We start from the raw sequence: 72,089 nt of genomic DNA on the forward strand, positions 1-72,089 counted from the left end.
AATACATAAGTGAAAATATTTTCATGTGGAATCTTCCTCCATTCAACTCCACTCTACCTATTTCCATTTTCGACACTATTCATAAGTACACATTCAATTTCGATTTTCTCTTAATACATAAGTGAAAATATTTTCATGTGGAATCTTGTTTGATTCGTCTTTACGAGTACATTAAAAATATCTAACTCTTATAATTTTTCAAATATATAGCCAACGATATTTACCGCGTAAAATCCGCGTTGGCGAATGTGAAAAAGCAAAGTGATAGGGTGAAGTTGAATGGAGAAAGTACCATTGTTATGATATTACCCGGGCTTGAAATCTAGTACCAAACCAAAACTGAAACCGAAATCAAGGGCACCTACAAAAAGTCAAGCCCACACAAGGTCTCATTATCTCCATTCGCACGCCTGACGCCACTATCACTTCCTAGGGTTTTACCTTCTCTCTCCTCTCTGCAATCTCCCATGGCGGACGAAGCTCAATATGATACACACAAGCGCAAGTACGACGCCGACGCTTCTCCACCATTGCGCCGCCGTACCACCGGTTTCTCTGACGGACCTCCTCCGTCTCAACCGCCGCCTCAATACGGCAGCGTTCCACCTCCGGCGCCGGCGTTGGATGAATTTGCGGCGATTAAGCAGAACATTCAACAACTCGCTTCTCGCGCTCTTAATAACAGTAACATCATCCCTAACAGTAACAACAATGGCGATGCTAAGCGTTCCAAGTTCGACGATAATCCTCCTGCTTATACCTCTAATTACGACTCTTATTCAGGTTATTTCATTTTGATGCATTCCGTATTATTTTGTTTTGTACTTTGATGTTCGTGATTTATTGTTGTTCTTGATTATTGATTTAATTTTAGCGACTCGATTTGTGCCGTGTTTTTTTAGTAGAAGTAATTATGTTAGCGTTTTGTTTTGCAATATGATGTTCAACAAGTATAGGCTGGTTGATTGTAGTTTGAAACGAATTTATGCTGGATTTATACCTTTTATTCCTGGAGTTCCTGTCTTTTTTAATAGAAATAATTATGTTAGCCTTGTTTTTTAGAGGTGATTTTCGATAAGTTCATGCTGGTCGATTGTAGTTTGATACGGATTTATGCTGGATTTATACCTTTTCTCATTGTGTTTATGTCATTGTCTTTGTTTTTTATATGGCGTATAGTTTTGCCTAAAATATAGGTAGGTTATGCTGCTTGGTGTAAGCTCAGTCCAGGTTTAAGTGTTGTTCATGTTGAGTGATAAGAACTGCAAATCAAGCAAAATGTGTCAGGAAATAGTTCCATGGATTTATACCTATGCCTTACGAAGAAAATTTTGAAATCCTACATTTAATAAACTTTCCAAGGAGTGCCAAATTATAAGTGTAAATTTAGTCTGATTCTGTAAGTGATGAAGTTGAAATGAAGGATCTTAAACCCCTTTGTAGTTTTGATGCGAGGAGAAACTTTACTTCTCTAAGTAGATGTTGAGAGGATGTCTTGAAATTTTGAAACTATGATTCCGCATCAAAATAAGCTGAGTCAGCCACTCTCTGTGTTTGTTTGGATAGCAAATTAGGAAGGAAAGGAGGGGAGGGGGATAGGAGGAAAGGAAAGGGATGGGAGAGAAGGGGAGGGGGAATGGGATGTGGGTGTTTGGATACTATTTCTCTTCAAATCCTTCCTAATGATGGAGGGATTTTGGTTTGCCTTGGTGGAGTGAAAATATATCCCTCCAAATCACTCCCCCTTCATTTCCCTCCTACCCTAAATGTTACCCGAAGGGTGCTACATCTTGTATAATGATTTAGACATTTCAAGGTACTGATCTTCTTGTATATGGATGATTGTCATGTCCACTGCAGATCAGAAGCCTCTACCCTCAGGCAATCAGTTTGGAAGCACTCCATCTGTTCCAGCTTCACATGGGTACTCTGGTTCTGGTAGCAAGAGAATTGAAATACCTAATGGCAGGGTTGGTGTGATAATTGGGAAAGGCGGGGAAACCATCAAATACCTTCAAAATCAGTCTGGAGCAAAAATTCAGATCACGAGAGATTCAGAGCATGACCCATATTCGCTTAATAGGGCAGTTGATTTAATGGGTTCTGAAGATCAGATTGCCAAGGCTGAGCAACTTATCCATGAAGTTATTGCTGAGGTATTTGCGTATGTTTCATAGATGCCTTTGAGGTTTTACATTGTTGGCCAAGAACTCTTCAATTTAGTTGTGTTTCTCACGACGGGGGTATATTTTAGGCTGAAGCTGGAGGCCCAGGTTCTGTTTCAAGGAAGATGCCTCCGGCACCAGGGTCTGAACAGTTTGTTATGAAGGTGGCTAGCAACAAGGTAATACAGTGCTATTGTAGTAATGATGCCGAAGATAGATTGATTTCTGTGTTTGAATGTTACATGATATATAAATCTTTTCAGGTTGGTTTGGTGATTGGGAAAGGAGGCGAGACCATAAAAAACATACAGTCTCGGTCGGGAGCAAAAGTTCAGGTTGGCTTTCTATCTGGTTTGATTAATACTTTTAGCCTCAGAATTCAACTTGATTGTACAATGAACTATTTGACTTTTTGGCTGTTGCTTTATTAACAAATTATGTTCTGAAACATGATTGTGGTGCTGGTCATTATGCAGTGTTCTTGTTCGTAGTGTAAATTTGTTTCCTCTATTTCTTTTTACAAAATACCAAGTCCTACCAACCACCATACTTAATTAGTGCATACTATTATGCAGGTGATACCTTTGCATCCTCCTCCTGGTGATATGTCCATGGAAAGGACAGTGCAGATTGATGGTACAAGTGAGCAAATTGAGGCTGCTAAACAAATGGTCTATGAAGTGACCGAGGTATGCGCTTATGTTTTGCTATGCTAGGGAGTTCAGTAAATTACTTTTGTGGAAGTTTCAATTATCTTATATTCAACCATGTCCTTGTTTATATTCACTCACATTAGTTGTTTGATATGTGTTTGTCTTGCCTTTTGTAAATACGCTGTGAGATCTTCTTTTCTACATTTATTTATCCATGATTTGGGTTCTAAAATACTGGAGCTCTATGTGCTCTGACTGGAGCTATACTATCTCAGGGTGATGTTCTAGGAAAAAAATTTGAATTTTTGATGCCATGTTTAGAATAGGCTGTAAAATGATTTACTTGGCTATGTTGTAGTCTTTGTGTATTTAAACATCTGGAGAGGTTCTTGAAAGATGTCAAGAGTAATACTCCCTGTATCCCAATAGGTTGTTTAAACATCCCAAAATACATGAGCAGACTCTGAGAGAAGTGTAAACAACAATGGAATGAAGAGGGTGATGCTTACGCTACAGTGTGGTGTTTTATTTTTCACATCTGAATATCTCTAAAATTTGTCAATTGCGTCTTTATGCTCATCCCTGATAAAAGAACAAGTGCATATGTTTGTTTGCGCAATCTACTCTTTGTTGTGTTTGTTGTCCTGATGCATTGGTTTTGCCTTACATATTGCACAGCAAAAATGTCAAAAAGCAGTGTATTAACAATCACTTGCTCCTTTTCCTGTAAATTACTTCGTAATTGAACTGTCTTTTATATCTTCCAATCTTATTCATGTTCTCTTTGCCATTCCAGCTTCTGTAAGCAATAGTTCGTCTTAATTAGATTATCCTATGCTACGAGGGAGAACTATCTTTGGTGGCAATTCTACAATATGTTTGCTGGCGGTTTACTTATAAATAAACTTGATTAGTGAATACTTTGACCTTTCTAGATTGTATTCACCTTAACATCCTGGATTGTTGTCTGGTTGGTAATGGCTGTGTTATTGGGCTCTACTTTGAATATGGGCTTCGTCTTTTATCCCTCCTTTTCAGCCAATGGATTGTCCTTTTCTTTTCCCATTCTTATGTTAGGCCGCGTTGCTTATCACCCACTATTGTGGATGTCTCAATTTCTGTTTCTATTTACCAGAAGTGTGTGTGCAATTGTGTATATATTTCATTGTTACTCATCATATTCTTCACCTTGATCGTAAGTGGATATTTTTAGAGATGAATTATGTTAATATCTGTTAAGAGCATTTGATAGCCTTAGCATGATATTTTTTGGATTAATCTTTGGTCAATTATCTATGAAACTTGCAGTACAGATATTTATTGGGCTATAATGTCAAGTAATCGAAGTACATGTTAACGACCTCGTAAATGATTGGTTTGGTAGAAGACTTTTAAGTTATAAGAGTGAAAGAAGTATAGTAAGTCTTTCTGAGCAGACATTATTTGTCATTGTTTAGCTATGCCCCCAAGCACTTGTATTTGGTGTATATATAATGTTGAGACAGATTGCCGCAAATTCATTTTGGCATTTTGTTTCGATGATATCTTGGAGAGGTGCGTGAGAAACATGGTTGTCAGGGAAGCCATTTCAATTCTGTAAGTAGCATTTTTAGCATTGTGTTGATTTATTTGTAATACTCCAGACAATTTATGGATACTCTTTTTTACCCTTATTTCTGCCAGCAACACCTGCAAGTTCGTTCTATATATACTCCGCAATATATATCTTCCTCTATTAGTTCCTTTGCTAGTATTCTGTAGCTTGTTTGTATTGCTTTGTACCCTTTCACTTTTAATAGGAAGAGGTTGGGCAACTGCTGGAGTAATTCAATACCTCAAACAAACCAGTACGGTATGTAGGCGTCTGAATCTCTCTCAGTATGCATTATGAATCCCTGTGTAGGTAACTAAGTATATATATATATATAGCATAGTGTTTGCTCTATCTTGCCTTGTGTCATCTGTCTTTTTTTTGGGGTTATATAATGCTATATGTTGGCATTTGGCCTTACCAACTGTGTTCCTCTATATATATATTGCTTTTATCTATACTGTGTTATTTCTCCTGGGGGTCAATCTCGATGCATCCTTGTCTTGCCATTCCCTTCACATGATGGCACCAAATGTTAGATGCGACTTAGGTTCATGTTATTAGAGTATATATATTTTCTGCAGAATCGCAATAGAAATTCAGGAATGGGTGGAGGATATTCTCAGCAAGGTTACCAAGCCCAACCACAAACAAATTGGGCTCCTCAACCTCCCCAAGCCCAACAACCTGGTGGGTATGGATACACGCAGCAACCTGTAGCTGCATCTCAGTATGGTCAACAGCCGTACTCGGGTTATCCTCCTCAAACGACTTCTGGTGGATATCCCCAAAATTGGGATCCGTCAGGTGCTCCTCACACTCAGCAGGCTCCACAAAGTGGTGGGTATGACTATTATGGGCAGCAGCAGCAGCCACCTAGTGGCCTCCCAGCTGACAATTCTGGTTACAGCTACAATCAACCGCCGACATCTGGAGCTTATAATCAACAAGGATACTCCCATGAGTACAGTTATGTGTCTAATCCTGGGTACGGCAATCCCACAAATGCCCCATCCCAAGGTGAGACGGCTCAAGTTCCTCCTTCCTATAGTACTCAAGGTGAGACGGGTCAAGTTCCTCCTGTATCTCAGACTAGTCAGCAAGGGTACACGGGTCAGCCGGGTCCAAGCCCTGCTTACCCGACATATGGTACTAATCAGCCCGGCTATGGAATACCTCCGGCATCTCAACCTGGGTATGCGGCTCCATCTTTTGGGCCGGGAGGGTACGGGTCTGGTTATGGACCGCCCCAGGGTCAGAGTACTCAACCAGCCAATCCCCCACCGTATGGTCAGCAGCCTCAACAATCCCCTTCTCAAACAGGATATCCTCAGCTTGGGGCCGGGCAGCCTGGGTACCCACCTGCACAAGCACCTGCCCAACCAGTGTACAGTCAGCCTGATGCTGGAGCCCCTCGGCCAACAACTCTGCCGGGTTCTTATCCACCACCTCATGGGGCTCCGCCTGTGACCCCACCAAGTTATGCCCAGCAGCAAACTGGATACTATGGAAGTGGTTATTACCAACCGCCTTCATATCCAGCTGAAGGTAACGGGTCTGCTGCCACTGCTGCAGCCACCCCTTCGCCTGCTTCTCAGCCAGCCGGAGCACCTAAAACGTCGCCATAGAATCTGTTTTTTTTTTTGTCAAGTTGATTCTTGTTCCTGTTTTCAAGGCGTTATGTTAGAATTTGTAATTTTGTATACGTTTTCTATACCCTTGGGTTATTTGAGTTTATTGTTAGAATGGTTTAATATTTTTCGTACCATGACTATGGACTCTCTTATAGCCATTTTCTCCAATTGAGCCTTTACTACACCTTGAGAAGGTTTCATGCCTAAAATGTTAGAGCAGTTTTCATGTTTGGCTGATGGGTCTCGTCTACTGGCAGACTCTTCATCTGAAAGCCAGTAACTTGTTTCATCCCATCTCTCTTGATATATAAGTGAGCTCTTTATATACCGGAGTATATGAGCCAAGGGTAGAGTTATAAACAGGTATGTTGTGATGGAGCAACAAAAGACGTTCCTCAATTTGTAAGATTGGACCGTTTTTTCTACAAGTATTTCCTTGCTATGTACTCCATCTGCGTTGGAGCATTCTTATGCGTTTTGATCATTCATAAATACGGTGCAAAAGGTTCATTGCGACGTGCAATAATTTTATATGGTCAGGTCTTCGCATAGTGGTTTTTGACTTTTCAGTGATCGAGCGTACCAATACTTGTCGCAAATTCTTTTTTTTTTTTGAGGAAAAGATGCCTGAAGGCATTACTTTATTAACGATTGATCAAACAAAACAGCAGCGTTAGCCGTTGAAGGCAAAACAGAGGACCAAACAAACCTACCAACTACTCTAGGAACTAAATGTGCTAAAGCGTGAGTAACACAATTGTTAAGACGATTCGTATGCGACCATCTAACTGACTGAAAATGAGAAACTAAAACAAAAATATCATCAACAATATTAAAAAAAGACACTCCGGCCTTGCTTTCGCGAACGCAGAGCCTCGATCACGATTAGGCTATCACTTTCCACTTCCACCTTTGTCATTCCTCTCCGAGCAGCTTCCTCCAAACCATCGAGAACGGCCATAACTTCTGCTTCATACACCTTCCAATTCTCTTCTCGTATGACGGACAGTCCCCAAAGCACCTCCCCTCGCCCATCTCGACACACAACCCCCGTTCCAACACCCTCCCCCTCCTTTACTCCCGCATCCACGTTAATCTTCGCATAACCATCTCCCGCCACCGTCCATCCCTCCACATTGTCCGAATCCCCTCCCTCACCCCTTCCCCGTCTCCTTCTTCCCACTGGTGTATGCACTTCATGGCCACCTCCTTCATGTACCACATCCCGCACCCTCCGTACAACTCCTTCTGGATCGACCCTAGCTTCGTCAAAAATCACCTTATTACGATGCTCCCAAATAGCCCAGCATCCAACCATAAAAGTGCTGCACTCCATAGGACTCAACTCCGTCCACACCTGCTCCACCCATGCCCGAATATCCCCTCCATCATTACCCGTACCATCCGTTAAATTGACTCTTCCCATACCCATTTTGCCACCCCACACCCCCGAAATAAGTGAAGACTCGACTCGTCTGGGATGAACAAAAAGGACAAAAAGAATACTCACCTCCTATCCGGGCTGCAATGTTTGCTCTCGTTGCCAGTGCTTCACTACACATTTGCCAAAAGAAGAGTTTTACGCGGGGCCAGACCGAAACTTTCCACATCCGATTCCAAAGCCATTTTCCTCGTTCCCAGTCAGACGAACTCGCCATATCACCCACATCCCTAGCCAGCATTTTATAAGCACTCCGGACAGTATATAATCCATCCCGTTCCCTTCCCCAATACCAAATATCTCTCTGCCTATTCGGGCTCACCCGTAAATTCATGACACGGTCACATTCAAATGGTAAGAGCAGCTGAGCGATCCTCTCCGCATCCAAGCCCCTCCCATCCTCGCGCATAAGCTCACTAACACGCATCTCCTCATTCCCCGGCAAGCATGGTGAGATAACTCGGCCCGTCTGTGTATTCGGTAGCCAGGCATGTCCCCAGATCAACATTTCCTGCCCATCTCCAATCCTCCTTCGAAGTCCCTGCTCCATCACCGACCTTGCCTCAAGAATACTTCGCCAAGTATAGCTGGGATTGTGTCCCATCGTAGCCATCATAAAATCGCCCTCGGGGTAGTATCGAGCCTTCATCAACCGTGACCATAAACTGCCCGAATTCGTAATTAAGCGCCATGCCTGCTTACCCAATAATGCGAGATTGAATAGCCTGAAGTCCCTAAAACCGATACCTCCATCAACCTTGGGTTTTACCATTTTATTCCAAGCTACCCAGAAAATTCCCTTCTTGTTTTCATCGTGCCCCCACCAAAATCGTGACACAATCGATCGTAACTCTTCGCAAAAATTAGCGGGAATCTTAAAAACACTCATCACATAGGTAGGGAGTGAATTGGCCACAACCTTTATGAGGACCTCCTTACCAGCCCTAGACAAAATTTTCCCGCGCCATCCTTGAAGTCTTTTGCAAAGTTTATCTCGAATGATGTCAGTGATTACTTTCTTCGACCGCCCTATCACAGTGGGTAACCCAAGATATCTCGCCTGCTCCTCAATCACACTAACCCCAAGTCTCTCCGCAACACTATCCCTTCGGCCATCAGAGACACCCTTACTAAAAGAAACAGTCGTCTTGTCTAAGCTCACCAATTGACCAGACGCCGTTTCATATCTCCGCAAAATACCGTTCACTGCCTCCGCTTCCTCAACCGTTGCTCGAACAAAAAAGATGCTATCATCCGCAAAAAGAAGGTGTGAGATGGCCGGTGCTGTGGGTGAAACACGTATCCCATGTATGGTATTATTCTCAACAGCCCGTCGCATCATGTTAGACAAAGCTTCAGCACAAAGGAGGAATAAGTATGGTGAAAGCGGGTCACCCTGTCGCAAGCCTCTACTTGGCCGAAAATCCCGAGATGGTCCACCATTAATGAGGACCGAAAACGTGACAGATGACACACAATCCATAACCCGATTCACCCATGTCCCATCGAACCCCATAGTCATCAGTACACCGTGTAAGAAGCACCACTCGACCCCATCATACGCTTTAGCTATATCAAGTTTGATCGCCATGTACCCTTCCGAGTTTCTATTATTCTTCATATGATGAAAAACTTCAAACGCAATCAAGATATTATCAGATATAAGACGGCCCGGCGTAAACGCACTTTGATTTTCCGAAATAATATCTCCGAAGAATAATTTCAATCGGTTGGCTAAAACCTTTGACACAAGCTTGTATACAACATTACACAAGCTAATCGGTCTAAAATCTCGTATTTTGTCCGACGCTTTCTTCTTCGGAATTAACACGATGTATGTCTTATTTATCTGCTCTGGGGACACCTCACCTCGCAAAATGCCGAGTACAGTAGCCACCACACGCTGTCCAACCACATGCCAGTAAGTTTGGTAAAAAAAGACCATTCATCCCATCTGGTCCCGGAGCCTTCAATGGGACTTGTCGCAAATTCTTGTATGCCCGTTAGTTGTTAAACATAACAAGAAAAGAGGAGGGGACACTTGTGATTATTGTTATTCATTGACAATCCTCTGATGCTTATGAAAGATCAAAGTAACCATAGAAAATACTCACAATGGAAAGATAAACAAGTGAATGAGAAACCCAAAGTAGAATAGGTAAATAAATGACCGGAATTAAGAGACTGTTATGTTGTGGAATCATTAATTCTTAATTTCTTATATACTAGAGATTATTGTTTACTTTGATTTTTCAGTAAAATACACGGAGTACTTTGGTTTGTTGCGTAGGAGTAATAAAATGGTTTCATATACGATTAGCAAAATTTTACTCTAAAAACATAATTGTGAATGTGAAATCGGTATTGTTAAGGGACGTAAGATATGTTTGGCCATGTAAACTGATTAGTCAAAACTAAATGATTTCATTAAAATAAGGTCATAACTTGAAGCCAAAAGGTTCTTTACTTTAGCTCAAAATATAAACAAAGGGTTATTTGACATGAATAATTCAAATTATTGGTTATCTTCTCGTAATAGTCCGAACTTCAATTTAACTCAAAATAAACCACACTAATGCACTTCTCTTCTCAAACTGCACCCACTAACCGACTATCTGTTAGTCGGGTCACACCTTCAAAAAAAAAAAAGAACAAAATCATTAAAACAATAAAAATACTAAGAGCACCTCCAACCATGAGGAAAGCTCTACACGGAAAACCGAGGAAGAGAAATTGAGGAATAAAAGTAACTTTCAATCATGAGGATTATGGAGTGTGAAAAAGCGGATGAAAACACTCAGCGAGAAAGGAAGGAGTGTGATTGTTTGCAATTGTCAGAGACCCCACTAAAAATATGTCCATTTAATTTGTTTGCTGCACCAAAACGACATAGTTTCATTGCTAAGTATGTACCATTGATTTAATTGCCAATCAAATTTTATTTTTGCCTAAAGTCAATTTGTAATTAATTTTTTTTTTAAAAAATAATTACATCATAATTCCTATTTTTTTCCCTCTACAAATAGGTAGTAGTATTGACTTATATCCGCTCACTTTTCCTTCTCTTCTTTCTTTGATTTTTTTACTCTCTTAAATATCGTTTTTTAATAGACGTTTAAGAATTCGTAATTGTGGGGTAAATTAATCTCATTCTTATCTTTACCAAACACGGATATTCTCTTAATTTAAATAAAGATGGACATAGTACAATACAATAACTAAAATAAAATAATTGCATAACTAACATAAAGACAGACAAACACCAACGGCTCAATATCATAAAAATAAAACCAAATGCAAAGTTAACATAAAAATAAACATCTACGCTTCAATAATCCTCATCTGAAGAGGAGGCTGATGGCAATGTCTACATTCTCTCCCTCTCGTGTGCAAAATGGTCATCCTCTAAATATTTTGAGTATAACTCAATCAACTCAAATTTGGAGCGTTCCCCTTCACGGAGGTTGAATAATATTCGTCCCCCGTAACAGAGATCTCACAGCGCTCTCGATGTTAAAACGCTTTCAAGCTTAAATAGAAACTCCATCGCCTCTTGTTTTAAAGCTTCCCAACGACCTAATTTGAAGATACAATGATCCCGAGTTATATTTTGCATGTGAGCATAACCAGAGTTAAGTAACTCATTTGGAGTATTCCCACCAATAATTTGGATGAGCATAGTACAATTAGGGGTTTGGCTGAGTTTTTCCAATATGACACTTTCTCGAGGACTATTTTTAAGCGAACAAATAATTGTTAAGTTTCTATTATAACATTATTAATTGAATTTTGTACAACTATGATTTTCTGGATATTGAGAGAGTTGAAATCAGATTGTTGTGTATATGAAGCATGAATAATAAGTATTATAGTATTGTTGTATTTATAGAATAATTTTTCTTTTTAAGTCGTTGGATTGATATCTCACTTGTTTGATTTTAGTCGTTGAATAAGATTGCGGATAAGATTGGATAATAACAATTGGATAAATGAAATCTCAGTTGATCGATCATGCTTGGTCTATATAGATTACGGATAAGATTGGATAAATTTGGATAAACGAGATCCTAGTTGTTTGATCATGGTTGGGTCCATCCAGATTACGGATACGATTGAATAATATCGATTGGATAAATAAAATCTCATTTGTTTGATCATGGTTGATCTATCTAGATTACAGATAAGATTGGATAAATTTGGATAAATGAGATCCTAGTTGTTTGATCATAGTTGGGTTTAATCCAAATTACGGATAAGATTGAATTATATCGATTGGATAAATGAAATCTCAGTTGTTTGATCATGGTTGGTCTATCTAGATTACAATAAGATTGGATAATATTGGATAAATGATATCCCAGTTGTTAGATCATGGTTGGTCTAACTAAATTACAATTCCTAGTTTTTTCTCTATAAATAAGTAACAATATTGACTCAGCTGGTTGTGGTAAGAGATTCAGGTTTAATGAAGGTGGATTTTCTTACACCAAATAGTGGAGACAATGAAGAAGGTATGGGTAGCCAATTCCCTCAAGGTATAAAGGCAGCTAAAAAAACAAAGGAAAAATAAAAGTAGGCGAGGTTGCCTATTTGGCTGAAAGCATTGACATTTGGTGAAAACAAGTCTGACGATGCGGAATTGTAATGGGAGAAAATAAAATATCAAAATAAAAAGATGGAGATGAGGGCTGCGTAAATAGCTCTCGCCAATAAGAAGATCAAACGGGATGAAAGGTTGGACAAATGGAATGCATATCAATCTTTACAATCAAGGAATGATTTAACTTCGGCGGAAGAACAATGGAAATTATCACTGTTCCAAGACTTGCAAAACAACTAGATTAATATTTTCCATTTTCAAGTATTGTATTATCTTGTCAGAGTGTTATCTTTTCATTTCGAGAGTGTTGTCTTTTCGTTTCAAGAGTGTTATCTTCATGTATTTAATTTATAAATGTAATATATTGGTGTGGTTTTTTAAAATATTGTATTAATGTAGCCTTGTAAAATAATGTTTAATGATATGCCAGTTGTTTACTCATGGCTTGTTCTATCCAGATTACGGATAAGATTGGATAATATTGATTGGATAAATGAAATCCCAGTTGTTTGCTCATGGTTGGTTCTATCTAGATTACAGATAAGATTGGATAATATCGATTGGATAAATGAAATCTCTTGTCTATATATAGATATATACTTATTCTCTTAGTTGTATTATCCATCACACTCATCTTCCTTCTTTTTCACCTCAAACGGATTTTTTATTTGAATTCTCATCATATTCTTCCTCTAGTGATGACAATAATGAAAATGAAATAATAGAAGAAGCTATTGTTCCCGTTATATTTCAAGTACCTCGAATAATCAATTGTAGTCATCGAAGACGTCCTTATCAAAGAAGGTACATTGAGAGGAATCGTGTAACTGGTCACGAGAACCTCTACAATGACTACTTCTCTCCTAATCCTACCTATCCTCCAAACTTGTTCCGGCGTATATTTCGAATGTATCAACACGTATTCCTTCGCCTAGTGAAAGCAGCGGAAGCCTATGAAACATTTTTTGCTCCAGGTCCTAACGGAAGTGGTAGAGTGCCAATAACATCTTTGCAGAAGTGCACTGCAGCTTTACGCATGTTAGCGTATCGAAAAGGAGCAGATAGAACAGATGAGTATTGCCGGCTTGGTGAATCAACAACATTTGTTGCATTAGAAAAATTTACTGAAGCTGTTATCGATGCATTTGGAGCAGAGTACTTACGATCACCTAATGCAAATGACCTCCAAAGGCTTCTACAAATCGGTGCTCACCGAGGGTTCCCTGGAATGATGGGAAGTATTGATTGCATGCATTGGCAATAGAATAACTACCCGGTTGGTTGGAGGGGGATGTATCAAGGCCGAAGTGGTAGAGCTATTGTCATTCTTGAAGCCGTTGCCTCACAAGACCTTTGGATATGACATTCTTCTTTTGGGATTCCAGGGTTTTGTAATGACTTGACTGTACTCCATCGCTTTCCTATTTTTGATGATATGATGAATGTGAGAGCACCTCGTGTTAACTATATGGTTAATGAAAAACATTATAACACAAGGTATTATCTAACCGATGGGATCTATCCACAGTGGACGACCTTCATACAATCAATTCCACTCCCAGAAACACCCAAGGATAGATTATTTGCAGAGCGTCAAGAAGCGGCTCGTAAAGATGTTGAGCGGGCGTTCGGCGTACTACAAGCTAGATTTGCAGTCATTCGTAAACCAGCACTTACTTGGAGCGAGCAACTGATGCGCAAAATTTTAAAATGTTGCGTCATAATACATAATATGGTAGTGGAAGATGAAAGAGATACGTATGCTAACTACTCCGACCCTACTGAGTTCGACAATTATGGGAATGAGGAAGGTCATCTTAATGTTGAAGATCCCGAGTATGAAGTTGGATATATAGCTCCTATAACTGCGTACATTCAAAACAGAAATCGTATAAGAAATGCAAGGGCACATCAAGTCCTAAGAGCAGATCTAATTGAAAATATTTGGCAAAAATTTGGTGACCTCAACTAATGTTGTATTATTTTCTTTTTCAACGGTCTTTTAATTTATTGTATTTTCTTTATTGTTTTATATTTTCTTGTATTTAATTTATCTATGTAATATTTGATGTTTTTTTTTAAATATTGTATTAATGTAACCTTGTAAAATATTGTTTTAAATGTTATCTCTTTTATGTTTTAGAAATTATCTTGGAAAATATCTTTAAAAAAACATCTTACCTTTTTCTATAATAAAACCGAAGTCGGTAAATTATCGAGTTGTAAACCCGAACAATTACGAAAATAGATTTTTAATGTAAAAAATGCGTGGGGTATTTTAAAGTAAGAGAGATAAATGATGAAAGAGAGTGGTGAGGAATAAGTGTAAATTATTGTTGGAAGAGTGTTTTGTTTGTAAATTGAAAAGTTGAGGAATAATGAGGTGGATGAGTAAGAAGTGATAAGAGAGAGTGAGATGAGGAAGAGTATTGAGCATGGTTGGAGATGATCTAACTTCATGTTTTTCAACCACTTATCTCCTTAAAAAAGAATACCACATATACTTGAATTTGCCAGAATACAACACCATTAATTGGAATGCTAATTATAATCTCATTAACAAGTGTGTCCTCTTTTGGACATTAATGGCTTGCTAATGCTTCCTTCTCCAGAGTCCAGACTCCTTTTCTCTCTAATGCCGAATTTTTCCAGCATGCCTCCTTGCTCCCTCTTCTGAAAGTAAATTCATGAAAAGCATTTTACTTTTTGTAAATCAGAGACTTATTCTGACCATATTTAGGGTTGTGGATTCACACCCAATTTATGCTCTAATTTTAGGGATTTTTTAGAATCTGGGTATTAATATTGTAGGTTTAAAGAATTGAAATTGGGTGTTTTGTGGATAGTAGAGAAGTCATTGTTTGTTTTTATAACAACCCATCCCAATCACAGCGCCGTTCTCGGATTATTGTTTGTGAAAAATGCAATTGTCAATCCGATTCCGTAAAATGTATTGATTGTAATTTCCTTTGTCCTAATTGTAATTAGTTAGGAATAATTCCTCCACGCCCACCTTTCACAAGACGAGATATTAGTCTAGTTGTTCGTCTTCGATTGAGTTGTTCACAATTTGGTCATTTTTCTCGGGTATTCCGGTACGTGTATCAGATAATTCTACCAACATTCTATGTATTGTTAGAGGATTGCAGGCGGTCGTGGATAGGCTTGTTGGGTGAATGTTAATAGAGTGAGGGTGGTGTAAATGGTTGATGAAGGTTGAAGGTTATTTGAGGGTACTTGAGTGGTGGTGCACTGTTGGTTGTTGATGAAGGAGGAGGAAGGAGAATTAAACAAAAAAAAATATTACCGGATGGTTTACCTGATACTATAGGTAAAAAATGACCCGAGAGTAATATGAGTGAAGGAGGGCAATAACATGGTTTATTTTGAGTTAAATTAAAGTTTGGATTATTATGAGAATATGACCAATAGTTTGAATTATTCCTGTCAAATAACCCTATAAACAAACATGAAATTTTTCTTATGAATTAAATAACTGAAAGTTAATCTTCAAGGGCTTAAACTACATTTTAACAAAGGAGAAGATTGAACATCATTTCTAAAGCCCCAAAGCTACAAAGCTACAATACTATGTATGATTTAGACGCTCGTATTAATTTGTGTAAAAAATAATTCAAAATAAATTACAAAAAAATTATGTATTCAAATGTAAATAATTATAGCTTTGTTAGTTACTAGTTTTATACCTGTGTAAAATTTGAACGGGTTTGTTATTTAAACTTGTCGTAAAATATATAAGATGTAGTCATATTATGTTTCACTGTCAAGTGATTAATAAAGTACGGAGTATGATTTTGTTTTGACAATTAAGCTTGAGTTCCTATTTTGACTTAATAATTGAGTGGCTAATCGATATCAAAGTAGTATAAATTGAAGTTAGATTATTTTGAAAACCAACACAAATGTAGTGCATTTGCATGAAAATTTGTGAAAAATATGCTAACATTAGATAACCTTGTTATATTTTTTTTGTTCACATTTAACATAAGTTAGTTTTGGATTCATTGATCGAGCGGGTTAATTGGTCATTTCAAATTTTGGTCAACTGGGTCATAGGTAAAGAGTTATGGGTTTAACTTTAGGAAAATCTTGTTAGATCAACTCGAATTTACACATAGTGTCAAAATTTCAAAGACTAATCAACTCCAATTTACATACGGTATCATACGGTTAGGCAGTCTCAGACCGTGGGACTTTCTTTTTCTATAGAACTTTTTTTTATTATTATTATTTATAGTTACTAATAAAAGAGAGATTTTTATAAAAATAAACTGTCTTACAGTATAAAAATCGTCTCACACAATAATTAAGGCATCGTAAAATATCAAACCCGTCTGACACAATAATTACGGCATCGTAAGGTACCATGGTTTTAGGTTGAGTTACTTCTCAAAATATACGTACTCCCAAGTCCCAAGTATTATTAAGTAACACTACATATGCTACTATACAATCATGGGACAAATCAGATAAATCTAAATCCAAATCCAAATACAAGCCCATTCCTTTTTTCAAAAACTTATTACTCTCTTCCTTGCCTCTGTCAATTTTACTTTTCACCGCCTCACCTTCGCCCTCACAATTACAAACCCATTTTTTTTTATTTTTTTCATTTTCAAAATCCTACTTTGTTTCAGAATATCACCTCTGTTTATCATTTTCCTAACTTCTCCTAAATCATGCTCCTCACTTCATCTTCATCATCTTCACTATAGAACCATCTCAAGTGTAGAAAGTCTTAAATTTTTAGACTAAAAAGAAGGTATTTTTATTTTTTTTAAAGATTGAAGATTATAGAGATCTTCTCATTATGTAAGTAATTCGTATTTAAAATAAAATTTATTTATTTTGTAAAACTTTTTATCTCGATACATTTAGCTGCATATCGCAATACTTGATGGAGTACATCATCTTGAAGAGATTTAATTTGTGCCATATTTAATATCATTTTCAATATTGCTTATGTATTTTAATTTTTTTTTCAAGTTTGATTTTTTTTTTCGATTATAATTTTTTCTTCAAATCTATTTCAATCGAATTGTTTCCCTTTGAAGATATTGTTTTTTTTAATAAACTACAGAAGTTAAGTATAAGTTCTTTGTTTAAATTGGTGTTTTTATAAGACTTTTGTATCTTCTAATTGTTGTTTGATGTAACATTAAAATTTCAGGTGACTTATTGAAATTAAAGTCATAAGGGTGATTATTTGTAGTCAAGAGGTTGACAATCCGTTCATATAGTTTTTGTAATTTTTTATTTTATATTGTAATTTCTTTTAATCGATTCATATTTTATAATTTATTTGTACAATATAACAAGTCATGTATTCCGTATTGATTTGTATAGTTAGATAGTGTAAAGATATTTTGATTTTTAATGAAAGTAGGGAAGAGATTAATTAATTGATGAAAGCTCAAGAGAAGGTAATTCTTTATGTTTAAAGAACCTGGTGGACCCTACTTATATTAAAAACGTTTCTCTTCCTGATTTTCAGGGACCAATAGCAACCCTTTAAATGTTATAACTTTTATAGTAAAATGATTTACCCAGGTCACCAAGAAGGTATCGGTTCTATGGGTTCCTAAATCACAAAAAAATGTAAATAACTCACATCTATGGTTTACAATTTTTTTTTTAAAAATAATCTACACATATTATCTTGAGGATACACACTTGTTCACTATAATCATATTTTTTTCTGTGACAATAATCATATTAATTATTATCTTACTCCGTACTAGAGAGGGTTAAAGTCATTACTCTTACTTGTATACTTCTATAATTTATTCATTGAAGTACATAATTTCTCGTTGTACCCTTTCCCCTTCTTTTGACATTTTATTGAATCACAATATTATGATGAAATTCTTTGATGAAATTTAAACAATTTACCAGAGAAATGATGAACAACAAGAGAAAATAATGTTCTGATATTATTGATTAAAAGCTTAAGTTAGAACATTGTATTGTGTGCTATTTATATAAAAGTATGTGTATGTAAAATATCTACATTGTAAGAAAAATATCTGTAACAAACTATTGTAAGTAACTGGTGCTAGTCTGTTATTGTGACATACTGTCAATGCACTGTCAGTGCTGATGTGGAGGAGCTATCCAGAAGCTTCTGGATGGATGTGTAACACCCCCGCACACCAGAATGCCTTACCAAGGACCATTCCAGTGTATGGAGGTGTCACCATCTCGGTTTCCCGAGGAAGTAGATCAAATTAGACAATAAAAGAACATTTATAAAATATTAATGTACCTTATACAATACGACTCTATACAAACTCTTTATACAAAAGATAAAGACTACAACAACTCATGTTACAGCACTTCTAGACTAGTAGCGTGATGACTCGATCCCTCCAATCCTAGCATCCACAAGCACAGTACCTGCTAAGCCCACTGCTCACCATCCCCGAATGGATCACCGCAGATACCACAAAACAACACGGGGTCAGTACCGGCTAATCAAAGGTAAAGCAAATAAACAATGTAACCAGGTGATCATCCTTTAACCGGTCTCTCGATCTCGCACGAAGAATCGACTACACACCTTTGAAGTGTGTAGCCCGCCAGATTACCCATCGCAAAGGTAATCCTCGCCGCTTGATGGGTAACCGCAGCCCATCCCACCTAGTCCAGCTCATCAACGAGCGACTAACAATCCCTGTCCCTTAATGTGCACATCCCCTCCCGTGGCGGGTTCCACGGAGGGCGAACTAGGTTGTGAAGCCACTCCCGCAAGTGACTCCACCACAAACACAACACACACAGCATCACAGCTGTCACAACATCTCCACACCAACACCGTCACAACAACGCCCAAACACCGATGATCAGCAGATAACAATAATTATGAAACAATAACAATCTCAATCAATTAACAGTACTGAGTAGGGAAACCCTACCTCGTCACAAACCATAAAAGACATCCATATACATCCAAGCAGGACTCCAATATGCATCCTACAACGATAACCACTTCCTATTACACAACTATCCTCAATAAACTACCCAAAAGAAACACCAGGTAGAGACTCACCTAACAAAGCGCATCGACGGCGACATAGACGACCACCACGCACCCCATCCTTCCTAAGCGGATCCCGCCCTTCCCATGGTGGAGGTTTAGGCTATATGTATGAGAGTGTGTAGAAATGGGGTGATAGGAGAGGGAGGTAGGCTAGGGTTAGAGAAAGAGGAACTGTCGAAGAAATGGAAAATGAAATGAATCTCGCGAACTTGCGTTTTATATTAATGCGTCGACAAAAGCGACCATACTCGGTCGAAATCTTTGGAGTACTCGGCTGAGTAGGCTCTACTCGGTCGAGTATAGGTGATACTCGGCTGAGTAGCCTCCGCTAGGTCGAGTAAGCAATCCTATAAAGCTCATGTTATAAGCCTAATCCCTCACCCATTCATCCCTACTGTCTGTCTTGGTCAACAGGGTTGGTCAACAGAGTCCTTGAATATCCTGGGTATTACAGTCTTCCCCCCTTAAAAGAACTTCGTCCCCGAAGTTCAGCCCACACACCACTCACCACAGGGTTACGCACTATGACACTATCCACCTACATAAAGGCGTACGAACTCAGACCATCCTGACACTACCACCACACCACATTACTCAAACAACAATCATCCATCACAACTATTCTTCCAAGTATTACCGGCCATCAACTATCACACACAAAACTTACGGGAAATAATAAATTCATATGCACCCTCTTGTTAAAAGCAACACAACGACTAGCAACAATACACAACTTCAAATCAATACCCAATCACAACAGTACACGTCACAAAAGTACACGTCCCGCACACCCATACAGAGTGGTTCAACGCACATTCATATCACTTGACTGTAACGTAAAGGAAACGTAAGTGTAACTACAATAACCTGTAACATGAATGTAATTCCGAATACTAACGTACATACATCCATGTGATTTCAAGTATTATAGGCATAATTAATCATTTGTTTCCGCGACATTACTCTTCCCCTCTTAAAGGAACTTCGTCCCCGAAGTTCACCACTAATCACTTCCCATACCCACAATTAACACATACATTCTAACTGTGACATTACTCACAAACTGTAATGACTTTAAATCATGTTGCGAAACTTAATCTATGACATTACACCACTGTGATCTATAGCAACAGAAAGTGACGGAAATTAAGTAGTCTATATACATCTAAAGATGGTGTTATCAAATAATCGCATCTTTATGCATTATCTGTTATTTTAGTCACATACTGACCACCAGTTTCGCTCATCCAGTTGGACCTGTTATAACTGTAACCAACATATATACGGATAAGACTCGTGGCAGCTACAGCATTTTCTTGTCATTGCATTACCTTTCCATATTATTTAAAGACTCGTGCATCACCTTGAACAGTTTAAGTTCCTTGATGTCAACCACTGCCATATGACTAAACATTCATAAATTGATATGTTATCCAAGCAATTGCATACCTGTGACGTGATCATAGTCCATCTCTTGGACAATTGATTACACTAAGCTACACTATGAAGCACCCATACACTCTGTCATACAAATGTTCACATAAACCTTACAATACATAATTATCAAACACATAATGTCCCTGTACAGTAATACTCGGCCGAGTATGAGTGGCTACTCGGTCGAGTAAGCTCTACTCGGTCGAGTATAATTGTATACTCGGCCGAGTAAGCTCTACTCGGTCGAGTAGTATTTATACTCGGTCGAGCTGTGACAGGCAGAGAGCATTTGACGCAGTTCACACATTGCATTCACGACTTATTACCAAATTCCCTACAATATTACCAAACATAACAAAATCCAACACGTCTCCACACGATAAGCTAAAGTAAGTAACGGCCTTATGGCCGAGTACAGTCATCCAACAGTAAGAAATAAATCCAGCAAAATACACATCCAACACAAAGAAACCAATCCAGACAATACAACAAAAGGATCAAAAGCCAGGACCTTCCTCCATGTTATCGTCACCACCCGCACCAGAAGTACTGATCGGAGCCATTTGGTGTTCACAATTAAGCATATGTGGTCGTTGGTCAATGGTCGATACAAAACACAATTTATACTTCACAAACAACTCTACAATTAGTAAAGAGGCAAGTAAAGGTCGGATCCCAAGGGACGGGTATTGAAATGAAGATTCTATTGTAACTAGCGGTGTCTAGGGGTGTCACAAATTGGGTTGATGTAGAAGGTTACTAAACTAAAATAGCAATGAAAATAAACTAACAAGGTAAATGAAATAAGGGTGTAAACAATTGATTAAAAGCACTAGGGTGTCATGGGTTCATAGGGGAATCATGGGATATGATCATACAAACATGTTCTCAAGTTATAAGCAAGCAATTATTGTTGTGATGGATTGAGTTGGGTTATATCTTACAATCCTAGGAAAGTTTGGGTCCCGGAGCCGAATCTCTTGGATTGTACAACACCTACAAGTCGACTTAATCTTCCCTACTTAACACATGCATGGTCTAACAAGACTCGAGTTGGGTTATGTCTTACAAGTCAAGTTGAAAGGATAGAAGATGATAGTAAATGCAAGGATTCATAGGCTTAGCATTTCATCAAATATAACATGTGCATGCATTAAGATCAAAACAAGCAAGCAAATAAGATATGAAAGCATATTAATTTAAGCATGAATCATTCCCCATGTTGGTTTCCCCTAATCACCCATTAAACCCTAGCTAAGAGACTACTCACTCATTATCATATTGATCATGCTAGAAAGGTTGTCAATCATACTAACATAATGAAACATGATGAATAAATGAAAGTAATTAGCAATAATTAAAAAGGGATTAAGAGATTATACCTACTAATGATTCCAATAATAAAGCAAGAATAATAGAAGTACTTGAATCCTAGATTGAGAGGTTGTCAATCTCCCAATAATAACCCAAATAATCTTCAATTACCCAAAATAAAGTAAGAACAAGAGAGAGATTAAGGAACTAAAACTTGGATTAAAACTTGATTAATATTTGATTACAATATTGAAGAGAGATTTGATTGATATTAACTACACTAATTATTGATAAGAAGAACATGCTCCTCTAATTAGACTAATGGGGTATTTATAGTGAAAATTAGGGAGGATGCATTAGGGTTAACTAAGGGCTAAACTAGTAATTACACTTTTTAAGTTGAGCAAGGAGCCTCCGGGATTGTCCGAGAGAAGGGCTTCTTCATTTCGTAGCTTGAAGAACGAAAGCTGTCTTTGTCTTTGTGATCCGTCTGGCCGGGAGTCGGGACGGCCGGATCTGGGGTGGACGATCCGAGCGGATCAAGGAACAAGACGCTCGGACTGGGCATGGGGAATCCGAGCGGATTCCTGGTGAGGACGCTCGGACTGGCGAGGACGGACGGATTCTCTATAATCCGTTCGGATTGTAGCTCAGCAGCTTTCCTTCTTCTTTTTCTTCCCTTTTCTTCATGAATTCCTTGGGGATTTCCTTGGGGACTCAAGGATCCTTTTCTCAACAATGCTCTTCTATTATGCTATGTACAAAGGCCTTCTAGTCTCGTCTCTCCTTGATGCTTGGTCATTGAATATGATCAATTTAGCCTTGTTTCGCCATGAAAATGCAAGATTCTTACTCCTTTCCTACCAAGGGATCAAAATCTCAAAGAATATGCAAAACAAAGAACTAAAGATAAGAAATGACCCAAATAGGTACTAAAAAGCATAGAAACAATGGTAATTCGGGGGCTAAATATGCGCCAATTATGGTCACATCAAATATCCCCAAACCGAACCTTTGCTCGTCCCGAGTAAAGAGGTGACAAAGACTAGGACCAAAACTAACCTAACCTAATAATAATAGCCGATATGAGACAATTAGCGGGTCTCACTCCGCCCCTTCAACTCACAACAAGACAACCATGAGGTAGGATGCCTTCTTGCAAGGCAAGGTGGGTCTTGCCAAAATGGCGACACATCCAAACATTAAGCACACAAAAACACATAATGGATGCATCTACAAAAAGAATAGCCACTTTCCTCATCTAAGTGGCGGAAATTATCTATAAGGGAAGCAATTCAAGGGTACACAATCCTTCATAGATGCAATTTGTTCAAACTACTAAGCCTAGAAGGATACCAATAAATCACCTCCAAAAGGTGTCAAGCTAGGGTACCTTTGTCCTCAATCGTTAAATGCTTTTGTCAAGAGTAGACTCCTATGGTGTTAGAAACACTGGAGGATCGCGGAATTCCCCCTCTTGCCTAGACAAGAAGAAGGGTCGTCCCCTCTCTACCATGCACAAAAATGGATAAGATGGAAAAGGGATCGATAGTATTTGAGTTTTATTTTGGGAGTTTGCTTTTGTTTTTGTTTTTCCCCCCAATTTCTTGTGGCATTTTGACTTTTTGAGAACACTTTCTTGCCATTTCTTTTTGATTTTTGGCATTTCAATACTTGACAACTTTTTTTGCATTTTCTTTTTGAACATTTTCAAAGTCACCCCAATTAGTAACGAGGGTGCCTTATTTTTGAAGCTTTAGGAGTTCTATTTTTGCTCCTCTTTTCATTTGATGCATTTTTGCAAACTTTCTTTCACTTTTCATTTCATTGAACTCAAATTGATTTCTTTTTGTTTTGTGCCCATTCCCTTTGATGACAAAAATGTATGGTAGAATATGGATGAATGATAGAAGTATGCATGGTTTCAAGGGTCACCTTGGAATAAACGGTAGCCAAGGAGTTATCACACCACAAGGTTCTCTTGACTCGGCCTTAAACCATGGGTCAAAGGATACTAGCATGACACATCCTAGGGTGTTTTACAAGCATTCTATCAAGCAAAGTCTTAAGAATAAAAAGCATCTACTAGGGCCTATATACACTTGTCAAGCTTCCCAAGTAGACGGTTTCGCAAAATTTTTCTAACATGCAAACTACATGCCATGATGCAACTAGCATATATACATCCTAATGCACATGATTCTACCAACTAATATGCCATATAAACTAAATGCAATCCTAAGTTCACATTGTTTTACCGCATCAATCAAAATAAAGCCACATAGTCATTAACATAAAGAGGAGAAAGGAGATTGGAAAGATCATACCATGCGGTCTTCAATATCCTCATGTCTCGGATGTGGCGTAGTCAATCAAAGTGAACAAGGATGAAACAAACACAATATATACAAGGACAATATATACAAAGGAAATGAACTTGTTTTTGGTTTTTTCAATTTTTCAAATTTTTATGATTTTTGAAATTTTTCAATTTTTATGGTTTTTGAATAAAAGTTAAGAGTTAGAATTCCCATCCCCACACTAATATGGGCATTGTCCTCAATGGCCAAAATGATGGAAATTATGCAAAGAATGATGCATGATTTCTATACTAAATGCAATTCTACACTAAGCTATACTACATGATGCATGGTTTTTGTTATGACGGAGAGGATAATTTAAATTACCTCCCGTTGCGTATGCATTAACTTCCCCAAACCAAGCAAGACACTATTGCTAATGTCAAAGCATGGGGGAGTTCATGCACATGCTATGCTATGCATGAGACTAGATTGTCATTTTGAATTTTACAAAAGTGGGAACAATAAAGAACACCTCAAAGGAACCGAGGTGTGAGTCCTTTGATGTTGCTAGGACTAAACCAACAATGATCAAAGTTAAATAAAATACAAATAAACAAGATGCAAAGTTCTTTTCATGAAAAATAAAGATAAAGAGGAGAGATTTAGAAAACTTCACTTGAACTAAAGTGGGTGCCTCTTGCCCGCTCCACCTAGTGACGAAGTAATCTCCTAGAAATCGGCATCATCTCCTTCAATATCGGTATCCCAAATATCCCTAGAAGCATCACTTAGACTTGGATCCATGAATTCATCTTCTTCTTCACTCTCAAGCTTCACCGTATCACCTCCACAAGAGTCGCCGCTCTCCTCCCCTTTGCGACCGTTTGCCCCTTCATTGGCCTTGTCCGAGTTAGGAAAGAGCAACTCCATTTGAGCCCATGAAGGAAAAGCTCCTTCTTCACTTATCCGTCCCTTTTGAACCATGTCGTGGTATTGAGGATAAAGAGCATAATAGTTGTCCACCTTGGTTTCATATTGACGGTAGTGCAAGTCTTGCAAGATTCCCGTGACAAAGTCATCACGGGGGAGGATGAAGGGATTCGGATGGTTGTAAGGTTGGTAGGGAAAGGGGTAGGGAGGCACCTTTATCTTTTCACTTTGAGTTTGTTGTTCTTGTTGTTGTGGTGGAGGAGCTTGTGGGGGTGGAGCTTGCCTTTCTTGACTTTGAATGAGGTAAGAGGGTATTGGGGACAAGCTTCCTCTCCTTGGGGAGACTCGAGGTAGGTCGGCCATCGGAAGGTAGATAGGATCACTTCCTTTTGTCAACCATTTGATCCTTTTATCAACCCCCTCAAGGGTTATCCAATGGTGTTGGACAACAAGGAGGTCTTCATTAATTCTCATCCCTCCCGAGAGTGGAGTGTACTCATTGTTCTCATTGAACCTAGGATTAAAGTGCTTTGCAAGTCTTGTTATGAGTCCACCATTCACTATATGCTTTTTCCCATCATCATCACCATTTCGGAATTTCGCCCACTTTTCTAGCAAGACTAGAGGTGCATTGAGATGATACCCGTCTCTTCCTTGAATGTTTAGATAGGATTCCATGAACATGAGGTCCATTTGATTCACAATAGCCGGGTCTCGGCGGGCGAAGAGGGTACCCGAGAGAAATCGGTATGTGAGCCTCAAGATTGGGTTTTGGATGTGAAAAGCAAGACACTCTTTGGTAAGAATGAAGTCCCGGCCCGTCATGGCCCTCCACAAGGGTGCGACACTATACTTCTTGGGTCTTGATGTTCGGGTAGGCGAGACATCAAGACCGAACACTCTCGCAAATTCCACAAGGGTCATTGTTCTAGAGACATTTTCCAACCTAAACTCTATGCTAATCACTTTGTTTGAAGTGATAATCTTTAAGCAACTCAAGAATTCGAGCACAAGAGACCGATAGGTGGGTTCAAACATGCGAAAGAGTGTTGAAAGACCAAAAACCTCAAATAAAGCCTCCACTTGGTGAAAGATTCCAAGTTTTCTCAAAGTATCATGACAAAGGAATTTAGTAGGAAGAATATTCTTACTTAAGAGTCGATGGAAGACCAATCGCTGCACATCATCAAGGAATTCCACATTCGAGAAGTCGTCGAGCCTTGTGAGGTCTACAATTTCCACATGCTCCCTTCTAATGGTGTTGAGATGTGAGGTAGAGGAACTTCCCACCATCCTAGGTCTTCTTGCATTTCTAAAGGAGGATCTTCTAGGTGCCATCCTTGAGTTCTTTTGATTTGGGTTATTTTGTTTGAAGATTTGCTAAGGTTGTTCTTTGTTGATTGAGAATTGGAAACCCTAGAAAATTTGGGGGTTTTTGATTTTGAGGGTGAAGAGAGTGATTTGGAATATGTATGGGAGTTACAAGGGGGTGAGTTTTATAGGGTGAGTGGAAGGAGTAGTGATGTGTCATTATATGGGTGGTGGGGTGTAATTTAATTGAGAAAAGTCGGGTCGAGGAACGGGCGGGGGGAGACGAGCGGATTCGAAGCCGAGACGCTCGGATTCTCCTCTCACGGACGGGCGGATTCTGGGCAAGACGCCCGGATTCGCCTCGAGCAAAATCCCAGAATTTTTCTCGCCTCAAGACGAGCGTCTCGAGCATAAGACGCTCGGATTCATCGAGTCAGACGGGCGTCTTCTTGAGAAGACGGGCGGATTCTTCGACAGAGATTTTTCTTTGAAATGCCTGGGGGAAAAGACGGGCGTCTTTCCACTAATCCGGCCGGATTCTCTCAGACGGGCGTCTTTTTCCTTAGGACGCTCGGATTCTTCTTGAGTCCCGAAACCTTCAATTTCTCAACACACCGGACGCGCGGTTTTTCCCTTGGACGTCCGTATTCGCCGGGGACGTCCGGATCTTCGAGAGACGCACGGATTCTTGCTGCGAGTGTTGACTTTTTCTCCTTTCTTTCAATGCATCCCCACACTTAGGAATTTTCTCCTTCCTTCATTCAAAAACTCATTAGTAACCCTCCCTCACTTGCGCTCATGAAAAGAATTTATGCTTATTAAACAAAAGCAATTAAATGATAAATACAAGTTAGAGGGTTAGTATATTTACAAATGGCGGTTTAGGGAGGACTCCACCAAACTCTCATTCTTGATGAGATGTCAAGGAGAAAGAGGACCGAGGTAGGTAGCCTCGACCTCTCCAACAAATGCGCCTTCATAGTATGGCTTCAATCTTTGACCATTTACCTTGAACTTGCTTCCATCTTCCGCCTTGAGTTCGAAATCTCCATACTTCCCAACTTCGGTTATCACATAAGGACCCATCCATCTAGAGTTCAATTTTCCCGGAAAGAGTCGGTAGCGGGAATTGAATAGAAGGACTTTGTCTCCCTTGTGCAAGGCCTTTTGTCGAATTCTCTTATCATGAAGCAATTTTGTTCTTTCTTTGTAAATCTTTGCATTCTCATAAGATTGTAGTCGTAATTCCTCCAACTCTTGGATTTGGATCATCCTCTTTTGACCGCTCAATTTGAGATCAAGATTGAGTGCTCGGATTGCCCAATAAGCCTTGTATTCCAATTCGATTGGCAAATGACATGCTTTTCCATATACAAGCTTGTAGGGGGAGGCACCTATGGGAGTTTTATAGGCCGTCCTATAAGCCCAAAGAGCATCATCAAGCTTTGTGCTCCAATCCTTCCGAGTCTTGTTCACAACTTTTTCAAGAATTTGCTTGATCTCTCTATTTGAAATTTCCACTTGACCGCTTGTTTGAGGATGATATCCCAAGCCGGTTCGATGTTGAACACCATATTTGGTCAAAAGGGATGCAAGCTTCTTTTCATGGAAATGTGTTCCTCCATCACTAATGATAGCTCTAGGAACCCCAAATCTTGGGAAAATTATCTTCTTGAAAAGCTTGGTGACCGTTTTTGCATCATCATTTGGGGTGGCAATTGCCTCCACCCACTTTGAAACATAATCTACGGCCACAAGGATGTACTTGTTCCCGTTAGATGTCACAAAGGGGCCTTGGTAGTCAATTCCCCAAACATCGAAAATCTCCACCTCTAGAATGCCCCTTTGCGGCATTTCGTTTCTCCAAGATATATTCCCCGTTCTTTGACAAGCATCACAATGAATGATGAATTCTCTTGTATCTTGAAACATTGTGGGCCAATAGAAACCCGATTGGAGGATTTTCGCAACGGTTCTTCTTGCTCCATGGTGCCCACCGTAGGGTGATGAATGACATCCTTCCAAGATTCCTTGGATTTCCCATTGAGGAATGCATCTCCGGTAGAGCCCATCACTACACTCCTTGTAGAGGTTTGGATCATCCCAAAAGTACCTCTTCACTTCGAATAGGAATCTCTTCCTTTGGTTGTGGTTCAAGTTAGGAGGGAGCACTTTTCCAACAATATAGTTAGCATAATCGGCAAACCATGGGGTGATGTGCCTTTCAAGTTGAGTTTGAATAGCCATCAAGATATCGTCGGGGAATGAGTCATTGATCGGTGTTTCTCCATTCTCATCATGAAACCGGATCCTTGACAAATGATCCGCCACTACATTCTCGGCTCCTTTCTTGTCTCTTATTTCTAAGTCAAATTCTTGAAGTAGCAAAATCCATCTTAACAACCTTGGTTTTGCCTCCTTCTTTATCAAGAGATGTCGAAGAGCACGGTGATCCGAAAATACAATCACCTTGGATCCAAGTAAGTAGGACCGAAATTTATCCAAAGCATATACAATGGCAAGAAGTTCCTTTTCGGTCGTGTCATAATTCACTTGAGAAGGGTCGAGGGTTTTGCTTATGTAATAGATGGCATGAAGAGCTCTCCCTACCCGTTGGCCAAGTACCGCTCCAACGGCGTAGTTGCTAGCGTCACACATAATCTCAAAAGGTAACTCCCAATTTGGGGGTTGGATGATTGGTGCCGAGATCAATGCTTCTTTGATTCTATTAAAAGCTTCAACACACTCGTCAAGAATTGGAATTGGGCATCCTTAAGCAAAAGTTGAGTGAGGGGTTTTGCTATTTTAGAAAAATCTTTTATGAAACGACGGTAAAAACCCGCGTGACCGAGAAAACTTCTCACCCTCTAACATTCACGGGAGGTGGGAGTTTCTCTATCACCTCAACTTTAGCTTTATCTACCTCGATGCCTTTTTCCGAAATCAAATGACCCAAAACAATTCCTTCATTAACCATGAAATGACACTTTTCCCAATTTAAAACAAGGCTAACATCTTCACATTTTTGCAATACAAGAGAAAGATTATGCAAGCATGAGTCAAAGTCCTTTCCATAAACACTAAAATCATCCATAAAAACTTCCATTATGGTCTCTAGATAATCGGAGAAGACACTCATCATGCATCTTTGGAAAGTAGCGGGGGCATTACATAATCCAAAAGGCATTCTTCTATATGCAAAAGTGCCATAAGGGCACGTGAAGGTGGTCTTATGTTGGTCATCCGGGTGTATAGGGATTTGGAAGAATCCCGAATACCCGTCAAGGTAACAAAAGAATTTGTTAGAGGCTAACCTCTCAAGCATTTGGTCAATGAATGGTAAGGGGAAGTGATCTTTCCTTGTTGCGGAGTTCAATTTACGGTAGTCAATGCACATACGCCAACCGGTGATCATTCTTGTGGGTATTAATTCATTCTTTTCATTTGTCACTACCGTAGTACCTCCTTTCTTAGGTACCACTTGGACGGGGCTAACCCACAAAGAATCCGATATGGGATATATGATTCCCGCATCAAGTAATTTCATGACTTCTCCTTTGACAACTTCTTGCATGTGGGGGTTCAATCTTCTTTGGGGTTGAATGGTAGGTCTATGGTCGTCCTCTAGATGAATCCTATGCATGCAAAAGTTGGGACTAATTCCCTTAAGGTCATCTAGACTATAACCTATAGCCTTCTCATGTTGTTTCAACACATTAAGCAATTTACCCAATTGGTCATCATCAAGTCTATCATTAACAATCAAGGGTTTGGTCTTTGATTCATCAAGGTAAGCATATTTCAAATTTGGGGGAAGGGGTTTCAAAGTAGGAGTTTGTACCTCACTTTCCTCCTTTGGAGTGTCATTGAGAATTTGCTCCATCTCCATTAGACATTCCATTCTCATGACATATTCTTCTTCACTTTCATTAACCTCATCATATTCAAATTCCATGATGGGTTCCTCTTGCTCTTGAGTTTGTAGAATATCTTCTAGGATAGATTGCTCATCCTCTATGGGTTGACATGCTTCCACTAGAATATTATGCACCAACTCGGATTGTGCATGAGTGAGTTCTTTGTTAGCTAGAGCGGCCTCAAAGAGATCCACCTCCAACTCCCAATACATGCTCTTAGCCTTACTTGCTTCTAAGGCCTCTAATGCTTGCATGGGATCCTTGAAGTAAGGGATACTCAAATGGTCCTCTACAAAACAATCTATGAAATCCATTCTCGCAAAATATCAAACAACTAGAAAACAATTAGAACAAACCTTGAGGAGTTTTACTTCCCAAGGTGAAAAAGACACAACTAAAAACAATAAAAGAAATCTTAAATCAATTAAACACCGTCCCCGGCAACGGCGCCATTTTTGATCGGAGCCATTTGGTGTTCACAATTAAGCATATGTGGTCGTTGGTCAATGGTCGATACAAAACACAATTTATACTTCACAAACAACTCTACAATTAGTAAAGAGGCAAGTAAAGGTCGGATCCCAAGGGACGGGTATTGAAATGAAGATTCTATTGTAACTAGCGGTGTCTAGGGGTGTCACAAATTGGGTTGATGTAGAAGGTTACTAAACTAAAATAGCAATGAAAATAAACTAACAAGGTAAATGAAATAAGGGTGTAAACAATTGATTAAAAGCACTAGGGTGTCATGGGTTCATAGGGGAATCATGGGATATGATCATACAAACATGTTCTCAAGTTATAAGCAAGCAATTATTGTTGTGATGGATTGAGTTGGGTTATATCTTACAATCCTAGGAAAGTTTGGGTCCCGGAGCCGAATCTCTTGGATTGTACAACACCTACAAGTCGACTTAATCTTCCCTACTTAACACATGCATGGTCTAACAAGACTCGAGTTGGGTTATGTCTTACAAGTCAAGTTGAAAGGATAGAAGATGATAGTAAATGCAAGGATTCATAGGCTTAGCATTTCATCAAATATAACATGTGCATGCATTAAGATCAAAACAAGCAAGCAAATAAGATATGAAAGCATATTAATTTAAGCATGAATCATTCCCATGTTGGTTTCCCCTAATCACCCATTAAACCCTAGCTAAGAGACTACTCACTCATTATCATATTGATCATGCTAGAAAGGTTGTCAATCATACTAACATAATGAAACATGATGAATAAATGAAAGTAATTAGCAATAATTAAAAAGGGATTAAGAGATTATACCTACTAATGATTCCAATAATAAAGCAAGAATAATAGAAGTACTTGAATCCTAGATTGAGAGGTTGTCAATCTCCCAATAATAACCCAAATAATCTTCAATTACCCAAAATAAAGTAAGAACAAGAGAGAGATTAAGGAACTAAAACTTGGATTAAAACTTGATTAATATTTGATTACAATATTGAAGAGAGATTTGATTGATATTAACTACACTAATTATTGATAAGAAGAACATGCTCCTCTAATTAGACTAATGGGGTATTTATAGTGAAAATTAGGGAGGATGCATTAGGGTTAACTAAGGGCTAAACTAGTAATTACACTTTTTAAGTTGAGCAAGGAGCCTCAGGGATTGTCCGAGAGAAGGGCTTCTTCATTTCGTAGCTTGAAGAACGAAATCTTTGTCTTTGTGATCCGTGCGGCCGGGAGTCGGGACGGCCGGATGCAGGGTGGACGATCCGAGCGGATCAAGGAACAAGACGCTCGGACTGGGCATGGGGAATCCGAGCGGATTCTGGTGAGGACGCTCGGACTGGCGAGGACGGACGGATTCTCTACAATCCGTTCGGATTGTAGCTCGGTTTGACTTTCCTTCTTCTTTTTCTTCCCTTTTCTTCATGAATTCCTTGGGGATTTCCTTGGGGACTCAAGGATCCTTTTCTCAACAATGCTCTTCTATTATGCTATGTACAAAGGCCTTCTAGTCTCGTCTCTCCTTGATGCTTGGTCATTGAATATGATCAATTTAGCCTTGTTTCGCCATGAAAATGCAAGATTCTTACTCCTTTCCTACCAAGGGATCAAAATCTCAAAGAATATGCAAAACAAAGAACTAAAGATAAGAAATGACCCAAATAGGTACTAAAAAGCATAGAAACAATGGTAATTCGGGGGCTAAATATGCGCCAATTATGGTCACATCAAATATCCCCAAACCGAACCTTTGCTCGTCCCGAGTAAAGAGGTGACAAAGACTAGGACCAAAACTAACCTAACCTAATAATAATAGCCGATATGAGACAATTAGCGGGTCTCACTCCGCCCCTTCAACTCACAACAAGACAACCATGAGGTAGGATGCCTTCTTGCAAGGCAAGGTGGGTCTTGCCAAAATGGCGACACATCCAAACATTAAGCACACAAAAACACATAATGGATGCATCTACAAAAAGAATAGCCACTTTCCTCATCTAAGTGGCGGAAATTATCTATAAGGGAAGCAATTCAAGGGTACACAATCCTTCATAGATGCAATTTGTTCAAACTACTAAGCCTAGAAGGATACCAATAAATCACCTCCAAAAGGTGTCAAGCTAGGGTACCTTTGTCCTCAATCGTTAAATGCTTTTGTCAAGAGTAGACTCCCTATGGTGTTAGAAACACTGGAGGATCGCGGAATTCCCCCTCTTGCCTAGACAAGAAGAAGGGTCGTCCCCTCTCTACCATGCACAAAAATGGATAAGATGGAAAAGGGATCGATAGTATTTGAGTTTTATTTTGGGAGTTTGCTTTTGTTTTTGTTTTTCCCCCCAATTTCTTGTGGCATTTTGACTTTTTGAGAACACTTTCTTGCCATTTCTTTTTGATTTTTGGCATTTCAATACTTGGCAACTTTTTTTTGCATTTTCTTTTTGAACATTTTCAAAGTCACCCCAATTAGTAACGAGGGTGCCTTATTTTTGAAGCTTTAGGAGTTCTATTTTTGCTCCTCTTTTCATTTGATGCATTTTTGCAAACTTTCTTTCACTTTTCATTTCATTGAACTCAAATTGATTTCTTTTTGTTTTGTGCCCATTCCCTTTGATGACAAAAATGTATGGTAGAATATGGATGAATGATAGAAGTATGCATGGTTTCAAGGGTCACCTTGGAATAAACGGTAGCCAAGGAGTTATCACACCACAAGGTTCTCTTGACTCGGCCTTAAACCATGGGTCAAAGGATACTAGCATGACACATCCTAGGGTGTTTTACAAGCATTCTATCAAGCAAAGTCTTAAGAATAAAAAGCATCTACTAGGGCCTATATACACTTGTCAAGCTTCCCAAGTAGACGGTTTCGCAAAATTTTTCTAACATGCAAACTACATGCCATGATGCAACTAGCATATATACATCCTAATGCACATGATTCTACCAACTAATATGCCATATAAACTAAATGCAATCCTAAGTTCACATTGTTTTACCGCATCAATCAAAATAAAGCCACATAGTCATTAACATAAAGAGGAGAAAGGAGATTGGAAAGATCATACCATGCGGTCTTCAATATCCTCATGTCTCGGATGTGGCGTAGTCAATCAAAGTGAACAAGGATGAAACAAACACAATATATACAAGGACAATATATACAAAGGAAATGAACTTGTTTTTGGTTTTTTCAATTTTTCAAATTTTTATGATTTTTGAAATTTTTCAATTTTTATGGTTTTTGAATAAAAGTTAAGAGTTAGAATTCCCATCCCCACACTAATATGGGCATTGTCCTCAATGGCCAAAATGATGGAAATTATGCAAAGAATGATGCATGATTTCTATACTAAATGCAATTCTACACTAAGCTATACTACATGATGCATGGTTTTTGTTATGACGGAGAGGATAATTTAAATTACCTCCCGTTGCGTATGCATTAACTTCCCCAAACCAAGCAAGACACTATTGCTAATGTCAAAGCATGGGGGAGTTCATGCACATGCTATGCTATGCATGAGACTAGATTGTCATTTTGGATTTTACAAAAGTGGGAACAATAAAGAACACCTCAAAGGAACCGAGGTGTGAGTCCTTTGATGTTGCTAGGACTAAACCAACAATGATCAAAGTTAAATAAAATACAAACAAACAAGATGCAAAGTTCTTTTCATGAAAAATAAAGATAAAGAGGAGAGATTTAGAAAACTTCACTTGAACTAAAGTGGGTGCCTCTTGCCCGCTCCACCTAGTGACGAAGTAATCTCCTAGAAATCGGCATCATCTCCTTCAATATCGGTATCCCAAATATCCCTAGAAGCATCACTTAGACTTGGATCCATGAATTCATCTTCTTCTTCACTCTCAAGCTTCACCGTATCACCTCCACAAGAGTCGCCGCTCTCCTCCCCTTTGCGACCGTTTGCCCCTTCATTGGCCTTGTCCGAGTTAGGAAAGAGCAACTCCATTTGAGCCCATGAAGGAAAAGCTCCTTCTTCACTTATCCGTCCCTTTTGAACCATGTCGTGGTATTGAGGATAAAGAGCATAATAGTTGTCCACCTTGGTTTCATATTGACGGTAGTGCAAGTCTTGCAAGATTCCCGTGACAAAGTCATCACGGGGGAGGATGAAGGGATTCGGATGGTTGTAAGGTTGGTAGGGAAAGGGGTAGGGAGGCACCTTTATCTTTTCACTTTGAGTTTGTTGTTCTTGTTGTTGTGGTGGAGGAGCTTGTGGGGGTGGAGCTTGCCTTTCTTGACTTTGAATGAGGTAAGAGGGTATTGGGGACAAGCTTCCTCTCCTTGGGGAGACTCGAGGTAGGTCGGCCATCGGAAGGTAGATAGGATCACTTCCTTTTGTCAACCATTTGATCCTTTTATCAACCCCCTCAAGGGTTATCCAATGGTGTTGGACAACAAGGAGGTCTTCATTAATTCTCATCCCTCCCGAGAGTGGAGTGTACTCATTGTTCTCATTGAACCTAGGATTAAAGTGCTTTGCAAGTCTTGTTATGAGTCCACCATTCACTATATGCTTTTTCCCATCATCATCACCATTTCGGAATTTCGCCCACTTTTCTAGCAAGACTAGAGGTGCATTGAGATGATACCCGTCTCTTCCTTGAATGTTTAGATAGGATTCCATGAACATGAGGTCCATTTGATTCACAATAGCCGGGTCTCGGCGGGCGAAGAGGGTACCCGAGAGAAATCGGTATGTGAGCCTCAAGATTGGGTTTTGGATGTGAAAAGCAAGACACTCTTTGGTAAGAATGAAGTCCCGGCCCGTCATGGCCCTCCACAAGGGTGCGACACTATACTTCTTGGGTCTTGATGTTCGGGTAGGCGAGACATCAAGACCGAACACTCTCGCAAATTCCACAAGGGTCATTGTTCTAGAGACATTTTCCAACCTAAACTCTATGCTAATCACTTTGTTTGAAGTGATAATCTTTAAGCAACTCAAGAATTCGAGCACAAGAGACCGATAGGTGGGTTCAAACATGCGAAAGAGTGTTGAAAGACCAAAAACCTCAAATAAAGCCTCCACTTGGTGAAAGATTCCAAGTTTTCTCAAAGTATCATGACAAAGGAATTTAGTAGGAAGAATATTCTTACTTAAGAGTCGATGGAAGACCAATCGCTGCACATCATCAAGGAATTCCACATTCGAGAAGTCGTCGAGCCTTGTGAGGTCTACAATTTCCACATGCTCCCTTCTAATGGTGTTGAGATGTGAGGTAGAGGAACTTCCCACCATCCTAGGTCTTCTTGCATTTCTAAAGGAGGATCTTCTAGGTGCCATCCTTGAGTTCTTTTGATTTGGGTTATTTTGTTTGAAGATTTGCTAAGGTTGTTCTTTGTTGATTGAGAATTGGAAACCCTAGAAAATTTGGGGGTTTTTGATTTTGAGGGTGAAGAGAGTGATTTGGAATATGTATGGGAGTTACAAGGGGGTGAGTTTTATAGGGTGAGTGGAAGGAGTAGTGATGTGTCATTATATGGGTGGTGGGGTGTAATTTAATTGAGAAAAGTCGGGTCGAGGAACGGGCGGGGGGAGACGAGCGGATTCGGCCGAGACGCTCGGATTCTCCTCTCACGGGACGGGCGGATTCTGGGCAAGACGCCCGGATTCTGCCTCAGAGCAAAATCCCAGAATTTTTCTCGCCTCAAGACGAGCGTCTCGAGCATAAGACGCTCGGATTCATCAGGGTCAGGACGGGCGTCTTCTTGAGAAGACGGGCGGATTCTTCGGACAGAGATTTTTCTTTGAAATGCCTGGGGAAAAGACGGGCGTCTTTCCACTAATCCGGCCGGATTCTCTCAGACGGGCGTCTTTTTCCTTAGGACGCTCGGATTCTTCTTCAGTCCAGAAACCTTCAATTTCTCAACACGGTGGACGCGCGGTTTTTCCCTTGGGACGTCCGTATTCTCGCCGGGACGTCCGGATCTTCGAGAGACGCACGGATTCTTTGCTGCGAGTGTTGACTTTTTCTCCTTTCTTTCAATGCATCCCCACACTTAGGAATTTTCTCCTTCCTTCATTCAAAAACTCATTAGTAACCCTCCCTCACTTGCGCTCATGAAAAGAATTTATGCTTATTAAACAAAAGCAATTAAATGATAAATACAAGTTAGAGGGTTAGTATATTTACAAATGGCGGTTTAGGGAGGACTCCACCAAACTCTCATTCTTGATGAGATGTCAAGGAGAAAGAGGACCGAGGTAGGTAGCCTCGACCTCTCCAACAAATGCGCCTTCATAGTATGGCTTCAATCTTTGACCATTTACCTTGAACTTGCTTCCATCTTCCGCCTTGAGTTCGAAATCTCCATACTTCCCAACTTCGGTTATCACATAAGGACCCATCCATCTAGAGTTCAATTTTCCCGGAAAGAGTCGGTAGCGGGAATTGAATAGAAGGACTTTGTCTCCCTTGTGCAAGGCCTTTTGTCGAATTCTCTTATCATGAAGCAATTTTGTTCTTTCTTTGTAAATCTTTGCATTCTCATAAGATTGTAGTCGGAATTCCTCCAACTCTTGGATTTGGATCATCCTCTTTTGACCGCTCAATTTGAGATCAAGATTGAGTGCTCGGATTGCCCAATAAGCCTTGTATTCCAATTCGATTGGCAAATGACATGCTTTTCCATATACAAGCTTGTAGGGGGAGGCACCTATGGGAGTTTTATAGGCCGTCCTATAAGCCCAAAGAGCATCATCAAGCTTTGTGCTCCAATCCTTCCGAGTCTTGTTCACAACTTTTTCAAGAATTTGCTTGATCTCTCTATTTGAAATTTCCACTTGACCGCTTGTTTGAGGATGATATCCCAAGCCGGTTCGATGTTGAACACCATATTTGGTCAAAAGGGATGCAAGCTTCTTTTCATGGAAATGTGTTCCTCCATCACTAATGATAGCTCTAGGAACCCCAAATCTTGGGAAAATTATCTTCTTGAAAAGCTTGGTGACCGTTTTTGCATCATCATTTGGGGTGGCAATTGCCTCCACCCACTTTGAAACATAATCTACGGCCACAAGGATGTACTTGTTCCCGTTAGATGTCACAAAGGGGCCTTGGTAGTCAATTCCCCAAACATCGAAAATCTCCACCTCTAGAATGCCCCTTTGCGGCATTTCGTTTCTCCAAGATATATTCCCCGTTCTTTGACAAGCATCACAATGAATGATGAATTCTCTTGTATCTTGAAACATTGTGGGCCAATAGAAACCCGATTGGAGGATTTTCGCAACGGTTCTTCTTGCTCCATGGTGCCCACCGTAGGGTGATGAATGACATCCTTCCAAGATTCCTTGGATTTCCCATTGAGGGATGCATCTCCGGTAGAGCCCATCACTACACTCCTTGTAGAGGTTTGGATCATCCCAAAAGTACCTCTTCACTTCGAATAGGAATCTCTTCCTTTGGTTGTGGTTCAAGTTAGGAGGGAGCACTTTTCCAACAATATAGTTAGCATAATCGGCAAACCATGGGGTGATGTGCCTTTCAAGTTGAGTTTGAATAGCCATCAAGATATCGTCGGGGAATGAGTCATTGATCGGTGTTTCTCCATTCTCATCATGAAACCGGATCCTTGACAAATGATCCGCCACTACATTCTCGGCTCCTTTCTTGTCTCTTATTTCTAAGTCAAATTCTTGAAGTAGCAAAATCCATCTTAACAACCTTAGTTTTGCCTCCTTCTTTATCAAGAGATGTCGAAGAGCACGGTGATCCGAAAATACAATCACCTTGGATCCAAGTAAGTAGGACCGAAATTTATCCAAAGCATATACAATGGCAAGAAGTTCCTTTTCGGTCGTGTCATAATTCACTTGAGAAGGGTCGAGGGTTTTGCTTATGTAATAGATGGCATGAAGAGCTCTCCCTACCCGTTGGCCAAGTACCGCTCCAACGGCGTAGTTGCTAGCGTCACACATAATCTCAAAAGGTAACTCCCAATTTGGGGGTTGGATGATTGGTGCCGAGATCAATGCTTCTTTGATTCTATTAAAAGCTTCAACACACTCGTCAGTAAATTGGAATTGGGCATCCTTAAGCAAAAGTTGAGTGAGGGGTTTTGCTATTTTAGAAAAATCTTTTATGAAACGACGGTAAAAACCCGCGTGACCGAGAAAACTTCTCACCCCTCTAACATTCACGGGAGGTGGGAGTTTCTCTATCACCTCAACTTTAGCTTTATCTACCTCGATGCCTTTTTCCGAAATCAAATGACCCAAAACAATTCCTTCATTAACCATGAAATGACACTTTTCCCAATTTAAAACAAGGCTAACATCTTCACATTTTTGCAATACAAGAGAAAGATTATGCAAGCATGAGTCAAAGTCCTTTCCATAAACACTAAAATCATCCATAAAAACTTCCATTATGGTCTCTAGATAATCGGAGAAGACACTCATCATGCATCTTTGGAAAGTAGCGGGGGCATTACATAATCCAAAAGGCATTCTTCTATATGCAAAAGTGCCATAAGGGCACGTGAAGGTGGTCTTATGTTGGTCATCCGGGTGTATAGGGATTTGGAAGAATCCCGAATACCCGTCAAGGTAACAAAAGAATTTGTTAGAGGCTAACCTCTCAAGCATTTGGTCAATGAATGGTAAGGGGAAGTGATCTTTCCTTGTTGCGGAGTTCAATTTACGGTAGTCAATGCACATACGCCAACCGGTGATCATTCTTGTGGGTATTAATTCATTCTTTTCATTTGTCACTACCGTAGTACCTCCTTTCTTAGGTACCACTTGGACGGGGCTAACCCACAAAGAATCCGATATGGGATATATGATTCCCGCATCAAGTAATTTCATGACTTCTCCTTTGACAACTTCTTGCATGTGGGGGTTCAATCTTCTTTGGGGTTGAATGGTAGGTCTATGGTCGTCCTCTAGATGAATCCTATGCATGCAAAAGTTGGGACTAATTCCCTTAAGGTCATCTAGACTATAACCTATAGCCTTCTCATGTTGTTTCAACACATTAAGCAATTTACCCAATTGGTCATCATCAAGTCTATCATTAACAATCACGGGATTGGTCTTTGATTCATCAAGGTAAGCATATTTCAAATTTGGGGGAAGGGGTTTCAAAGTAGGAGTTTGTACCTCACTTTCCTCCTTTGGAGTGTCATTGAGAATTTGCTCCATCTCCATTAGACATTCCATTCTCATGACATATTCTTCTTCACTTTCATTAACCTCATCATATTCAAATTCCATGATGGGTTCCTCTTGCTCTTGAGTTTGTAGAATATCTTCTAGGATAGATTGCTCATCCTCTATGGGTTGACATGCTTCCACTAGAATATTATGCACCAACTCGGATTGTGCATGAGTGAGTTCTTTGTTAGCTAGAGCGGCCTCAAAGAGATCCACCTCCAACTCCCAATACATGCTCTTAGCCTTACTTGCTTCTAAGGCCTCTAATGCTTGCATGGGATCCTTGAAGTAAGGGATACTCAAATGGTCCTCTACAAAACAATCTATGAAATCCATTCTCGCAAAATATCAAACAACTAGAAAACAATTAGAACAAACCTTGAGGAGTTTTACTTCCCAAGGTGAAAAAGACACAACTAAAAACAATAAAAGAAATCTTAAATCAATTAAAACACCGTCCCCAGCAACAACGGCGCCATTTTTGATCGGAGCCATTTGGTGTTCACAATTAAGCATATGTGGTCGTTGGTCAATGGTCGATACAAAACACAATTTATACTTCACAAACAACTCTACAATTAGTAAAGAGGCAAGTAAAGGTCGGATCCCAAGGACGGGTATTGAAATGAAGATTCTATTGTAACTAGCGGTGTCTAGGGGTGTCACAAATTGGGTTGATGTAGAAGGTTACTAAACTAAAATAGCAATGAAAATAAACTAACAAGGTAAATGAAATAAGGGTGTAAACAATTGATTAAAAGCACTAGGGTGTCATGGGTTCATAGGGGAATCATGGGATATGATCATACAAACATGTTCTCAAGTTATAAGCAAGCAATTATTGTTGTGATGGATTGAGTTGGGTTATATCTTACAATCCTAGGAAAGTTTGGGTCCCGGAGCGAATCTCTTGGATTGTACAACACCTACAAGTCGACTTAATCTTCCCTACTTAACACATGCATGGTCTAACAAGACTCGAGTTGGGTTATGTCTTACAAGTCAAGTTGAAAGGATAGAAGATGATAGTAAATGCAAGGATTCATAGGCTTAGCATTTCATCAAATATAACATGTGCATGCATTAAGATCAAAACAAGCAAGCAAATAAGATATGAAAGCATATTAATTTAAGCATGAATCATTCCCCATGTTGGTTTCCCCTAATCACCCATTAAACCCTAGCTAAGAGACTACTCACTCATTATCATATTGATCATGCTAGAAAGGTTGTCAATCATACTAACATAATGAAACATGATGAATAAATGAAAGTAATTAGCAATAATTAAAAAGGGATTAAGAGATTATACCTACTAATGATTCCAATAATAAAGCAAGAATAATAGAAGTACTTGAATCCTAGATTGAGAGGTTGTCAATCTCCCAATAATAACCCAAATAATCTTCAATTACCCAAAATAAAGTAAGAACAAGAGAGAGATTAAGGAACTAAAACTTGGATTAAAACTTGATTAATATTTGATTACAATATTGAAGAGAGATTTGATTGATATTAACTACACTAATTATTGATAAGAAGAACATGCTCCTCTAATTAGACTAATGGGGTATTTATAGTGAAAATTAGGGAGGATGCATTAGGGTTAACTAAGGGCTAAACTAGTAATTACACTTTTAAGTTGAGCAAGGAGCCTCCGGGATTGTCCGAGAGAAGGGCTTCTCCATTTCGTAGCTTGAAGAACGAAAGCGTCTTTGTCTTTGTGATCCGTGCGGCTGGGAGTCGGGACGGCCGGATCTGGGGTGGACGATCCGAGCGGATCAAGGAACAAGACGCTCGGACTGGGCATGGGGAATCCGAGCGGATTCCTGGTGAGGACGCTCGGACTGGCGAGGACGGACGGATTCTCTATAATCCGTTCGGATTGTAGCTCGGCAGACTTTCCTTCTTCTTTTTCTTTCCTTTTCTTCATGAATTCCTTGGGGATTTCCTTGGGGACTCAAGGATCCTTTTCTCAACAATGCTCTTCTATTATGCTATGTACAAAGGCCTTCTAGTCTCGTCTCTCCTTGATGCTTGGTCATTGAATATGATCAATTTAGCCTTGTTTCGCCATGAAAATGCAAGATTCTTACTCCTTTCCTACCAAGGGATCAAAATCTCAAAGAATATGCAAAACAAAGAACTAAAGATAAGAAATGACCCAAATAGGTACTAAAAAGCATAGAAACAATGGTAATTCGGGGGCTAAATATGCGCCAATTATGGTCACATCAAATATCCCCAAACCGAACCTTTGCTCGTCCCGAGTAAAGAGGTGACAAAGACTAGGACCAAAACTAACCTAACCTAATAATAATAGCCGATATGAGACAATTAGCGGGTCTCACTCCGCCCCTTCAACTCACAACAAGACAACCATGAGGTAGGATGCCTTCTTGCAAGGCAAGGTGGGTCTTGCCAAAATGGCGACACATCCAAACATTAAGCACACAAAAACACATAATGGATGCATCTACAAAAGAATAGCCACTTTCCTCATCTAAGTGGCGGAAATTATCTATAAGGGAAGCAATTCAAGGGTACACAATCCTTCATAGATGCAATTTGTTCAAACTACTAAGCCTAGAAGGATACCAATAAATCACCTCCAAAAGGTGTCAAGCTAGGGTACCTTTGTCCTCAATCGTTAAATGCTTTTGTCAAGAGTAGACTCCCTATGGTGTTAGAAACACTGGAGGATCGCGGAATTCCCCCTCTTGCCTAGACAAGAAGAAGGGTCGTCCCCTCTCTACCATGCACAAAAATGGATAAGATGGAAAAGGGATCGATAGTATTTGAGTTTTATTTTGGGAGTTTGCTTTTGTTTTTGTTTTTCCCCCCAATTTCTTGTGGCATTTTGACTTTTTGAGAACACTTTCTTGCCATTTCTTTTTGATTTTTGGCATTTCAATACTTGACAACTTTTTTTTGCATTTTCTTTTTGAACATTTTCAAAGTCACCCCAATTAGTAACGAGGGTGCCTTATTTTTGAAGCTTTAGGAGTTCTATTTTTGCTCCTCTTTTCATTTGATGCATTTTTGCAAACTTTCTTTCACTTTTCATTTCATTGAACTCAAATTGATTTCTTTTTGTTTTGTGCCCATTCCCTTTGATGACAAAAATGTATGGTAGAATATGGATGAATGATAGAAGTATGCATGGTTTCAAGGGTCACCTTGGAATAAACGGTAGCCAAGGAGTTATCACACCACAAGGTTCTCTTGACTCGGCCTTAAACCATGGGTCAAAGGATACTAGCATGACACATCCTAGGGTGTTTTACAAGCATTCTATCAAGCAAAGTCTTAAGAATAAAAAGCATCTACTAGGGCCTATATACACTTGTCAAGCTTCCCAAGTAGACGGTTTCGCAAAATTTTTCTAACATGCAAACTACATGCCATGATGCAACTAGCATATATACATCCTAATGCACATGATTCTACCAACTAATATGCCATATAAACTAAATGCAATCCTAAGTTCACATTGTTTTACCGCATCAATCAAAATAAAGCCACATAGTCATTAACATAAAGAGGAGAAAGGAGATTGGAAAGATCATACCATGCGGTCTTCAATATCCTCATGTCTCGGATGTGGCGTAGTCAATCAAAGTGAACAAGGATGAAACAAACACAATATATACAAGGACAATATATACAAAGGAAATGAACTTGTTTTTGGTTTTTTCAATTTTTCAAATTTTTATGATTTTTGAAATTTTTCAATTTTTATGGTTTTTGAATAAAAGTTAAGAGTTAGAATTCCCCGGCAACGGCGCCATTTTTGATCGGAGCCATTTGGTGTTCACAATTAAGCATATGTGGTCGTTGGTCAATGGTCGATACAAAACACAATTTATACTTCACAAACAACTCTACAATTAGTAAAGAGGCAAGTAAAGGTCGGATCCCAAGGGACGGGTATTGAAATGAAGATTCTATTGTAACTAGCGGTGTCTAGGGGTGTCACAAATTGGGTTGATGTAGAAGGTTACTAAACTAAAATAGCAATGAAAATAAACTAACAAGGTAAATGAAATAAGGGTGTAAACAATTGATTAAAAGCACTAGGGTGTCATGGGTTCATAGGGGAATCATGGGATATGATCATACAAACATGTTCTCAAGTTATAAGCAAGCAATTATTGTTGTGATGGATTGAGTTGGGTTATATCTTACAATCCTAGGAAAGATTGGGTCCCGGAGCCGAATCTCTTGGATTGTACAACACCTACAAGTCGACTTAATCTTCCCTACTTAACACATGCATGGTCTACCAAGACTCGAGTTGGGTTATGTCTTACAAGTCAAGTTGAAAGGATAGAAGATGATAGTAAATGCAAGGATTCATAGGCTTAGCATTTCATCAAATATAACATGTGCATGCATTAAGATCAAAACAAGCAAGCAAATAAGATATGAAAGCATATTAATTTAAGCATGAATCATTCCCCATGTTGGTTTCCCTAATCACCCATTAAACCCTAGCTAAGAGACTACTCACTCATTATCATATTGATCATGCTAGAAAGGTTGTCAATCATACTAACATAATGAAACATGATGAATAAATGAAAGTAATTAGCAATAATTAAAAAGGGATTAAGAGATTATACCTACTAATGATTCCAATAATAAAGCAAGAATAATAGAAGTACTTGAATCCTAGATTGAGAGGTTGTCAATCTCCCAATAATAACCCAAATAATCTTCAATTACCCAAAATAAAGTAAGAACAAGAGAGAGATTAAGGAACTAAAACTTGGATTAAAACTTGATTAATATTTGATTACAATATTGAAGAGAGATTTGATTGATATTAACTACACTAATTATTGATAAGAAGAACATGCTCCTCTAATTAGACTAATGGGGTATTTATAGTGAAAATTAGGGAGGATGCATTAGGGTTAACTAAGGGCTAAACTAGTAATTACACTTTTTAAGTTGAGCAAGGAGCCTCAGGGATTGTCCGAGAGAAGGGCTTCTTCATTTCGTAGCTTGAAGAACGAAAGCTGTCTTTGTCTTGTGATCCGTGCGGCCGGGAGTCGGGACGGCCGGATCTGGGGTGGACGATCCGAGCGGATCAAGGAACAAGACGCTCGGATTGGGCATGGGGAATCCGAGCGGATTCCTGGTGAGGACGCTCGGATCGGGCGAGGACGGACGGATTCTCTATAATCCGTTCGGATTGTAGCTCACAGCCTTTCCTTCTTCTTTTTCTTCCCTTTTCTTCATGAATTCCTTGGGGATTTCCTTGGGGACTCAAGGATCCTTTTCTCAACAATGCTCTTCTATTATGCTATGTACAAAGGCCTTCTAGTCTCGTCTCTCCTTGATGCTTGGTCATTGAATATGATCAATTTAGCCTTGTTTCGCCATGAAAATGCAAGATTCTTACTCCTTTCCTACCAAGGGATCAAAATCTCAAAGAATATGCAAAACAAAGAACTAAAGATAAGAAATGACCCAAATAGGTACTAAAAAGCATAGAAACAATGGTAATTCGGGGGCTAAATATGCGCCAATTATGGTCACATCAAGTACCTGCACCTGAACTACCCGCTCCTGGAAAGCCTGCTGCTGCCGAGTAATCCCCTCCTAGCTGGCTGCCGTAGTTGGCTCCCCATGGTCCCGCGAGGCAGCCAAACTCTGTCTCCTCCGGTGGCCTCCAGAAACCAGGATCAACTCCGTAGCTGTGGAAGATTCCCGTGTCCACTCCTGGTCCTCTCCACCTGCAGTGTGCTAGATGTGTCCCTATGCCCTGGTTATGGGCCATCTCATGCATGTTGCGGAGCACCAAAGTAGTGGAGATCCGCTCAGCCAAGTCACTCGGCTGCATCCTGGGGTCATGCACTGTGGGGTAGGGCGAGTACTGGTACGAGTAGAAGTCAGGGGCGGAGTAAGAGGGCTCAGGTACGACCGGGTCTGTCCTAGACTGCCTGACCCTACGACGCTCTCGAGGTGGGGAAGGTGCCTGCTGCTGTCCCTCAGGCATGGTGACCGGCTTAGGTAGGTCCAAAAGAATGGTAGGATCAATCAGATAGGTCTGGGCTCAGGCTTAGGTATAGCACAGGGTTCCCACTCAGCCAAATGGTCAACAACAGGGAGACGGGCAGGGTCAGGAAGTACCATCCACATAGATCCCCTCACCCTCCAGGCATAAGACCCGTCATCCAACTTCCTCAACCACCTATTCTGACGCCAATACCGGGCGTCCATGGTAGGAACAGTCTCCACATACTCATCCCCCTCAGGAGGTGGGGCCTCAAAATCAGCCAGTCGCTGAGCTAGGCGGGTCACAATGGCCCCGCAAGCAATGTGTCGGGTCTCAGACTGTGCCATACGCTCCAGACTAGAGCACACTATTCCTGGAGCACTATAATAAAACGGCTTCCTACGGTGCAAGTTAAGGTAAGACATAAGTGAAGGAAATGTAGATCTTTATACATACTAACATACTCATATATGTTTAAATTAATTTGTCATAAAATTAAATACGGATTTTATGCATGCAAACAATGATAAAATAGAGGAGAAATCATGTCCTTACATTGGTGATTTCGGTTTTATGGGCACAAAAGAAATCTCCTTTTCTTTTGTTCTTGTGCAATCCTTAAATGGAAGAACCAAGATCCAAGTATAGGATCTCTCCTTAGGATTAATACCCAAAGCTTACCCTTAATATAATTAATATTACATGAACTAGTATAATATTAATTAGAAGAAAATTGAACCAAAAATATTTATAAACACTTAAATATTTCGGTTTATAGAGAGAAGAAGAGGAGGATTTTTTATTCTCTCTAGAAATTGTATTTTGGATGAGTGTTAGAATGAATAATACTACACAACACTTTGTATATTATTAGGTAAAAATTGAGAAAACCATGATGATTTTCTCTCTTCAAAAACCGGGTGGAAGGGGCTTTTTTGAGTGAGCCAATGCATGCAAGTGTTGTTCTTTACAATACACAATAGGCTTGCATGGCTAAATAATAGGTAATTATTGTGTTGCCATTAACTTAATCAAACACAATTTTGCCTATTTCTTCCCCTAATTTTCGGCACACATGGATAACAAGTAATCCATTTTATTTTTGTCAATTGTCAATATGTCACATGTCACATGTCACATAAATTTGTTATGTATTTTTAACATATTAAAAATCAACGTATTATCAAAAATACGTCACATACAAAAATCGACTTAGTAATATCATAATTACTTGTACCAAAAATTTTACCAATTTATAAATCACAACAGATTGTATTTATAATAATTCATTCAAATTTAATTGTTACATTAAAAAATTATTTCATCCGAGTAATGATACGATTCAATTACTCAGACCGTATCTCATATAATCACATTTTAATTTGATACGTAAATTTTACTTCCAAAATCGTCCGTCAATTTTCAAATAATTTAATTAACTCGTAACGTTATACGATTAATTAAATAATCAATTAAGAGTGTTGCCCTATAGGTATGACCTAGGGGGTCAACTGATCACCACCGTCGCACGACAGTAATGTCAAACTCTAGTCAGCCAATCATTACCGATATATGTTGACCAGTTGACAAGAATAACAATATTACTTCCAATTGTATTCTTTATAATGAGATTTAAATATGTGATCATCATGATCAACAGTCGTGATCGCATTATTGTCGGAGGACACATATTCCAACAATCTCCCACTTGTCCTCGACAAGTGTGCGTCACCAATTCTCTTGTCCTATTACTATCTCCCACTCAATGCAAGGTGTATTTCAGGTCGTACTTGTAAGTGATCATATCGAGAGTGGTTTCCTCGATCTGGAGAATAACTGATTGACCGGACTTATCTATCATAGATACTTTCCGAGCGTGGCCACGCATTTCCAGTTCATTACTCCTCGAGTGGCCTTGAGATATTGTTATAACCCTGACTAGGGGTGGACAACTCCTATCGCACTCATTCCCTTCGACTAGCCACAACCATCATAACCCAAAATATGCCCATTTGACCCCATTTACGAAGGTCGTAGTAACACAAATCAAAGTTAATCTGAAACTGTGCCATCTTAGGAGAATAATCTTTAGTCAAAAGAATCGACTCATTTGAATACTATAGTAGCTCTCGCCACGACCAGGCTATATAAATTTGCCAGAACTCTATAAGCGGTCATTAGGCCCGACAAAATGTTCCTAACAGTCTGCCTATGTGATCGACTAGTCATCTCACATGACTCTATGGCACTTGAACTTGCCATGAATCGCATCACACTCTAGTCACTTCGAGACGTCACCTCATATAAGTAACTATGGGCAAATACAATGTTAATCCATGTTCAATTTAACGGGGTTCAATTGTCTCCACAACCCGTTTGGATATAACAATGTACAAGGTGAGTTAATAATAACTCAAACGACAAATGTCGACATCACACTCGGGTAGTAATATCATATTACAACCTTGTGATGTATATCGTAAGTGTAAACACTTATTGATTGCAATAGAAGTTTAACATGCCATGTGTCCATGTGTTCAAACTTCTTACACTTGCAATTTCCTTTACATTCATGTTCTCTCTCATAGCATGAATCTTACTAAGTACACATCAAGGTTCCCGACCTTGGTTTCGGTTCTTTAACTTGAAAGAACTTTCTTATCGACTATCACATAACGAACGAATTTGTGATGAATGAAATAACTTGTACTGATCAAGTATTCCATCCACACACAATGCACTAGGTATATGTTTTGTAGAATCTTGTAACAATTTGTCAAGATTATTAGCTTAGCACTTCTCACAAGTCCTAGCTTAACTAGGAAAGATTATCTTGAATAACCTCTTATTCAACCAAGCATCTTTCCAAAACTTCTCATTTCTCTTTCTAGGCCTGAAAGATTTGGGATTCTCATAAATCCTTATATGTGCTCGGACTCCCTATAATATGTGCAACCTCTTATCACATAATGGAGTATTCCGTCAAACACCGAAATCGCTCATCGGATTCTACTTGAGAATTCATGACGTTTCTATTATGGCTTACCAATCAATCATCATGCTCTTATGCATATGATTCATAATTGGACATGTACATGATTATTCTAATGGCGGAAACATTAGTTACTAATAATCATGAGATCAACCGTTTATAGGTTCAATGAACGACCATGACTGCTAATGGCAATTCCATTTTCATCTACATGAATAACCTATGTGAATGTTGATACGATGTGTATCTCTTAATACTAATCCAACATCCCTTGATGTAATTGGATTCATCATTGTCCATTTTCATCCAGAATTGAAAACTCAAAAGCTTCTTTATGAAAGAAGGTATTAGCTCGTTATTCTTTAATGAGTGATGAGTCGTAAACATTCAAAGGATGATAGCTCCCACTAAATTCCATGTCTTCACATGAGAATATCCTAACTCCCACTCAATTCTACACATTTCGAAATTGACTTCTCAATCGAAATTTATTCAAGAATTGAAATATAAATTGCATTGCCAAGTTATTAGGATAAAACCATATATGTTCCCATCATATCCTTTCAAAATACCTATTTTGAAGTGGTCTCATCTTAACCTTACGGAAAGAGATTTTAAATCTCCAACACACTCATGTCATAATGATGTGTAGTAATGTCATTATTCAAATATAAACAATATCAAGAATACGTCCTTCGCAAATACCCTTTTGGAAGGAGGTTTAACCATTTCATAGTGAGGTTAAGTAATGACATTTGCGTGGTTGAAACTTTGGCCATTGAAGATATCGGTATATCAATCTTTGCAACTCGATCATAACTAGTATGTTACTATGATTCATTTAGGCTCTTAAGTAAATCTCAAGGTTGAAACTATTGGTCAAATATTTCATAAACTTTGTCAAAAACTTGTTAAGACTTTACATTAGTCATTTTTTCTTCCAAAACTTTCTTTTGGTCTCCTCGTGTAGTTATCTTGAGAATAAACTCTTATGATTACTTCACTTGGTCCCTTTAGTGATATAGAATTAACTTGAGACCATAGATCTCATCTATTCGGCATACTTTGTAAATAAATATACTGTCATTCAAATCATTCTCTCTTGCGTAGATCTTCATTTACACAAGTACACAATTTTATCTTGCCTTGTGTGTTGTGTCCTCATTTTTCTCCCACTCTATCTTTAGAATAAATACACTATAGATTCAAAGATAGTATATGAGACACAAATTAATGATGTTGAAGTATAAGGAGAACTATCTCATAGATAGACTAATGGTTATTGATTTCATATGTGTACTTGGTGATTGACATTTCTTTAAGAGAGTTCATAGACTCAAAATCGCTTTATAAATGATCATACACAAGCCTTAAGCATGTGGACATATAATGAAACCCGTCATTATATTTGTCTATTAGATCACTTTAAGCGAAAGATCTTATGTTTCTAAGAGCAAGCATTTAAAGATGAATTTTAGAACATAAAAGGATAAATGATAAAACGGGTGACTTGGGTTGCAAACCAAGTCACCATCATCCAAAATACAAACCATTATCCAAAATTCCTTTCCATGTCGAACACGGAAACTTAAAGTTCTAAAATCCAAAACATAACTTAAAATAAGACAATGAAAAGCAAAGCTCCATAAAAGCTATCCATAGCTTCTTCATGGTTTCTCATGCTTGCTTTTCCTTTCCCTTGTCTTTGCTTGGTGAAGGCCCTATTTACAATAAAAAGGGAGATACATTATCACAACTTTGCATCATAATACCATAGTTGAATTTAGAAACATAAAAGAAGGATAGTCATTTACCTACTGGAGTGATCTTTCCAGCTTTGATATCACCAAGGTATTTGGAACAATTTCTTTTCCAATGACCCATGCCATTACAATAATGGCATTTATCAAGAGGACCCTTCTTGACTTTTGAGGTGCTAGCTTCACAAGACTTAGCTTTGGTGAATGTGGGAGCTTGCTTTTTACCCTTCTTTCCACTCTTCTTGAACTTCCCCTTACTCTTAGTGCTTATGTTAAGCACATCTTTGGGAGGGTTCACATTTAACCCCATGTCCCTCTCGGCTTGCACAAGTAACTTGTGCAACTCCTCAAGAGACACATCCTTGTCTTGCATGTTGAAATTCACCCGGAATTGCACATATGCCTTGACTTTGGACAAGGAGTGTAGAATCCTATCTACGATGAGTTCTTTGGGGATTTCAACCTTTTGAATTTTCAAGGTCTCGACAAGCTCTAATAGTTTGAGTACATGAGGGCTAACCTTTTGGCCCTCTTTGAAGTCGAGATCAAAGAATGCCGCGGCCGCCTCATATTGGACGATCCGCGGAGTTTGTGAAAACATGGTCACAAGTTTGGAGTAAATCTCATTAGCATTGCCCATTTTAAAGGCTCTCCTTTGGAGGTCCGCCTCCATCGCAAATATCAAGACATTTTTCATTGCGGCGGACTCCTTTTGGTAAGCCTCATATGCTTCCCTAGTGGCCGCGGTGGACCTAGTGGAGGGCTCGGGTGGAGAGGCCTCGGTAAGGTAACGAAGCTTGTCGTCACCTTCGGCGGCTAATTTGAGTTGGGCATCCCAATCGGAGAAATTTGACCCATTCTTTTCAAGTTTACATCGATCCATAAAGGATCGGAGCCATGATGAACTAGCGAGAGGTGTGGCATTAGGAGTTGGTGTTGGTGTTGCCATTTGTTATGAAAAAGAAGTGGTCTACAAAACAAAATATAAGGAGTAAAACAATTGTCGTTTTAATAATAATACTCGTAAAAATGTATGATTTAAACAAGTTTTATGCATTTTTCTAGTGACCTCTACCCAACTAGATAAATGATTCCAAGACCCAAATTCATATTGATTTAGGCACGGTATGGCCGATGAAACCTTTATCAATATAACTCGGTGGATTAACGTTTTAATCGATTCTACTTTTAGAACTCTTGGTCGATAAAATTACTCTAATAATTATCTATAGCCCGGAACACATGCAACTACGGTCGCGAATACTTCCGTTGAGCTCAATCCAAATTTCGAATAAATGTGTCCATGATCCAAATCCATATCAACTTGGGCACGGTATGGCCGATGAAACCCTTATTAACATGAACTCGGTGGATTAACACTCATCACCCACTTCCCCTACGTAACAAGGTTTGTACCCCGGTAGGGCCGAGTGCACTCCCTCGCGAAATAGGTTTTCATGGTTTCTACTATTTGGTAAGGCTATGTCTCAATTGTTTGTTTTTGGCGAGAGGTCATGTCAATTTATTATCTATCACGTTTTAAGTGAACTAAAGCGGTGAACTACGATAATTCTAATTGACACGGTCGATAAACTCGATAAAATAAGGATGCATGTTTTAGTTATGGCGATTTAGCGATGCATGTGACATAAAATAAAATGCAAGCATAAAAATAAATAAATCCTAGTATGGCCTTTCCTAAAATAGAAAAACTATTTAACTATTACATATTCGGAAACCAACTCCATTGGTCCCTTGAACTTCGGTTGTGACACGCATCTCGAGGTAACACCGTCTTTATGTATCGCCATTCTTGAAGAAATCCGTCTTTGGAAACTCCGGAATGAATAAAATTACATAATAAATTACATAATTTCCTATTATACATTTGTAACTAAAATAAAATTAATCTATTAAATTACAAAACGGTGATACGAGATCACAATAAAATTACAACCGAATCGATATTCCCATACATTTCGGGAAATACCAATTAAAATCTAAGGCCATACTAAGTAAAATTACATAATTCAAAATTACATAAATTAAAATTATGACAATCATAAAGGAAAAATGCAGCATTATAATATGTATGAACATGCTCAATTTTATGCTAAATCGCCTTTAATTAGCCAATATCGTATATTACTCGGTTTTTACGGATTTGCGTGATTTCAACATTTTATAATCACAAAAATACATAAACTCATATTTATGCATAAGTTAATTACCCTAACCTCTTAGGACTCAAAAATTAGTCTTCACTAATAATTTGACCATAATTAACCCATAATTTATAAAATTGTTCATAAATGGACCAAAAATTACAAAAATAAGCTATAAACTTCAAATAAATCACAAAATTTCAAATAAATTCAAAATTTGAAATTTAAACTTATGAACATTCTGGAAAAATACCATGACACTCATAATGTTCAAAATCTTAGGTTAAAAATTTCGAAATTTTTCCGGAAAAACAATGTTGCGGTTTATCGGTTTCTAATAAAATAATCATAAAAACATGGAAAAATTATGTTCATTAAATTTTCAATTTTAGATCTGAAAAAGATAATAAAATGCAACATTAGACGTTTTTCCTAAGTCATAGATTATGTTTTATTAATTTTCCACTAATAATGTCACTATTTATGCTATTTTTCTTCAAAAATCCATAAATCATGCAAAAAGACTTCTTTATAGCCAATTATTTTACACACATCTTGTAAAATTGCATGTGACAACATATTAATTTTCTATGACCAGATTCGAAATTTAACTCATATTAACCTATTTTTCACCTAAATCCGAATTTAATAATGAAAAAAAATCATTTTTCGAGCATAACAAGTCCAAAAATTATGAAAATTTACAGGTTATCTCAAAATAATATATGTGACAACATATCCAAAAATCAATGAAAAATTCGAAGTATAGCTAATTTTAGACCGAAAATGACATTTTTACTCATAAAATCATATTTAAATGCCATTAAAGTATAATATGAACAATAAAAATCCGTAAAATTAACCAAAATATCCTAAAACATTTTAGGACCAGAAATATTAACATGCATGGATTAATTTAGTGATATCTCATAATAACACAAATTTTACAAGTTTTATATGTTATTCTTATAACTCGGAAAAACTTTTAACCGATTTGCATGCAAACAACCGTGGCTCTTGATACCGATTGAAGGAAATGTAGATCTTTATACATACTAATATACTCATATATGTTTAAATTAATTTGTCATAAAATTAAATACGGATTTTATGCATGCAAACAATGATAAAATAGAGGAGAAATCATGTCCTTACATTGGTGATTTCGGTTTTATGGGCACAAAAAAAATCTCCTTTTCTTTTGTTCTTGTGCAATCCTTAAATGGAAGAACCAAGATCCAAGTATAGGATCTCTCCTTAGGATTAATACCCAAAGCTTACCCTTAATATAATTAATATTACATGAACTAGTATAATATTAATTAGAAGAAAATTGAACCAAAAATATTTATAAACACTTAAATATTTCGGTTTATAGAGAGAAGAAGAGGAGGATTTTTTATTCTCTCTAGAAATTGTATTTTGGATGAGTGTTAGAATGAATAATACTACACAACACTTTGTATATTATTAGGTAAAAATTGAGAAAACCATGATGATTTTCTCTCTTCAAAAACCGGGTGGAAGGGGCTTTTTTGGGTGAGCCAATGCATGCAAGTGTTGTTCTTTACAATACACAATAGGCTTGCATGGCTAAATAATAGGTAATCATTGTGTTGCCATTAACTTAATCAAACACAATTTTGCCTATTTCTTCCCCTAATTTTCGGCACACATGGATAACAAGTAATCCATTTTATTTTTGTCAATTGTCAATATGTCACATGTCACATGTCACATAAATTTGTTATGTATTTTTAACATATTAAAAATCAACGTATTATCAAAAATACGTCACATACAAAAATCGACTTAGTAATATCATAATTACTTGTACCAAAAATTTTACCAATTTATAAATCACAACAGATTGTATTTATAATAATTCATTCAAATTTAATTGTTACATTAAACAATTATTTCATCCGAGTAATGATACGATTCAATTACTCAGACCGTATCTCATATAATCACATTTTAATTTGATACGTAAATTTTACTTCCAAAATCGTCCGTCAATTTTCAAATAATTTAATTAACTCGTAACGTTATACGATTAATTAAATAATCAATTAAGAGTGTTGCCCTATAGGTATGACCTAGGGGGTCAACTGATCACCACCGTCGCACGCACGACAAGTAATGTCAAACTCTAGTCACCAATCATTACCGATATATGTTGACCAGTTGACAAGAATACAATATTACTTCCCAATTGTATTCTTTATAATGAGATTTAAACATGTGATCATCATGATCAACAGTCGTGATCGCATTATTGTCGGAGGACACATATTCCAACAATAAGTAACATGACCTCATGAGAATTAAGCTTACTCACATCATCTCTCGCATACAACAAATAAGTCATCATCCTCAGGAACATACGAAGGGAAACATGCTGCACATCATTAATCAGCATAGCACTGGCACTAGGGGCAGGTCGGCCAGTCAAGAAAGGAAGGTAAAGAGGGGCACCACTATTCTTAGCAACATCACTCAGGTATCCCGTCCCCTCCTCCTCCAAACCCAGATGGCCCGCAAACTCATCCAAATTCAGCTCGTGATCCTCATTCATGAGACGGAAGGAGACGGTCTTCTCCTTCTTATCATACTCATACGAGCTCAGGAATTCTAAGGTCAGATGGGGGTAGGACTTCTTCCTTAAATGGTATAACCCCTCCATTCCCAAAATCTCAAATATATGAATTATATCTCCCCTAATCCCCAAGGTCTCTAAAATCTCGGGGTTCACACACCGAGTGGGTCGGAAGGGATGCTTCATCAAGGCTACAAAGGCCTTGCGCTGCTTGAAATCAGAGAAAACTACCGATGGATATGCCTCCACCGGTGGAACTACAGGTCCACTGCTTGACTGACCCGCCTCAAGTTGAACGTTAGGACGGGTCCTCTTGTTGGGTAGACCTCTGGTTTTCACCATGCTGCAAAAGACAAGTCTTTAACAAAGGTACTATGCACACCAGAACTTTACAAAAGACGGACTGTTTTTACTTGTATGAAAAATTTGAGACGAACAGGTAAGGCGAATTTTCTCCACAATTCATCAAGTATTTTTCTCAAAACACCAATACTTTACTCAAATCGTCTTTACCAACATCAAGAAGCTTTAAACGATAGGGTAATCAAACAAAAGACAAGATATTTCAATTTTAGCAAACCCTAGAACTCAAAAATCCGATTTAAACCAAGTAATTGCTCTAACAACGGTATAATCGGGGTTCATATACAATTAAATCCAAAGAATAACATGAAGAAGATTTAATTTCAGTTACTCATAAAAGAATTTCGAGAAATTAATAAAATCATACCACAACTTGGAAATCAAAGGAAGAAATTGAGTTAAAACATTACCTTAAATTGGTTTGTGGCAAGTAAGAACAAGTTGAACACCAAGAAATTACCCAAAAAGCTTAAGGAAGGAGGAATATGGAGTTTAAGAGAGAAGAAGATGAGGAGTTGGGAGGCGGAAATAGGAAAGAATGGGACAAAAATAGGGTTTTTGTATAACCCGGTTAGTCCCCGATAAAACAGTACTCGGTCGAGTACTTAGTATACTCGGCCGAGTATCGACTACTCGGTCGAGTATTCTACTTACTCGGTCGAGTTTTCGAGAACAGTAGCGATTTTAATTTCCACCAAATGGGCACTCGGTCGAGTACCTTCATACTCGGCCGAGTGTGGTCTACTCGGTCGAGTACGAACTTCTACTCGGTCGAGTTCCCGGGAATTGAGATAGAATTGAATCTTTAATGTTCCTGCAAAATAAATAGCATAGTTCGGAGTTCCGTGCAACTGGCTCGTCACTGTTAGGGCTTACTTCTACCACATAAACACCCATCAACACAAATTTTGTACATCCATTACCAATTCGATCATCATTTCTACCTTCATTCCTCACATTGCTATTAAACGAATACATTACACCTTTAAGCATACGTAGCAACTAATTACTGTACCTGCAAGGTTTGGCTCCTATACTACATCATCACACATCCCGCTAATCACAAGGTATACACCTTAACCACATTTACAAGACAACAATCATCACACAACACAACCATCGTCAAACAAGTTAATTGACTTACCTCTGGTCACACATTGCAACAATCCAATCACCCATTCTAAACTTTTCCACACACACCTTGACACACATTATCATAAACACAGATGCACACAACAACCATCAGTAAGCAATCAACGACTCTTACTCGCTACCCCTTTTTTCCGTGTCTGGCTTAAGTTCGATGGGGCCATATTTTGAAATGAGGGCGCCTAGTCACCCAAAATCTAGCATCGGCTGGGGCTCCCAACGTACATACATCAGGTTCATTTTAATTGACACCCTACATTCATTAGATTCATTGGTTCAGGTTCCAAAATCGTCGGCTCTGATACCACTTTGTAACACCCTCGTACACCAGAATGCCTTACCAAGGACCATTCCAGTGTATGGAGGTGTCACCATCTCGGTTTCCCGAGGAAGTAGATCAAATTAGACAATAAAAGAACATTTATAAAATATTAATGTACCTTATACAATACGACTCTATAAAAACTCTTTAATACAAAAGATAAAGACTACAACAACTCATGTTACAGCACTTCTAGACTGGTAGCGTGATGACTCGATCCTTCTAATCCTAGCAGCCACAAGCACAGTACCTGTTAAGCCCACTGCTCACCATCCCCGAATGGATCACCGCAGATACTACAAAACAACACGGGGTTAGTACCGCCTAATCAAAGGTAAAGCAAATAAACAATGTAACCAGCTGATCATCCTTTAACCCAGTCTCCCGATCTCGCACAGTAACCGACTACACATTGAAGTGTGTAGCCCTGCCAGATTACCCATCGCAACAGGTAATCCTCGCCGCCAGTGGGTGACCGCAGCCCATCCCACCTAGTCCAGCTCATCAACGAGCGACTAACAATCCCTGTCTCTTAATGTGCACATCCCCTCCCGTGGCGGGTTCCACGGAGGGTGAACTAGGGTGTGAAGCCACTCCCGCAAGTGACTCCACCACAAACACAACACACACAGCATCACAGCTGTCATAACATCTCCACACCAACACCGTCACAACAACACCCGAACACCGATGATCAGCAGATAACAATAATTATGAAACAATAACAATCTCAATCAATTAACAGTACTGAGTAGGGAAACCCTACCTCGTCAAAAACCATGAAAGACATCCATATACAGCCAAGCAGGACTCCAATATGCATCCTACAACGATAAACACTTCCTATTACACAACTATCCTCAATAAACTACCCAAAAAAAACACCAGGTAGAGACTCACCTAACAAAGCGCATCGACGGCGACATAGACGACCACCACGCACGCCATCCTTCCTAAGCGAATCCCGTCCTTCCCATGGTGGAGGTTTAGGCTATATGTATGAGAGTGTGTAGAGATGGCGTGATAGGAGAGGGAGGTAGGCTTGGGTTAGAGAAAGAGGAACTGTCGAAGAAATGGAAAATGAAATGAATCTCGCGAACTTGCGTTTTATATTAATGCGTCGACAGCAGCCATACTCGGTCGAGTACTGGAGTACTCGGCCGAGTAGGCTCTACTCGGTCGAGTATAGGTGATACTCGAGTAGCCTCTGCTAGGTCGAGTAAGCAATCCTATAAAGCTCATGTTATAAGCCTGATCCCTCACCCATTCATCCCTACTGTCTGTCTTGGTCAACAGAGTCCTTGAATATCCTGGGTATTAGAGGATGCTTGAGATGAGAAACTTTCGCTGGAGGAGGACAACCAAGGACTCTGTTTTTATACAATGCAAGCTTCCTCTATCAGTTCAGCACCTCTGATACACCAGTATCAACCCCCCCCCCTCTCAAGTTGGAATCAGGTGGAGCTTCCACAAGACTCAACTTGGCGATAAGATAATGGTGTTGTTGTTCCCTAAGTGCTTTAGTTAGGACATGAGCTAGCTGCTGAGAAGTGGATACATAAGACGTTTTGATTAAACTTGGTGTAATTTGTTATCTGATGTAGTGACAATCTAACTTGATATGCTTAGTTATTTCATGAAATACTGGATTCTCTGCAATGTGCTGAGCTGACTTATTATCACAGTATAATATAATGAGGGCTGATTTATATCGACGCCGTTTTAGTAAATATCGACGACGTTTTTTTTTAAAAAAGACGATAACTGCCCTTCCACTCATCCAACACTTTCTCTCTCTAAAAAAATTTCTCTCAAATTCAACTAAAAATCAACTAAATTTAAAAAAAAAAACCAACAACAACAATTAACAACATGACGGATCTCGAATCACCGGTACTTAAACAACTTAATCACTTCATTATTTTGTTAATTTTTATTTTTTTTTGCGCACCGTTAAATCTATTCGATAATTGATTTACGTCACGTATTAACTTAGTAATAGCAAACATTGCGATTTTTCTGCGTAAATATGAAATTTATACCCCAAGGTTGAACCATGGACCAAACTTTGAGATCTAACGTTCAGCCATGGACCAAACGTTGGAAATCAACGTTTGCCATGGTCCAAAAGTGGGAAACCAACGTTGGCCATGGTCCAAACGTTGCAATCTCACGTTTGGCCATGGTGATTTTTTTTTTTAAAAAAAATTTTTAAAAAAAAAATCACCATGGCCAAACGTGGGATTCCAACGTCTGGACCATGGCCAAACGACCAAACCCAACGGTTGTCCATGGGCAAACGGCCAAAATTCACGTTTCACCATGGATGAAACAACCAATTCCCACGTTTCATCCATGGTGTCCCCTTCCCCATTTTTTTCGACTCAAATTCGACACCAACAACAACATTGTTTGACATATAATTGACCTATTTTACGCAAACAACAATACAATTATAACTAATTAGCAAAAGATTGACAACAAAAACAACAATACAAATATCTTGGTATGCCAATACAAACAACGAGACTTAAAAAACAAGACTGTGAATGCCTAGTGGATAAAATTTGTTCTCGTATACATGGTTATGGAGCAAGAAAGTTTTCTTATGCAGGGAGATTGGTTATTGTGAGGAGTGTGCTCAATTCCTTGCATTCATACTGGGCTTCAATGTTCATTATTCCCAAGGGAATTATCCATAGGATTGAGGCAGTGTGTAGGAATTTTCTTTGGGATAATAGTGTAGACTACAGAAGGACACCACTTGTGGGATGGGATACCATCTGCAGACCAAAAGATGAAGGAGGACTAGGGCTCAAAGATCAAGAAACTTGGAACAAGGCCATGGTTGGTAGGCTTGTTGACTGGGTAGCTGCAAAAAGGGACTCAATTTGGGTGCATTGGGTACAACATAACTACCTTAAGGGTCAAGAATTGATGGACTACAAACCTAGTACAAATTCAAGTTGGGTCTGGAGGAGAATCTGCAAGGTCAAGGAGGATATGGCTGCTGGTTACATCAATGGCAAATGGGATGTTCAACCAGATGGCTATATACCAGATGGTTGTTATGAATGGTTTAAAGGAAACAGGCCTCGAGTTAATTGGTGCAAAGTAATCTGGAATGGGTGGGTAATACCAAAGCATCAATTCCTGGGGTGGCTCCTTGCCCATGAAGCTCTGAACACCACAGCTAGGCTAGCAGGCTTTGGGTTGGCCATTGAGGATAAATGTTACTTGTGTGGTTTATCTGAAGAAACCATTGAACATTTATTTTATAATTGTGTTTACAGCAAAGGGGTCATCAGGGAGTTGAACAAGCAGGCTAGGTGGGATTATCCTATGAGGGATGTACTGAATTTGTGTGTGCAGAGGACGGGAACAGTACTGCAATGGGGAGTACAGTCAGCTATAATAATGGGTACGCTGTATCAGATATGGCATCAGAGAAACAAAAGCAAGAATGAGAATGTTATGCTACGTCCTGAGTGTGTGGCAAAGCATATTATGGAGGAGATGAGATCACGAGTTCGAGGCCGGGATAGATCACTAATGACAATTGCTGAGAGAAATTGGCTCTGTTCACTAATGACATTTTGCCGTGGTTAGCATAAAGCAATATATATAATATATACAATGCATGTTTTTGAATTTTTTTGAAACTTCTTCGATTTTTAGTCATTTTTTTGAAATTCACGAGTAAGGCTCTGTTCTTTCTCGCTTTTTGGAACCGAATCGAATCGAATGGAGCTGAATCGAATCGAATCGAATGGAGCCGAGTGAGCGGAATCGAATCGAATGGAGCCGAGTGAATCGAATCAATAAAGTCGAATCGACCTAGTTTGATTGAGCCTGAATTGAATTTGAAATAAAAATAATAATAGTAGTAGTAATAATAATAATAATAATAATAACAACAACAACAATAACAATAACAATAACAATAACAATAACAATAACAATAACAATAACAATAACAATAACAATAACAATAACAATAACAATAACAATAACAATAACAATAACAACAATAACAACAACAATAACAATAACAATAACAATGACAATAACAATAACAATAACAATAACAATAACAATAACAATAACAATAACAATAACAATAACAATAACAATAATAACAATAACAATAACAATAACAATAACAATAACCATAACAATAACAATAACAATAACAATAATAACAATAGCAATAACAATAACAATAACAATAACAATAATAAATAATAATAATAATAATAATAAATAATAATAATAATAATAATAATAAATAATAATAATAATACTAATAATAATAATACTAATAATAATAATAATAATAATAATAATAATAATAATAATAATAATAATAATAATAATAATAATAATAATAATAATAATAATAATAATAATAATAATAATAAGGCGATCAACGATTCACGTTCATTGCTGTTCGTCAGGTTGGACGGTTACCTCACGCCGTCGTCGGCCATGCATCACCGTCGGCCTCCTCACGTCGCCGTCACCATTGCGTCATCATTGGTTGTTCTTTTTTATGCCAGGGCATCGTTTTTTTGTTTATGTTTTAGGGTTCGTGCGCCGTCGTTGTGGTTGTCGTCTGTTCCCGTCGCTTTAGGGCATCAGATGTGTTGTTTTTGTTCCTTCTAGGAATGCGATCTCTGAATAGCGGGTTTTCGAGTTTTCGACATCAATACGGTTCTTGGGTGGGTGTGGTCCTCTGATCACGTTGGAGTGAGGTTACCTGCCGGCTATACACTACCCCTGCCGTCGCCGGTGTCTGCTGCACGTTGCCCTACGGTCTGCCTTTCTTCTCTTCTTTCTTTTTAGAATTTTTTTGGGTTTCCAGCCGGTCTCCTGCTGCTTGTCGCCTTGCTACTATTTTGTCAGCGTTTACTGCTAACTGTGGCTGTCCGTGGTGGTTCAGTGGAAGCGTATTGCCAAGGGCTGTGTTGGGTGTTTAGGGCTATCGCCGGTCTTTTTTGTGCTTCTTGGTGCCACTGTCAGTCCTGTGTTGTTGCGGCAGTCACTATGTTTGTGGTTGTTGCGGTTTACTGTTAGGGCTGCTTCAAGGTTGTGGTTTTCCCTCTTGCCGGTGTGGCTGCTGGTGGCTTGCCGGCCAGCTGCGTTGTTGGTGTTTGTGGGGCTCCGTAGCTGTCTAGTGTTGTGGGGGCATTTAGCTTCTTCTTTTTTTTCCTGTTTTTGCCTTTTGTCGTGGTGTTTGCTGTGGGAGTTGTGGTGTGGTGGCTGCCTGGTTGTCGTGGCAGTTGTGGTGTGGTGGCTGCCTGGTTTTCGCGGTGGTTTTCCTTGCTTGCTCCGTCATGCCCGACTTGGTAAGGTTTCATTGTCCTTTTGTTGGTCTTCATGGGTGTCAAGATTGTAGTGGTAGGGGTCTTGTTAAAACTGCCATGCTACGACACTTGCAGGATCGACACTGCCGTGGTGAAGCTATGGTACTTACACGTGAAACTCTTTCTGATTGTTTGACTGTTTATTCTAATGCTGAGATTACTTTACAGCGGATGGGGGTTTGGTTGTGTAGGGTGTGCCTTAGAACCCATACCTTTATTAAGAGGTGTCGGCATAGTCGGGACGACATTCTGGCGTCTCCGCTTTGTAATGATGGCCATGTCCGTTTTTTTATTTCTAGTATTCCCCGACCTACTGTTTCGTCTCCGTAGGTTATCTCGTCTGATGCTGGGGCTGAGCCGGTTGGTTGGACCGTCTATTTAGTTGATCGTTTGCTTTTTTTGGGGTTACGCACTGTGAAATATATCCCTCGTAAGTGTCGCCTTAGGTTTGCTCGGGTTTTAAAAGGGACTTTGGATGATGTGGGTGGCTCTCCTGGTGACCTCTCCTGCTGGATTCGTTTGATTGTGGTGCCCCTTTGTATACTTAAGACCTTTTCCCTGAGGAGTAATCTTGAGTGTAGGACCGCTGTCAGACGTCAACGTCAGGAGGAGAGTATTGCCAATGCTATTCTTGCTTGGGGTGTGCCTGGTGGCAGTTTGCAGCTCTTACGGGCGACTTTGGATGAGGTTCGCCTTTCCTTTCTTGTGGAGAAGGATCTTGATTTGAGTGAGCTTAACCTTCGGCAGTGTCGGAGGAAGATTTGCAATGGTCATTATACTGCTGCTGTGCGGGTGCTTTCTTCATCAGGTATTGCCCCTTACTCTGATGCCACTCTTGTGGCTTTGCGAGAGAAGCACCCTGTCGCCCCACCTCCTTCATTTCCTCCTTTGCCTGTGGATCATCATCCTCTTGTTGCCTCTTCGGCAGTGGTTTTGGATATGATTCGGAGTTTTCCACGTGGTACTTCTTGTGGGAGGGATGGGTTTCGTGCCCAGCACCTTATGGACTGTTTGAGTGGCGCTGCTGTGGCTATCTCTGATGATTTGATCGCTTCTATTACTAGGGTGGTTAATCTTTTTCTTAAGGGCCGGTGTCCTCTAGCTCTTAGTGAGTACATTGCCAGCGCCCCGCTCACGCCGCTTGTTAAACCGGGTGGTGGTGTTCGTCTTATTACTGTTGGCACTGTCTGGAGACGTCTTGTCTCTAAGGTTGGTGCTTGTTTGGTTGGTCCTTCTTCGTCTTCTTATTTTGCTGGTCTTCAGTTTGGGGTTGGGATGTCCGGTGGAGGAGAGGCTATCTTGCATGCCTTGAATCGGCTCATTGAGGCCCGTGGTGGTGAGGTGGGACTTTCTATGTTGCTAGTTGATTTCCAGAATTCTTTCAACCTTGTTGATCGTGCGACCATGCTACAGGAAGTCCGCCGTCGTTGCCCGGTTCTTTCCCGCTGGGTGGAGTTTTATTACTCTGGCCCGACCAGTCTTTATTATGGGGAGCATTGCTTGTGGTCTTGTCAGGGTGTCCAGCAGGGTGATCCTTTGGGCCCTTTGCTTTTCGCTTTTGTTTTGCATCCCTTAGTGTGCAAAATTCAGGACTCTTTTGACCTTACTATGCAGGCATGGTACTTGGATGATGGCTGATACGTGCATTTTGTATAGTCTTTTTAGCCTATTTTAGCACGTATTTCCATGTACTTTTGTACTGTTTATATCGCATTATGCCCCGAATTGGCTACTTTGGTTCGTTTTGTCCGTTTTGTAGGAATGAACGTGAAAGTAGTGGAATCGTACCATTTTCGTCTCATTTTGCATGCATTTTGAGGAGACGTGATTTTTCAGAGCGAGATCTTGCATTGGGATGCATGAAGGAACGGTCTACGAAGCAGTCAGCTACGAGTTGAAGCTGTTTCAGAGGAAGAGTACTCGATCGACCCATTTTATTGGTCGATCGAGTGGTTTTTGTGGCTGAGTTGGTCGATCGAGTGGTTTGTTTTACTCGATCGACAGTGCTGGAATTGGAGGTTACTCGATCGAGTAGTATTTCTACTCGATCGAGTGGATTGCTTGGAGAAGTACTCGATCGAGCTATTTCAAACTGTTCGATCGAGTGGTTTGGTTTTTAATGGGCTTTAATTAGTCCGTGAACTTATTCTTAGCTTGTGGACTTAGCTTATTTCTATTTAAACGCACAATAATTAGGTCATTAGGCATCTTATCATCTACTATTCATCTAGGAACTACGTTTACTGCTTTATACTTTCTTCTCTCAAAACCCTCTACTGTAACTTTGCTTTCGGATTATTTCTCGCTCGGATTTAGTTGTTCTTTACGCCAGATTCTTGCGATTGTAATCTATCTCTCTTCTTTAATCTTAATCTTTCATTTATTTACTTTAATTACTTGTTTTGTTCCCTTTAATTTCTGCCCTAATTCATTTATGCACATTTATTATTGTTTTTATTATGTTTAATATTAGTTATTTCGTTGTTATTAGTCTTGACAATATTTATAGCATGAGTAGCTAAATCATTTCATGTTAGGATTAGGGGATCTACGGTAGAAATGTGACGATGTAGTGAATAGGTTAGATGAACTATTTGTGAGACTCTGTCCCCATGGCAATATAACTGTATTTACCGACTTAGTTGAGTGCACGCTTCTGAGTCACCCTTTAATCTGGTTAAATTTAATCCTGGATCGGAAGATTGGACTAAATAGACCTGCTATGAACAGTAGACTACCTTGACGAGGACGGAATTTAAGTTAGTGGGAATCTAAGGTAGAAAGTGGACCGGCTCACAGTAATTTATCTAAGTTATTTGCAGTTGAGTCACTGGACTACCGTAGTGAACCGAAGTCCTGACATGTCCCTTCTTTATTGATCACTTTATTCTTATTTTCTGCCTTTATTGTTCTTCTTTATTTCTCTTCCTTTAAAGCCTTAATTAGTGTAGAAAATTAATTATAAACCCCCCATTTTGTGATCAAATAGACGGACTCTTTACAGATATCTTGCCTCCCTGAGGAGATCGACCTGACTTCCCTAGCTATATAGTTAGTTTAGTTAGTTATTTTTGATAGGTATACGACAGCCCTGTCAAATTTTGGAAGACTTGAGTACTTTCGAACCCGAGCTTCAGCATTTCCTATTTACAGAAGATCAATCTTTAGTAGAAGATAATCTCAGTTCTGTAAACCAACCAGTAAAGATGCCAAATATTGCAAGTCATTCGGAGCCTAAAGCATCATCTATTCCCAAGGGTTTCAATCTCCAGATTGAGGATGTGAATACTTTTGACATCCGTCCGTCCTATATCAATCTGGTGGAGAGAAATCTCTTTAGAGGTGTGGCAGGTGAAGACCCGAGGAAGCATATGGAGGTCTTTACGGACTACTGTTCTACTATCCCCGCCACAAAGGGGGTAACTCAAGACAAGATTAAGGAGGTGCTGTTTCCTTTTTCTTTGACTGACTCAGCCAGGGAGTGGCTGACGGACTTGGACCGTACGGCCGCAGGGATCACAGACTGGGAGACCCTTGCTCTTGCTTTTTATAAGAGATATTTCCCTCCGCAGCGCACCAATCAGCTGAGGGCAAAGATCACTTGTTTCAAGCAGGCACCTGATGAGACTTTCTATGAGGCTTAGTGCCGGTTCAAGAAGTTGGTGAGGTCTCTTCCTCACCATGGTTTTGATCCATGGTTTCTGTCCAATCAGTTCTACAATAGGTTGTACGATGACCACAGAGCCATACTTGACGCATCATCCAACGGAAGATTCCAAAAGAATACCGATGATGATAAGGGATGGGCCATTATTGAGGAAATGGCGACCCATTGTGCCGAGTATGGGAACCCGAGAGATGGTATTCGAACAGTTCACGCGGTTGATAAGGCAGTCATGGCTCAGCTGGAAGCCATGAATGCCCGATTTGATAAATTGGACCTGCATTCTGCTGGGGAGCCTTAGACTATCCATTTGCTTACTAGAGGGGAGACCGTCACATGTGAGAGGTGAATTTAATAAATCTGAGAAACGGTAGTTCATATGAGGGACCGAAATTGTTGAAATCAGACACGAGCAAAGTAATTACTACTGATGAACAGTGTACTGTTGATGAAAAAGAGCTGACGACAAAGAAGATACTCGATCGACTGGTTTCAGGTGGTCGATCGAGTGAAAAAGCTGAAGAAAGGACTCGATCGAGTGGAATTTCTGCTCGATCGAGTGATCAGGAAAAAGAACAGCTCGATCGAGTAAAACAAACTGTTGGAGTTAGTGTCCTCCACAATAGTGCGTTTACATAATAAATCTCATTAAAGGAATATCATCAGATATTTAATTATTTGATCCTCGTCAGTTGATTAACGTAAATCGATAATGGTTGGCTCACTAGAGTTTGACGTTATTGTCGTGAGACGGCGGTGATCAACTGACCCCTTTCGGTCACACTTAAAGGAACGAACCCCAATAGACAACTAATTAATTGTATGAGATACAATTTATTTAGTCCCTTGATTTATAGACTAAAAGGTTAGTCGATTATTTTTTAGAGAGATTTCGAGTTGCGAACTCGAGGCACGACAGTTATTATTTAATTATGCGATAATTGAATAATAAATTTTGGGAGACGGGTTTTAGTTAATTAATTGTTAATTCACTAAAATTGTACTAATTGATTAATGTGATTAATATTAGTACGTAAGTAATATGTGTAGCGGTACACGTATATTTACGGAGTGATTTGGACGAAATTAATTGGAAGCATTTAAACATGAAACGATGTTTAAATAAAATTACACGTATTTGTGCGACAAATATAAGAACCAATATGGACCCGTAAATAGGCAAGTGGACCGTGTAAAATAGAGTGTTGTGGATGATTAGGAACATAATCATTTCACCTTACTTTATATTCTTCCATAAGTTATCTTTTGTCATATGATCACTGTGCATGTCATAATGTTTTTAGACAAAAATTAAATCAAGTCCACTCCTACACTCTACCCCTCCCACCTGGTTTTCCTCCTTATACACTCCAAATGTTTGCTCATTTTTACACTACTTCAGTTGAACATTTGCATGTGTATATCTATCTTCTCTCTAAAAATAATAACCATCATTTTTACTAAGTTGTTAGTAAACTAAAAATAATAACTAAGATTGTTAGTATTATTTACATATTATCAGGGGTTTATTTTACAAGTATCTAGTTAGTATTTGTAAGATAATTTGTGGGTGTAGTTCTTGGGTGCAATTTGAAGGAGACTTTCTTTTTGAAGGTTTTTCAACGAGGATCATCCATATCTTTTTTAGCTCAAGAACAAACTAGAAAGGTGATCTAGTTTGTGCCTATATTACCATAAAATCAATGTAAGGAAATTGTTTTTCCTTAAACTTTCATTTTTATGCTTTTATATTTGCATCCATGTTACATAGATCACTAAAATGATAAATTATGCGATAATTTAATTTTTATTAGAGAGTTTAATATGGATCTATGTTCTTTCAAGTGGTATCAGAGCATAGGCTTGTAATTTGCATGTTGATTTTAAGCATATTAATAAATTATGAGATAATTTATAAAAACTCAAAAAAATGTGTTAGAAGAGGTTTAGCACGAAATTTTTGGGGCATGCATACCTACTGATCTCAAAAGATTTGTGGTTAAGTTTGGTGATTTATGAAGTTATTTTGCTATTTTTAATGATTTTTGGTAGAAAACCGAGTCAAAATGCCGTATTTTAGTTATAAATTGACTAAAAATAGTTAAAGATGATTCGGGCCATGGAATTTTTATGGTGTTTCATGCATGTTTTCTACTGATTGTATGCAAAAGGTTGAAGGTTGGTTTGAATTTTTTGCATGTTTATTGATTTTATGAGATAAAAGTCAATAAAAGTGAAATAATTTAATCATAATTTCGAAACAATTGATTCTGCCCTTGATAAATTTATTTACATTTAAAAATATTATGTAAATGTTAAAAGTGAATTTTAAAATGTGTTTTCACCTTATTTTGATGTTTATTGGTTTTAGTGGTTAAAAACCCATAAATATCGATCTTTTTCTTCATAAATTTTATCCGAATTTTTGGGACAATTTTTCTGACATTTGGGTGTTCCTGGGAGTGTTCCAGAATGCTTATATTTTTTGTTTCAATTTTTTGGATAATTTTTCAATTATTTTGAATTTTTACTTAAAAATTATGATTTTACCGATTAAATTAGCAAAATATCACCAAATCAAACTAATTATTCATCATAAAATTAGTGAGGCTAATTTTGAGGTTCAAAACAGTTTGGACAATTAGTTTGGACTTAAATGAGATTTAAGAGTTGATTATTGATTTTTACATGTTAAAAATCGATTAAATCCACAAAAACCGAGATGGATACCAACGATTGATAGATAGGGCGATTTTGGCATCCTTTTACAGCATTTTAAGCATATTTATTTAAGTTGAATGAATGACTATCATTTATTTAAAGTATTTATCTTGTTGTACCTAGTATGGCCTAGTTTATTTTAATCGTTATTACCTGAAATGAATGGGAATATCGATTTGTTTGTAATTAAATACGATCTCGTATCTTCGGTTTGTAATTAATTAATAGTTTTATTTATTTTATTAATTAATGTATAATAGGAATAGCTATGTAATTCAATTGTAATAGTTATTCTTACCGGCGTTTCCAAAAGACGGATTACATCGAGACGGATCTATTTTTGGAAGGTGTTCCAAATCTCACAAGAAGGAGCCACTTTTGGAATGAAGAGGCAAGGGACCAAGGAGTTGGTTTCCGATATGTAATAGACTAGTTTTTTATTAACTAGGTGGCCATACTAGGATTTATTCATATGCTTACTTGTTTGCTTGTTTTTATTTTTCGCGCATGCCAAAATCGCCATTCACATTCATTTTTTATTTTCACGGCTGTCAATTCACGTCATTTACATTCACCGACTTATTTCACTTATAGGGAATTTATGACTAAATTGACAAGATCTCTCACATAACTAAAATTGAGATTAGCCTTATCAATTAGTAACACCTATGAATCTCTTGTTCATTAGAGCCACGCTCGCCCAAGCGGGGTGTTCTCTTTTTACCTTGAGTAAGTAGGGTGGTAAACGGTTATCACACGCTAAAATTGGTTGGACTCAACGGGATATAAGACGGTCTTGTGTTCCGGGGCTAGTAGATGAATTTAAGGAAATTCGTCGACCAAGAGTTCTAGAGGTAGAATTAGTCAACGTGACTTACCGAATTTACACAATTATGGGATGTTTCGCCCAAGCGATGCTCATTTTTGTTTAATATTTGGGTCTTGGAATCATTTATATAATTTAGTGGGAGATCATTATATAAATGCTAAAACTTGTTAAACATGTTTTCACAAGTAATTTTTAAAACAATGGATGTTAATTTTTCCTTTTTGTTGTAGCATTTTTATTCGCAATGGCAACTTCATCAACTCCATCGACTACTTCACTAGGCAAAGATTCATGGCTAAGGTCCGTAATGGACAAATGTATCTTAAAAGATGACGGTAGTAACTTTCTTGAATGGGAATCCAACATCAAAAGTGCCGCGTTATCCGACAATGTGCTCACTTACTTGACCGATGCTGCTCCCATCGAGCCCGGTCCAAGGGCTTCATCGGCGGTGCGGACCGCCTATGATGATCATGTGAGGATGTCGAATGATATCAAGAATGTGTTGATATGGTCGATGTCCCCAAAGCTCAAGCTATCATGCATTTCTTTAAATGCGTACGAGATATTCACTCGTATGATCACTATGTTTTCACAAACACCTAAAGTCCATCAATACGATGCGGCGGCACGCTTCTTTGAAGCTAAGCTTGAGAGGGGCCAAAAGGTTGGTCCCCATGTACTCAAAATGGTCGAATATGTCGACATCCTAGAGCGTCTAGGGTGTAAGATTCCTAAGACTCTTGTGGTGGATCGTATCCTCCACTCACTTCCCACCAAGTTTGCCCACTTTAGGGTAAACTACAACATGAATGGCATGGATAAGAGTTATCATGAAATTCATGCACTCCTCACCCAAGCGGAGAGGGATATGGAAGCTAGTGGGAGTGACAAAGGGGATGTTTTAACCATGAAGTTAAAGAATATGTCCCTTGGAGTTAAGAAGGGAAAGGGGAAGGAAAAGTCCCAATTCAAGAAATCGTCAAAGAAACATGACAAGGGAAAGGGGAAGGCCATTGTGAATGGAAATCCCAAGGTAAAAAGTGTCAAATTCTCCGAGGCCGAATGTTTCCATTGTAATGGGAAGGGGCATTATAGGAGGAGTTGTCCTAAATACTTGGAGGATCTCAAGGAAGGGCGTGTGACGCCTATTGGTATGATTTCCTCTCTCTATGTGATAGACGTTAATTATGCTTGCACTTCCACTTGGGTACTTGATACCAGATGTGGCTCTCACCTTTGTAATCATTTGCAGGGTTTAAGGGACGTGCGAGCACTAGCAAAAGGTGATGTGGATCTCCACATGGGCAATGGAGCTAGAGTAGCGGCCGTTTCCGTAGGGACCTATGTGTTCAGTTTAGCTAGTGGTCTAGAGTTGTATTTAAATAAGTGTTATTTTGTACCAACTTTAACCAAGAACATCATCTCCATTTCCGCGTTAGACGTGGAAGGCTTTTGTTTTATGATTAAGGACAATAGTTGTACTTTTTCATTAAATGATGTGGTTTATGGCAAGGCCATTTCAATTGGAGGCATTTATGTTTTAAATGATGTTAATGACGTTTATCATGTGGAAACTAAAAAGCTCAAAACAGGTGATCCAAACTAATCCTACCTTTGGCATTGTCGTTTAGGCCACATAAACGAAAGACGCATAAAGAGACTTGCTTCATCAAAAGTGCTCAAACCATTTGGTTTCGAATCTTATGGTACATGCGAGTCTTGCCTTCTAGGCAAGATGACTCGTGCACCTTTTGCGGGAAAAGGGACACGAGCTAGTGAGGTTTTGGCTCTCATACATACGGATGTGTGTGGACCATTAACCATTACCGCTAGAGGAGATTTTCACTACTTCATTACTTTTACTGATGACTTAAGTAGATATTGGTATGTCTACTTAATGAAGAACAAGAGTGAAGCTTTTGACAAGTTCAAAGAGTTTCAAAATGAAGTAGAGAACCAATTGGATAAAAAGATTAAGGCCCTACGATCCGATCGTGGTGGTGAATATCTAAATTATGAATTTGATTCAAACCTAAAAGATTGTGGTATAGTATCACAATGGACTCCTCCTGGCACACCGCAATTAAATGGTGTGGCCGAAAGGAGAAACCGAACTTTATTAGACATG

At 38.9% G+C, this 72,089-nt stretch overlaps 3 protein-coding genes across 3 annotated transcripts; 2 read left to right on the plus strand and 1 right to left on the minus strand.

Annotated features, from left to right (window-relative positions):
* The first annotated feature begins 331 nt into the window (after positions 1–331).
* On the plus strand, positions 332–6,211 carry LOC141653451 (uncharacterized). Its single transcript, XM_074461220.1, has 6 exons — positions 332–783; positions 1,861–2,156; positions 2,255–2,344; positions 2,429–2,500; positions 2,741–2,854; positions 4,994–6,211. Exons 1-6 carry the CDS (start codon positions 468–470, stop codon positions 6,035–6,037), a joined length of 1,932 nt encoding a protein of 643 aa, XP_074317321.1. The 5' UTR covers positions 332–467; the 3' UTR covers positions 6,038–6,211.
* A 468-nt stretch (positions 6,212–6,679) lies between these two features.
* Positions 6,680–9,429, minus strand: LOC141651412 (uncharacterized). Its single transcript, XM_074459127.1, has 3 exons — positions 7,652–9,429; positions 6,941–7,518; positions 6,680–6,849 (listed from the first exon to the last, which is right to left on the minus strand). Exons 1-3 carry the CDS (start codon positions 9,427–9,429, stop codon positions 6,680–6,682), a joined length of 2,526 nt encoding a protein of 841 aa, XP_074315228.1.
* An 814-nt stretch (positions 9,430–10,243) lies between these two features.
* LOC141651413 (uncharacterized) lies at positions 10,244–14,056 on the plus strand. Its single transcript, XM_074459128.1, has 4 exons — positions 10,244–10,389; positions 12,543–12,602; positions 12,781–13,322; positions 13,470–14,056. The coding sequence occupies exons 1-4, from the start codon at positions 10,244–10,246 to the stop codon at positions 14,054–14,056; spliced, it is 1,335 nt and encodes a 444-aa protein (XP_074315229.1).
* Positions 14,057–72,089: the final 58,033 nt, after the last annotated feature.

The sequence above is a fragment of the Silene latifolia genome, chromosome 4 (genome assembly GCF_048544455.1).
Source record: "Silene latifolia isolate original U9 population chromosome 4, ASM4854445v1, whole genome shotgun sequence".
In the NCBI taxonomy this organism is placed as follows: Eukaryota; Viridiplantae; Streptophyta; class Magnoliopsida; order Caryophyllales; family Caryophyllaceae; genus Silene; species Silene latifolia.

Bases quoted from the DNA above. Each gene is read 5' to 3' on its own strand.
- LOC141653451 (XM_074461220.1), top strand. From the start codon at position 468: ATGGCGGACGAAGCTCAATATGATACACACAAGCGCAAGTACGACGCC. The intron at 2,157-2,254 runs GTATTTGCGTAT...GGTATATTTTAG, and splicing joins TCCATGAAGTTATTGCTGAG to GCTGAAGCTGGAGGCCCAGG. The intron at 2,345-2,428 runs GTAATACAGTGC...AAATCTTTTCAG, and splicing joins TGAAGGTGGCTAGCAACAAG to GTTGGTTTGGTGATTGGGAA.
- LOC141651412 (XM_074459127.1), bottom strand. From the start codon at position 9,429: ATGGTCTTTTTTTACCAAACTTACTGGCATGTGGTTGGACAGCGTGTG. The intron at 7,519-7,651 runs GTGGAAAGTTTC...TGTTCATCCCAG, and splicing joins AAATGGCTTTGGAATCGGAT to ACGAGTCGAGTCTTCACTTA. The intron at 6,850-6,940 runs GTGATAGCCTAA...TTTTTGTTTTAG, and splicing joins GACAAAGGTGGAAGTGGAAA to TTTCTCATTTTCAGTCAGTT.
- LOC141651413 (XM_074459128.1), top strand. From the start codon at position 10,244: ATGAGGATTATGGAGTGTGAAAAAGCGGATGAAAACACTCAGCGAGAA. The intron at 10,390-12,542 runs GTATGTACCATT...TGTTCTATCCAG, and splicing joins CGACATAGTTTCATTGCTAA to ATTACGGATAAGATTGGATA. The intron at 13,323-13,469 runs GTATTGATTGCA...TTGGGATTCCAG, and splicing joins GTTCCCTGGAATGATGGGAA to GGTTTTGTAATGACTTGACT.